Source organism: Thalassophryne amazonica, chromosome 8 (assembly GCF_902500255.1).
Source record: "Thalassophryne amazonica chromosome 8, fThaAma1.1, whole genome shotgun sequence".
In the NCBI taxonomy this organism is placed as follows: Eukaryota; Metazoa; Chordata; class Actinopteri; order Batrachoidiformes; family Batrachoididae; genus Thalassophryne; species Thalassophryne amazonica.
This window is the reverse complement of record NC_047110.1, coordinates 67,108,969-67,181,057: the sequence shown is the minus strand read 5'-3', so window position 1 is coordinate 67,181,057 and position 72,089 is coordinate 67,108,969. Positions and strand designations below refer to the sequence as shown.

Genomic DNA, 72,089 nt, shown 5'->3' with positions numbered 1-72,089 from the left:
TGGCTTCGTAGTAAAAGAGTGTAGGTACTAGACTGGCCTGCCTGCAGTCCAGACCTGTCGCCCATTCAAAATATGCGGCACATTATGAAGCGCAAAATACAACAACGGAGACCCCGGACTGTTGAACAACTGATGTTGTACATCAAGCAAGAATGGGAAAGAATTCTACCTACAAAGCTTCAACAATTAGTGTCCTCAGTTCCCAAACGCTTATTGAGTGTTGTTAGAAGGAAAGGCCATGTAACACAGTGGTAAACATACCAGCTTTTTTTAAACTTGTTGCAGGCATCCATTTGAGAATGAGCAAATATTTGCATAAAACAATAATGTTTATCAGTTTGAACATTAAATATCTTGTCTTTGTGGTGTATTCAATTGAATATAGGTTGAAGAGGATTTGCAAATCATTGTATTCTGTTTTTATTTACATTTTATACAACATCCCAACTTCATTGGAATTGGGTTTGTTTGTGTTCCTCCCTGTCACAACACTGGTCATGTCAAGATCATAACTCAAAGGTCAAGGTTAGATCAGAAGTTATCAACTACTGTCTGCAAAAATATCCAACAACCAAATAGTAATTTCCAAAAAAAAAGTAGTGAACAAACTAATTGGACCATTCTCTTGCAACACAATTCATGACAGGGTTATAGGTCAAAGGTCAAGGTCAACTCAGAGGTCATTGCCTGTTGTCCATGGCAGTACCTTCAAAACTGAAAGAGTATCCAATGAAACATTGTGAATAAAGACAGCGGACCCTCCTCTTGCAACGCATGGTTCGTCAAGAACATAGTTCTACAGTTACGTTGAATCAAAATAATTGTCTAAAATACATTAATGACCACATCTCAGGAACTACATGAGATAATGAAACGTAGTTTCCCCACATATATTTCTGCTCTCTGAGGGCTAACACATATCAGTTCAGTGTCAGTGTCATCAGTGTCAGTGACATCACACAATGACACAATGACAATCAAGTGAAGTACACAAAATAACTGGCAGCACCAAAGCACTGCAGATGAGTGGACGCCGTGTTGCTGAAGTATCGAGGCCTGTCAGAGAAAATACTGGAAACATACAGGTTAGTGCTGAAGAGCAGGATAACGAGCTGGCTTGCCAAAATGAAGACCTGGGTCCAAATCCGCTCAACGTTGTCTATGTCTTTGGATAAGACAGTTAAGCCTAGTGTCCACATGTTCACGCCAGTTTCCAGGTGGGCTCCAGATAGAAATCAGGACGCAAACGACATCTGAAGCCACAAGAAGGGGCAGAGCTGAAGGTGGCAGTGGCCTTGCCAAAGGTGGCACCTATTTAAGGGATGGAATATTTTACCGCCTGCTTGCCGTGTTGCTGCAGTGAGTTTTAGGACAACAGATTGAGTACTGATTTGCATCAGTGTTTGGTACAAATTTAATGCTGTCAGCTTACAGCAGGGTTCCCGGGACGTTGTAGATGGCCACTTAAGCTGCCGCAAGCTTGTCTGTAACCAGGTTGGGTTTCCGATGATGTCTATCAGTGTTGAAATTTTGAACCGTCCAAAATTTTGCTCCCAATTATCGTGATGATCCCGATATTCCATAGCGATGCGCTCCCGGGTGACCATGTATGCTTGCAGATAGGTTGAGGTGGAGTTGGTGATTATCCCGTGAGTGTGCCGCTTGGCAATTTTTTTCTATTGGGAAGCCAACTGCAACCTAACGGGACACATAGGGACGTGATGGTCTAGTGGTTAAGCATTGGGCTTGAGACCAGAGGATCCTCAGTTCAAATCCCAGCCTGACCGAAAAATTACTAACAGCCCTTGGGCAAGTTCTTTAATCCCCTAGATGCTCTCAGTGTGTAGTGAGCGCCTTGCATAGCAGCACCCTGACATCGGTGTGTGAGTGTGTCTGCATGAATGGGTGAATGTAAGGCATAATTGTAAAGCGCTTTGAGTGTCTGATGCAGATGGAAAAGCGCTAAATAAATGCAGTCCATTTACTATTTACACATGTGGACAGGGGGTTTTAATGTACATTGTGTCAGTCCCCCCAGCCTCAGCTGGGGAAGTAGCCTGTGCTTGACTGGTGTCCCATCTAGGGAGAGACATAGACTTTCATCTGCTTGACACTATGGAAACCAGAGACAAGCACCGGCAACAAAGGGCTTATATCGGACTTACAGGTTAGTCAATGTGTAAATTGTGACTTTGCAAATAATTATCTTGAATTCTCGATTGGTGTTCCTATCAATTTATGTTTTAAAGAAAGAAAATCATCTGGGACAGTATAGTTGTTTATAGTGAATATCTAAACAACATTGGATTAGAAATTTACAAATTTTAACACTACAATTAAAACTATTCATTGTTTGTTTTGCAATTTGGACATTTTCGTTTCTTTTTCATTTCAATGAGCAGCATGCAACAATCGGCATCATTTATTGAGCTGTGTTCATTACAAGAAGCTCTTTTATATCATAAATTATACGACAACTTGTTACTGTAGCATTTCAGATTTTTTTTTTCAATAATTATGGACATTTTTAATAATTTGTTTTTTTAGACCATAAAACTAAAATTTGCCTTATCTACATTTTTGTTCAAATCATGCATGCAAAGCAGCTAAGTATGAAGATACACAGCTGGCCCACTGTAGATATCTGACTGGATGACTGTCTTTAAAGCACTGTGAGCAGAAAGATGAGTAGCTAAAACACATTTGTTCTGCTACATAAACATGGTGGGGGTAGAGTGTTTTGAGGCACAATTGATCCTTAAATAATGTCATGACCCTTGCGTGTCCTGTAACAGTGTTGTTTGTCGTAGCGGGGGTTGGATTAAACGTCATTTTGAGAGAAGCAAAAACACTGCGCTGAGGTCAGGCAACAGGCGATATGAAACAGACAGGTACGGCATCTCGGAGTACTGGGATATAAAATGCCATCTTGCATTAACCGGCTACTTTCGCTAACAGTTCTGACATTCTGTCGTTACTGTCATTTTACATAAGAGTTGAGACAGGGAAGAGGGAGCACTGACAGCAGATTGACCCCAGATGCTGTTCATTTGATTGATATCTCGACAGACAATGATCTTTTTTTCTGCGCTGTAACCATGGTTATATAGGGAGGTGTTGGGAGGGGGGACAAATACGGGAGAAATGTCACACCAGGGAAGTCAGCGAGGCGTAAAGCCATGCCTGATGAGCGCAAAGTCAGAAGCTCCTCTCTGCCCCCTTTGTGCCCCGGGTAAAATGATCTAAGTGATTCTGGACCTCTGCCACCGATCCGCTGGAGTGCAGAAGTCAACCGCGTAGGCATGGCAGAGTGAAGACCGGCAAATCATTTGCTGGTAAAACTGCATCGAGTGTGTTATAGCCTAGAGGAAAGACTCATTCAAGTTTTGTGGTTTCACCATGCATTTTTCCTGTAACCAGGGCTTTTCCTAATAAGACACCCAACTATACAGCTGTGGTAAGAACTGATACCCCAAGGAACATTAGGGTTGGGCATATTATTAAGTACATTCTACAAGATATTGATACATAGCAGTATATTTGGGCCTCCCACGTGATGAATGAAGGCGAGAAGTTAGGATTACATTGCTCTGGTAAATTACTTGTGCAGAATAGCTGGAAGGCAGAAAGTCGTGTAAGTAGATACATCCTTAAATACTGCAGCACACAATGTACAGAATGTCAGCGGTAGCTTGCGGTTGTAAGCTGTCTGGATTTGATGACTGAGAACAACTTTTATTTAATGTGTTAATATTCTGTCACAGATCATTTAGGGAGATGGAGATTACAACAGGCAATTACAGAACAAATCTAACATCTTTCTTTTGCTGCAGTTCTCTTTCAAAACGTGTGGAAGCCATAAAAAATATATTTAAAGGGTATTAATTTTTTAAAATAGATTTAAATGTTGAAACATCTTGGATGTTTTTTTGTTTGTTTGTTTGTTTAGATAAGCTGGTAGAGAATCCTTGAAATTACCTTAAAAATGTGCATTTCCATGCTCTATTAAGGTTTTCAAAGAATGCAACTGCAAGAGTATTTTAATTTTTAAGTGTTTAATGAGTAAGAGGAAGCGAGTAATGTGGCAAGATTGTCACTGTGCAGGTAATAAGGTCAACGCAAAAATAACCAAGGGGCATATTTCCGAACAAATGTGCACATACACACACACATGCACACAAATAAATATACACACACCAGTGTCTTGGCCTTATGTTGTAGAATCCAAATCAATCGAGTCAATTGCCAGAAAACATGACATGACCTTTCAGATTCACTGAGCATCAACTGTGAGTGGGACTGGCGTGCTTTCCATTTCAGAGCACCCTGTGCCCCTCCCGCCCACTCTGTCACCCCCGGGGCTCTCAGCCCTCCACAAATAATTACTCTCGGTGGAGAATGCACACTGCAAGACACAGACAAAAAAAAAAACTTGACTCTGATCTTGACCCGCACTTAGGGTAGTCTCACTATTAAATCATCCCTCCCAGGAGTTTTCCTATTTGAACAATTGAGTCACACTAAACTGAAGATGAGTAAGGTCAAGTTCACATACAGACATATTCTGTACAAAATGAATGTTACCGGCTATACAGTTCTCATGTGGATGATGTACAAAGTTTTGCTGACATTCTAAAAGCTAGGTACATATGTCATATATTCAAATCCACATGCTTATCTGGTGGCATAAAGCACAGCCACATTTGTCTTTGTAAAATAAGTCACAAATTGCATGAATGCTTACAGCATGCAGAAGAATATGTACGTAAGTCCCTCCAGCATCTCCTCTGATTTCACTCAGGGTCACCACAGTAGATCCACCTCGAATCTCCATATTGATTTGACACAAGTTTTATGCCGGATGCCCTTCCTGGCGCAACTCCATATGGGGAGGGGTGGGTTTGAACCGGGAACCTTCCACTTCGAATACATGATTGTGTAAGTTGCTCAGAGCTGCATCTTAGCAATTATTTGAAGATGCTCATGAAAACTCACACCAAACAAAAATAAAATGTGTGTGCAAAGCCAAAAGTAGTAAATCATCATAGTGACACACTTTGTCCTGGGTAGGGATGTGCAATATTGTATCTTTATTAATAAACCGGGAGAAATTCTCTGCACGATAAGAAGTTGTCAACTTGTGATTACTTGTTCACATATGTGCTGCATGCGGACAGCTCGCATGCAGAACAATAACAAGCATGACAGAAGACTGAGTTTGGAAATTGAGAGCAACACTACGAGACATTATTATTGTTTTTTATATGGATAGACATTCTGACACGGGAGTGGACCGAAGACAAACCTGCACGTGAGACACTTAATGAGAAAATTGGCATGGGAAACAGGAGTGCACATGGACAGGAAGAAAGCCACAGAAATGAACACCAATAAGAAATATCATAATAAAAGCAACAGCGGAAGTGCACAGACTGTGAACGTGACATACGTGGTCCATTAAAGGTGTACAGTTTGTAAATGTTTTGGATTTTCCTTTTTGGGGTTTCAACAATTGAAATTCCCATCTACACCTCCAAAAAGTCTTTATGAAAGTTAAAAAAAAAAAAAAAAATCTTTGGTCATGAGTGAATTTGATGAATGGTACTATTTTCATATTGTCATTTATATTGTTATCAGAAAACATAGCATGAATATTGTGATATAATTTCAAGTCTGCATCACCCATTCCCAGTCCTGAGCATAACATTAAATTACACAATGAAGTATAGGTGCTCTTCCAGTCTGAAGATAAGTTAATTTGTTGTTGTTGCTATTTATTTCGTGGTAGCAGGGTTGACAGTCCCTCACAAGCTTACCACCAGAAAAGAGGGTCTTTTTTTTCCATGCTGCCAGGGAGGAACTTTGCTGCTGCCTTCTGTCAGATGGTGGCATGCGTTATGAAGTGGATGGGGAACACCATTTGGTTCTTCATTATTGGAAAAAAGAAACTACCAAAGTGCACAATGGTTTTATCTGTGGAGAGTAGAGACTGTTACATTACTGATGGGTCGTACACTGCACAGAGGCACCCCAGCATAGACTTGAGGTGGCACATCTGGAACCATCCGTTCTCCCAACAAGGATGACCACCTTCCAGAGCTGTCGAGGAAGGCTGCAAAGCTCCATATTGCAGTGGCAGTACTTGTTGATGTCCACAAATGTGGAAGATTTCTCTGTTTTCCTCCAAGTGCATAGCCAGAGAGGAGAGTCGAAATCACCCCCCCCTCCCCTGCCCTACCAGAACAGCAAGTCCACTTTTGAAGACATTTTAGACATTTCTTAAAACTATAAGAAGAATGAATCTATTTGAAACAACTAAAACATCATTCAGTTGGTATTACTCTGAGTTATCAATTAAGCCCGTGTGTGTGTGTGTGTGTGTGTGTGTGTGTGTGTGTGTGTGTGTGTGTGTGTGTGTGTGTGTGTGTATATACACTGTAATTTCCAGACTATAGAACGCATGTGAATACAACCCCAATTCATATGAAGTTCGGACATTGTGTGAAATGTAAATAAAAACAGAATACAATGATTTGCAAATCCTCTTCAACCTATATTCAATTGAATACACCACAAAACAAGATATTTAATGTGTAAACTGATAGACTTTTTTGTTTTTGTGCAAATATTTGCTAATTTTGAAATGGACGCCTGCAACACATTTCAAAAAAGTTGAGACAGTGGCAACAAAAGACTGGGAAAGTTGATGAATGCTCAAAGAACACCTGTTTGGAACATTCCACAGGTGAACAGGTTAATTGGAAACAGGTGAGGGTCATGAGTTGGTATAAAAGGAGCATCCCCAAAAGGCTCAGCCGTTCACAAGCAAAGATGGGGTGAGAATCACCACTTTGTGAACAAGTGCGTGAAAAATAGTTTATGAACAATGTTTCTCAATGTTCAATTGCAAGGAATTTAGGGATTCCATCATCTACAGTCCATAATATAATCAGAAGATTCAGAGAATCTGGAGAACTTTCTACACGTAAGAGGCAAGGCTGAAAACCAACACTGAATGCCCGTGACCTTCGATCCCTCAGGCGGCACTGCATTAAAAACCAACATCATTGTGTAAAGGATCTTACCACATGGGTTCAGGAACACTTCAGAAAACCATTGTCAGTTAACACAGTTTGTCGCTACATCTACAAGTGCAAGTTAAAACTCTACCATGCAAAACGAAAGCCATACATCAACAACATCCAGAAACACCGTCGCTTCTCTGGGCCCGAGCTCCCTTGAAATGGACAGTCGCAAAGTGCAAAAAGTGTGCTGTGGTCTGATGAGTCCACATTTCAAATTGTTTTTGGAAATGATGGATGTCGTGTCCTCCAGACAAAAGAGGAAGAAGACCATCCAGATTATTACCAGCGCAAAGTTCAAAAGCCAGTATCTGTGATGGTATGGGGGGGTGTTAGTGCCCATGGCATGGGCAACATACATCTGTGATGGCACCATCAATGCTGAAAGGTACATCCAGGTTTTGGAGCAACACATGCTGCCATCGAAGAAACGTCTTTTTCAGGGACGTCCCTGCTTATTTCAGCAAGACAATGCCAAGCCGCATTCTGCACGTGTTACAACAGCGTGGCTTCGTAGTAAAAGAGTGCGGGTACTAGACTGGCCTGCCTGCAGTCCAGACCTGTCGCCCATTGTGAAGCGCAAAATACGGCAACAGAGACTGCAGACTGCTGAACAACTGAAGTACATAAATAGGCCACACTTCTCTATAAACCGCGGGTCTCCACGTTGTAAAATCAGATATTTACACATAAAGATGTTAGACAGAAAGATTTTTTTTAACATTTAATTAAATACGTACCGTAAATGCTTTTTTTCCCCTGAAGTGTTACATGTAAATATTGATGCACACGTCATCCATTGCGCGCTCATGGTGTCGCTGCTTCACACGGAGAACTGAGTAATTTTAACTTTTTCTTGATATTTCACCACGTGCAGCCAGGATCGGATGGAGTCTGTGGTAAATGAGACGTTAATGAGGCGCTGTGACTTTTTTGACTTGTTGCACCAAGACAGAGAACCTCTTTGGAAAGGTGGGGGAGAAGGTTCTGCTATGCTGACTGATCTGACGGCGCACGTCTGGTGCAAAGTAGCGTAGAGGGACTTTTCTAAACTAAAACGAACAGGTAAGGCCTTATATTTACACTGTGTGTGAATTTACACCACATGAGGAGCACAGCTTTCAGGAAATCAATTGACAGCATCAATTGACTTATTTCAACTGTAAAAAAAAAAAACCTGTAACAATCCATAAATTAGCTGCATCATTGTAAAAGCCACAGTATTCAAAGCGTGTGAAAAAAGTAGTGGCTTATAGTCCAGAAATATATATATATGTGGTCCCATAGGTACCGGCTGGTTTTTCTTTTTTTATTTACTCCACATAAGCAGAGCAATCACGTGGTGCACCTCGCACTGTTCCTGCTTGACAGACACTGTCGTGTGCACAAACTCTTGCACCAGGCTCGTGCATGCCTGCCCGTCAGCGCGATGTTTTGTGGTGCGCAAATTCAAACTGTTATACGCTGTTTTGCCATTTTCGACCAGACATCGCCTAAACTTCGCACTATGTGTGAAGGGGCCCTAAGTAGATGGATGTAGAAAAAGGGCATACAGTGTATAATTTGTGCTAAATCCGGATCTGTGCTGATTCCCTGTGGCAACCCTAAAATGGTAAATGGACTGCATTTACATGGCGCTTTTCTATTTTCCGCTTTACAATAATGCCTCACATTCACCCCAATGTGAGGCTGCTGCCATGCAAGGTGCCCACTACACACCGGGAGCAACTAGGGGATTAAGGGGATTAAGAACCTTGCCCAAGGTCCTTAGTGATTTTCCAGTCAGGCTGGGATTTGAACCAAGGAGCCTCTGGTCTCAAGCCCAACGCTTTAACCACTAGACCATCACCTCCCCTCCCACACAGTAGACATAATGTGTGGCAGGGGACAGTCAGTGCCAAATCATGAAATTATAAATGACAAAAAATTACTGACTGCTAACTCGAAACATTGAGTGTTTTGAAACCTGTACTGAACAATGTTCCTGAATCTGTATCAAATGGAAGGCATCATAACATAGGCAACTACTCGATGAGATATACAAAAATAGAAGAAAAAATGGCAACCTAAAACCAAAACTGAATAGCTGTTATATGTAGGGGTGGACAATGTCAAAACCTTTTGTTGGCAGATAAATAAATTATTTTTGGCCAACTTGAAACACCGTCCTGGAGTATTTCCAAACTGGTTCCGACCATTTTTCTGGATTCTGTGTCATAAGAAAGACATTACAAACTGTGGTACACAGGGCCTCAATAGTGTCACAAACTGATCTGAAAAATACTTTGAAATGTTCCAGTTGATTTGGTGTTGAAACATTAAAATAAAATGAACTAGGATTGCACATTCAACTAGGATAGGATTGTTTTTGAAATGTCACATTTACAGGCTACAGTCATTGCATGGCCTGTCTGTGCACAAGCACATACGGTGCTTGTTTTAACTTTTAAGCACATAAAATAATTTTTGTGACATTGATTTTTTTGTTTTGACATTATTACACAATTATCATTTTTTTTATCATTTCTCAGGGGTTAACAGTATTCCAGGATTAAGTAACATTTAAAATCAACTGCAGTCCTACTTCATTGACTGGGATAACATAATAGTTTAGCAGAGTCAGTCAAACAAATGGGAACAGCTGAGAGATGAACAACATATTGCACAAACTGTCATGATTATCAGTACCACTTAAAGGGCATATCATACCCCAATCAACACTATCTTTTAAAAAAATTATATGTATACCAGATTATGAATTATTACTTCAAACTATTTAAATTGAGGGAGCAGGTCCTGACGTAGCTGATAAAAATAAAATTAGCCATACAAGATCTGAAAAATGCACAGATTCAGAGCGATTTTTAGCCATATATTTCAATTTTCAATTTCAATTTATTTTCATTTATATAGCGCCAAATCACAACACAGTTGCTTCAAGGCACTTCACACAAGTAAGGTCTAACCTTACTAACCCTGAGGTTATGTAACATAACCTCAAGTGCTTAGTGTTAGCTGTCTGAAAGTCAGTCCACCTGTGTCCAGATACAGTCCACTTCATGACTTACACCAGTACACACAGTCAGTCTGGGATGCTATTTTTCTCCAAGTGTAATATGCCTTTAATATGGTAGTATGGATAATATGGCTTTAATTTGGCTATCATATCAAATTCTTGTGTTTTGCAATCAACATATATCCATCTCCACCTTTTTGTAACACGCGGTGTATTAAAAAGGAAGCAAACATTGCATACGTCTCAATAAGACTGAATAACAACGATTACACACCATTTAGGGGTGGTGGCCAAGTGCACTTGGTTTCAGTGCAGAAGGTCACTCATCACTCATCTTCAACCGCTTATCCGGGATTGGGTCGCAGGGGCAACAGCTCCAAGAGGGACCCCAGACCACCTCTAACTGGGTGATCCTGAGGTGTTCCCAGGCCAGTGTGGAGATATAATCTCTCCACTTAGTACTGAACCCTCGTCCTAAACCCATCGTCCAATACCATTTATCCCTGTAAAGAAAGCTTTGTCATTTATTCACCTCAGCTCACTGCCTTTGAGTCCTACACCTTTTCCTGCAAAACCTGGAGGAGATGGGTCCACCTACCGGGATGAGGTGTGGTAAATAACCTGCTCCTGAACACATACAAAACCAAGGAGCTAATCATAGACTTCAGGAGAAAGAAAACAGACATTCAGCCCATTATCATTGGGGGGACCTGTGTGGAATGAGTCAGGGACCGTTTACTAGGAGTCCACACAGATGAGAAACTGCCATGGGACAGGAGCACCACACACACTTGATAAAGAAAACACAGCAAAGACTCCACTTTCTGAGAATCCTCAGGAAAAATAACATAAACCAGAGATTGCTCAAGTCTTTATACTGCTCTATCATGGAGAGCATCCTCACATACTGCCTCTGTACATGGTTTGCCAGCTGCACGGGGGCAAACAGGAAAAAGCTCCAGAGGGTTACCAAAATGACAGAGAAGACCAGTGGGTGCCCTCTACTCACACTAGGGGACCTTCATGGCTCTTACTGTCTCAAGAGAGCCAATACCATCGTAAAGGACTCATCCCACCCTGGCCACTCTCTGTTTGAGCTACGTCCATCAGGCAGAATGTACGGGGCCATTAAACAGACTGAAAAACAGTTTCTACCCACTTGCTGTTTGAGCTATGAATTCCAGTGGAACCAACTAACCATGTCACATGCCACACTTGAAATGAGTGCAATATTTGTTGATGTGTAACATCCACTGCCCTTGAAATATCTACAGTTTTGTACATACCTTGGCTGTGTAGACAAAAATGGAAAATGATAAAACACACAGTCTTCAGGGGAAGTGATGGTCTAGTGGTTAAAGCATTGGGCTTGAGACCAGAGGATCCTCGGCTCAAATTCCAACTGACCGGAAAATCACTAAGGGCCATTGGGAAAGGTCCTTAATCCCCTAGTTGCTCCCGGTATGTAGTGAGAACCTTGTATGGCAGCACCCTCACATCGGGGTGAATGTGAGGCATTATTTGTAAAGCGCTTTGAGCATCTCATGCAGATGGAAAAGTGCTATATAAGAGATAGGAGATATTTACTGGAGCAAGTCAGACAAAGGCCTCATGGGAAATGCAATGGAACACTGACTTGCCATTTGTACTCCCTTTGTTTGGTGAGGTCTCTTGGCTGTGTGGATGTTTTTTAAGCCATGTTTGCTGCAACCACTGGACTCAAGATGGATATCAATCAATCAATCAATTTTTTTATATAGCGCCAAATCACAACAAACAGTTGCCCCAAGGCGCTTTATATTGTAAGGCAAGGCCATACAATAATTATGTAAAACCCCAACGGTCAAAACGACCCCCTGTGAGCAAGCACTTGGCTACAGTGGGAAGGAAAAACTCCCTTTTAACAGGAAGAAACCTCCAGCAGAACCAGGCTCAGGGAGGGGCAGTCTTCTGCTGGGACTGGTTGGGGCTGAGGGAGAGAACCAGGAAAAAGACATGCTGTGGAGGGGAGCAGAGATCGATCACTAATGATTAAATGCAGAGTGGTGCATACAGAGCAAAAAGAGAAAGAAACAGTGCATCATGGGAACCCCCCAGCAGTCTACGTCTATAGCAACATAACTAAGGGATGGTTCAGGGTCACCTGATCCAGCCCTAACTATAAGCTTTAGCAAAAAGGAAAGTTTTATATGGATTGCTTAGCTGCAACATTTCTGTCAATGACCTTTGACCTTTCTTCATTATGCATTGTTATTTTGGTATTGGTGGTATGGCGAAAGCAAATGGTCACCCTACTGCCTGAGGTTTCTTCCTGTAATTAAAACACACCTGAGGGAGTTTTTCCTTACTGCTGTTGCCAATACTCTTGCTCAGGGGGTGGGTAAGGTTTGACCTTACTTTTGTGAAGTGACTTGGGGTAACTTATGTTGTGATTTGCTACTGTACAAATAAACTGAACTGAAACTTAATTGAACCCAACACTGCTTGTTTTGCCAAGAATGCTAGTTTTCCAACATCAGATTCTACACAAGAGGAAAGCTTACTGCCAACCTGCTAACTACAAAAAAAATTGAGATTTAAGAGTCATAAATGAATGACTGCCTTTCATCAATAACAGGCTATGTCACTACACTATTTTCGCAGCAATCATTTTGCAGTGAAAACATTCAAAATTCTCGAGAATGCGTATGCACAACAGGCACCACATAAAAACAGCCTGTAGTTGTTCCTCTGCGGGTCCGCAAAAATAGCCACTATGTTGAAAAGTAGCTAAAACATGACAAACATAACCAGTAAGGTATATAAATAATATTATAAACATAGTAATTTCCAGAAGGATAAAATTATTAAGTGTGGCAAAGTTTAAGACCTTTTGAGTCCAAAGGTCACTTTCCTGTTGATTGATCACATACGACAAAGAGTGTTCAGGTCAAAAGCCTGGATTTTCCTCATTGGCTTCTCTTACTCTTTATTGTGACTGTCTTATCTATTGTTCTCTGCTTTGGAAAATAGATGTAATCCCTGCTAAAGGTCAAGCACTTTTAACTAGAAATACTTAGCTTATTCTGCCATCACATTAATATCACAGAATTAATGTCAAGCTACAACACGTTCTTTTTTCAGAGAGGGTAAACCATCATGACACACAGCGGGGAGGATCCAACAAGTCTCTTCATTAACTTAAAAATGAGAACACAGAATGATATGGGGCCAAAAGTCTTACCACAACAATCATGTTTCATGGAGGATTCTGCCCTTTCCCCCTTTTTGTTCATGTGACAATGATATGAAGTCCCGGTTAAGTCCTTTCAATCTGAGGTTGAGTCAGAACAATTTGCCACCTGGTGATGTGGGGGAAGCAGGGAGGTGCATTTATAATTGTCAGGTCACATAGTGCAGGGAACAGTATCCTTTGGGCACATTGTCTGTCTTTCTTTGAAGTACCAGCCATCGGAAATCCCCCACCTCATTATGACAGAGGGAAGATTAATTGACCAGTTCACTAACTGACAGCCTCAAGACTGGATCAACATAGCAAAGGAACTCACCAAATATCACTCAAGTACAGCAGCTTATCTTATACCAAAAGCAATCTCTTTTTAAATGAATCACTATAGTTTTGTGAGGATGATCAAATTTTATCCTGTACATAAAGCACAAAGATGACTATAAAGTGACAGTGAGTCTTGATGTCGGTGACAGTTTGGAGGGCTGTACACTAAATAGCCAGTTGTGGAGTGTGCTGTTCCAGGTCTACAAAGAACTCCTGCTTGGAATGGGATTACCAACCTGCCTTCTTGGCTTCACAATGTTGTATGTGGGTGATTCTTTAACTACGGGCACTATTGACCTTGTAAATGTAATTTCCACCACACCATTGCCTTACAATATAAAGCGCCTTGGGGCAACTGTTTGTTGTGATTTGGCGCTATATACATGTGCTCTGATGTCACTGTTTATCTCCATAGAAGCTACACAAACAATCTTTCATACAAACTGTTTAAAGGGACATTACAGTGTTGTGGTGGAAATTACGGCAATAGTGTGGGACAACTACATTTTGTTTAAAAAATCACAACAGTTGTATGACATTGAATACCCCAATTATGTTTTGATTATTTTACTGATAGTTTATTCAGAGATATTTTAAAACATTAGAAAAAACATTTTTTACCATTCATTTTTGTCATTGAAGATCAAAAGTCTGGGTGTGGGACAAGCACAAAACGGCAATATTTGCATATAATGATGCTGAAAAAAGGTGAAAAAGTCATCATAGACTACTAGAACAAATTTCTTAAAACACTTTCATTGTAAAGATAACTATAAAAGTGTGAAATTTCCCCTTTTTTCTGTTTTTCATACAATATGATCAAAGGACATAAGTGCCTGTAGTCTAAGAATCACCCATGTATGTCAATCTGTCAGGCATAATCTGACCCAAAATCAATGCATATGGTCTGCTACGGTATAATTTAACATTGTATGCCAACCACACACAGTATCCGATAGCACTTTTTGAGATGATGATGTCATCTACAGAGATGTCATACTCTCAAAATTGATCAACCATGGCTAATACTGCCAAAAAAAAAAAAAGTATGTCTCTTTGGCGTCTCCCTTGTTTTTCACTCTGGGTCACCACAGCAGATCTGAGGTGGATCTGCATTTTGATTTTACACAGGTTTTACACTGGATGCCCTTCCTGGCGCAACTCCACATTACATGGAGAATGAGCAAAGGTGGCGTTAAACCAGGAACCTTCCATACTGGAAACAAATGGATGTAACCACTGGGCTACCACCCCTGCTGCTTGGCCATGGATTATAGACAATGTTTTCAATTGTGAGACCATCATATTCCTGAAATTGTCATGTTCCTAGTCCTCAATGATTACAGGCTTAAAGGTAATGCATGTGAAAATAACCGTGAACAAATATCAATCAATCAATCAACAACTTTATTAGAATTACAAAATAAACCATATTAACCAGGCACTGCTAAGCAAAAATCATCACTGTATTCATGTTATTGGAGGTGTGTTTATTGGCTAAAAAAAAAAAAAGAAAGAAAGAAAAAGTGGACATTGATGACACAATGCATTCTGGGTCAACTTTTTCCTATGTGCAGTAGGGAGAATCCAATATGTAATTCATTATGTCTATACACATGTTCATTTATTTGACAGTCTTTACTTGAATGTATGTAGACATACGTTATATTTGTTTGTAATCTCATCCATTATGTTGGACATAGGGCAGCATTGTGGCTTAGTGTTTACCACTGCTGCCTCACAGCAAAAAAGTCATGGGATCAATTCCCACCTGTGGCCATTCTCTGTGGAGTTTTTATGTCCTCCCCACATTTGTGTGGGTTCTGTCTGGGCGCTCTGGATTCCTCCCACATTCAAAGACATGCCGGTTAGGTAAATTGGACACTTTAAATTGTCCGTAGGTGTGTGTGCAGATATGAATGTGTTTGTTTGTCTATATGAGGCTCTGCAACAAACTGGCGTCCTGTCCACTGTGTACCCTGCCTCATGCCCTATGCTACGTTCAGTGTTGTATAAAGTACCGGAAAATCACACTTAAGTAAAAGTACAGATACCCATTAAAAAATGACTTTGGTAGAAGTTCAAGTCACTGATTGAAATGCTACTCAAGTAAAAGTCTTAAAGTATCTAGTATTTATTGTACTTAAGTAGGACAAGTAATGTACAACTAAATGTACTCAAGTATTGAAAGTAAAAGTACAAGTAAATGTTAATAATCAAAAACGGACTGATTTTTTTTATATTACAAAGTTTATCTAGGCTTGTAAATGACTGGTAGTATTAGTCAAAATACTGAAAACTGTGCGCATCACACAATAACACTTCAGAAACAAGGTTTCAAAACCTAAACGAGAGTAGGCTACTCACTAGGTGTTCACAGGAAACAGTTATTTATTTCTATATGTATTTATTTATTTTCATTGTTACATGGTTCTATCTTTTCAGTTGTGTTTTGTTTCATTAGGTTCTTTTTGTCTCTTTCTCTAAAATTGTTTTGTAACATTATTAGTCTATTATTATTGAGTATTAGTCTATTATGTAGACTATTATTGTTGTTGCTATAATATATGAATAAAAAAAAATAAAAAAAAATACAATTTGAATATTTTACGACAACAAACGCTGAGCCATTAATTATACAGAAAACAAATCAACACAAATGTGCTGATGCAAACAGCTTAATGCTAACTTTAACATTGACAACGCCATAGACATGGTAATGCGTTAGCATCGGCCCCATTTTTAAGTTATAAAATACATTTATCAACTGTTTCAGAAGACCATAACCGGTCGGTTTAACATAAAAATATTAAATATTACTCACAGACAAATGCTCTTCAGGGTTTTAGCGGGAAAAATTAGGATAAAGCGAAATAAAATCCACGAATCTTAGATCGAAGCACTGCTTCGACCTGCGAATCACTGCTTCGATTGGTTCAAGGTTCAAAGCAAAGCCGCGCTGCAGGAAAGTTGATTACAGACCCGCTGCAGGTCTGTAATCAATGTAGAGAAATGAGCATTTTCCTGACAAACACCCCCCAAGTGCACAATTGCAAAAAACCCTATTGGACATGCCTCATGACAAATTGGCCTGACTTCGTTGCAGTCACTAGTAATCAGTGGTGTCTCTGGGTGAAAACACTACTTTTTTGTGTGTGTGTGTGTGTGGGTGTGTTTGTGTGTTTTTGTTTTTTTTTGTAATGAGTAACAGCATGGCGCATAGAAAATGTATCAGAGTAGAAGTATGCAATTAAGGTCGGAAATGTAGTGAAGTAAAAGTAAGCTGAATAAAAAAAAAAACTCAAATAAAGTACAAAGTCTCCCAAAACGTACTTAAGTACAGTAGTGAAGTATTTTTACTTCGTTACTATACAACACTGGCTGCGTTAGGCTCCAGCCCCCTGTGACCCTTACGTGGAGTGAGCAGTTAAAGATGATTGTGTGTGTATGTAAACCCATCACATATATATCACCTGAAACCCTTCTGTGATGATTCTTTTTATTTTTCATCAAAGTCCAAGGCAATTTAATCTACAAGATTCTGTACTAATGTAATATGTTGTCTGATTTTGGCACCAATTCTAAAAATAGACCTTTACCATTGTTTTGTCAAACACATTTTCTGTGTTTGGGTGGGTTTACATTATAGATGTGTTCAAAAGATTAGCCATATATGTCATTGTAGATCGTCTCCCACAAGAACATGACATGGTGATGGAACCATGTCATTTTGTTTTGTTTTTTTAATCCATTATTGCAGTAACATCTTCTTATTGTTTAACAAGCTCCCCATCGCTTACTCCATAGACGTGTACCGCGCCATGTATTTGAGAAAGTCATGTGACTCTTTCTGTACATCACGTGTCAGAATAAATGCTTCGATTGCTTTTTTTTTTTATTTGAAATACCCGTTTCCATGAAGTGCATTTCAATTTGTTACTTCAATTTGTGCAATTTGGAGGCTAATGAAAATCCCCCAACTGAGCAAAGGTTACAGCAAAGTGGCTTCTGTTGACCACAAAGGTTTCATGGATCAATTAACAACTATCCAATAACAATTCTGAATTTGGCATAAAATGCACTGCATCATTACACATCAAAATATAATAACGCCCATACTTCTGTGCACGGAAATATTCTCAGTAATCTGTTTCTCCTCAAAGCACTGGGAGGTATGTTGAAAATATGTCATCACTCTCTTCAGGAGGCCATAATGGATTGGAAGCTAACATACTGTGCAGGCACTGTGGCATCTTTTTCACAAAGTGCTGCACATCCCTTGTGGGTGATTGGTAAAATTGGTTGACACTTTCTTGGCTCCAATTAACCTTCGATTTGACTTGAAGTTTTGCGTGGCTACTTTCATAGTCTTCCTGGAAAAGGGGCCAAAAGGATAACATGACTGGAAGCAAAAGCATTGTTTTGTGACGCTGGCCATTTCCTAATTGTTCCCTTTTCCCAGTGGATGACTATCAAATGGAGAAAAGATGTACTTCAGTAGGCCATGATATTTTACACAAGGTTAATACGTATGGTGGCACTCTTTTATATAACATACATTTTGGAACATGAAGTGCCATCGTGCATTGTTTGTGATAATGCTCACAGATACTTACATATAACACTGTACGCTGATGTAGAAACACATAATTTAGTTGTTTTGTTTTTAACAAAAAAATCCCTCAAATTTGTTACTCTTGCCTCTACAGATTCTTAGGTGTTGGTAATGGTAATCCCTGTGTGTGTTGTTTTAAATGATAAGTAAGAAGTGAAACAGCCATAGATTGACTGCTTCACTTGTAAAGAATTCAGAGATGTATTACTTGTACGTACAGTATATTCCTCTTCACACTGACCTTAATGCCACCAAAATATCCTGAGGACCTACAGCACCAACAGATAGAGCTACGCTGAAAAAAAATGGCAATTGTAGTTGCAAGACTGTCAGAGGAGATACAGAACATGACAAAATCAGTTGCCATATGTACAAGTAAGATGTTAATGTTCTTGAGCATCCAGCATTTACACATTATCAAACATCAGTGTTGCTTTAATAATATTTAAATAAGTTGTATTTTTACCTGCATTTGTCTTTTTGCCATTTGACAACAGGGTATCTCAAGGTATGAAAGGACCTCACATTTTAACCAAAGATGGACCTTTGATCAAAGACAAGTTGATTACGAGGTCTGTCCAAAAAGTAACGGACCTTTTTATTTTTTTCAAAAACTATATGGATTTGAATCACATGTGATTGCACCAGCCAAGATTGAACCTTCGTGCGCATGCGTGAGTTTTTTCACACCTGTCGGTTGCGTCATTCGCCTGTTGGCAGGCTTTGAGTGAGCACTGGTCCACCCCCCTCGTCAGATTTTTATTGTCAGGGAAATGGCTGAGAGACTGCCGCTTTGCTCCATGAAATTTTTTTCAGAAACTGTTAGAGACAGCCAGTTGGAAACCATTCGAAAGATTCAGATGGATTTCGGTGAAGATTCTGTCGGCGTCACATGGATTAAGGAGTGTTAAAACCTTTTTAAAGACGGCCCACAGCGGCGGAGGGCGCGCGGCGCATCGAGCGGCCATCGACAGGCTGGAACGACCAGATCATTTCCAAACTGAATGCTGTCAGGGATGTCATTGTGCGCAACAAAAAAACACCTCCGTGTTGGAAGTCTCACAGGACATGTTGTGGCATGTCCAGCTGTTACACAATTTCTCGGATACTCACTCGACTGAAAAGCCATCAAAAGTCGTCTGAATCTTCTGAATGGTTTCCAACACAGAGGTATTTTTTTTGTTGCGCGCAATGAGCGGCTCCGTGCCGACGCGCGAAATCCTCCGCACGTCTTTCATTACAAAATCTCCTGTAACAGTGGAATGTGCCGCAAAAGTGCTATGTCCAGCTCTCTTGCCATTTCTGTGGTAGTCACACGATGTCCCGGATCAACACAGCGTTCAGTTTAGAAATGATCTGGTCGTTCCAGCCTGTCGATGGCCGCTCGGTGCGCCGCTGTGGGCCGTCTTTAAAAAGGTTTTAACACTCCTTAATCCGTGTGACGCCGACAGAATCTTCACTGAAATCCATCTGAATCTTTCGAATGGTTTCCAACTGGCTGTCTCTGTTGGGAAAGTGTAGTGACACGGACCCACAACAGGGGGCGTAAATGAACGGACAATAGAGGGAGTTAAATTAGAACACTCTACTGTTGTGAATGTCACAACCACACACAGCAGATTACAGAATAAATACAAGTCAATTAATGAAGGTGTCGTGTGGGCAGGCTCGACGATAGGAGACGCCCGTCTGGAGATGAACCGGAACCACACGATTTCCACCGCCACCGAACCCGAAGGATACTGGAGCCGCCAAGTCCCAAAGTCCCCAGGTGGCCACCGTCTCAGCGTGTCGGATCTGGTACTGCTGGCGGAGAACAAAGACAGTCAAGTGTGGGTGTGTGTACACCCCGTAACAATAACGGTGGGAATTCCACCTCCACCTTTAACACACACTCGTGCAGCGTCTGTTTAACCACTTATCTGACGGGACGTAGGACGAAACAGTTGCGACCCACGCCGGTCCTCTGGTTGACAGCTGCAACACAATAGCTCTTGGAATCATTCAATGCTGGCAGAGAAAGTTACCTCTCACAGAAGTCGATATCTCGGCGATGTGGTGGAGGTGTCATCCTGCTTTTATCCAGGGTGACATGCAGATGATCGGTGACAGCTGTCATAGTTGATGAGTGACAGCTGTCACCTCGGCTGTTCCTGTAGGCGGCAGCGCCCTCTCGTGCCTGAAGCCCGCACTTCAGGCAGGGCGCCCTCTGGTGGTGGGCCAGCAGTACCTCCTCTTCTGGCGGCCCACACAACAGTCTCTAACAGTTTCTGAAAAAAATTTCATGGAGCAAAGCGGCAGTCTCTCAGCCATTTCACTGACAATAAAAATCTGACGAGGGGGGTGGACCAGTGCTCACTCAAAGCCTGCCAACAGGCGAATGACGCAACCAACAGGCGTGAAAAAACTCACGCATGCGCACGAAGGTTCAAGCTTGGCTGATGCAATCACACGTGATTCAAATCCATATGGTTTTTGAAAAAAAATAAAAAGGTCTGTTACTTGTTGGACAGACCTCGTACATTTTTAGGATTATCTGGATTTTCAGAGTGGACAAATCAATTGATGACAAAAAAAAAGGAAAAAAAAATATCTTGGATCTACATGCAGAGCCACCTCAAATTACAATAAACTATTCTTTGACCTGAAGCCCATGCCTCCATAAAAGGTTAAATAAATCACAAAGTTTTCCTAGAGGAAGAGCTCCCTCCCATTGTAATTGTGTTTATCTTTTATGCTTGGGATTAGACGATTACATCAAATTCATTTTTACAGGAACTACTGTGATCGCAAACATGCATATGTACTATCTATATAACATTTAACATTTCAACTCATGTATCTCATTCTTTGCATCATCAGAGATGATTCGATGGCAAGAAAGTGAAGGTCATAAAATGGTTTTGCTAAAGCATAAAACCACCAGGCAAAGCCAGATCACAGCTGGCATACATTATTAAAATCCCATAGCCACAAGGAAGCTCACATTCTAGCAAACAACAGCAATGGCAGTGATGCCCGTGACTGGAGTTTGAACTTACATTGAGGATACAAAACATGACTGACTTCACACAGTCAGACTGTTCTCAGAACAACGGTGCATTTGCTAAGTCAGATTTGGTGCATTATCATTTTTAATCTACAGTGTCTTTGTTTGGCTTTCCCTGAAGTGAAATGAAGTTTCTAGTATTTACAGAAAGTGTGCAACATAACAAAATTGTGCAGGTGCATAAATTTAGGCACCCTTGTCATTTTATTGATTTGAATACATTTAGCACTAATTATTGGAATACAAAATTGGTTTGGTAAGCTCAATGACCCTTGACCTCCTTACACAGGTGAATCGAATCATGATAAAGGGTATTTAAGGTGGCCATTTGCAAATGTTTCCCCTCTTTGCATCTCTTCTTATGAGTAGCAACACGGGAGCCTCGAAACAACTCTCAAATGACCTGAAAACAAAGATTGTTCAACATCATGTTTAGGGGAAGGAGACAAAAAAGCTATCTCAGAGATATCAGCTGTCAGTTTCCACTGTGAAGAACATAGTGAGGAAGCAGAAGACCGTAGGCACAGTACTAGTTAAGGCCCGAAGTGGTAGGACAAGAAAAATCTCAGATAAGCTAAAGCAAAGGATGGTGAGAACAGTCATAGTCAACCCACAGACCTGCTCGAAAGACCTACAACATGATCTTACTGAAGATAGTGTCTCTGCATCATTCAACTATACAGTGCACTTTGCACAAAAAGACGCTGTATGATGCTGTAATGCAGAGGAAACCTTTTCTGCATACACACCACAAACAGAGTCGCTTGAGGTATGCTAAAGCACATATGGATGAGCCAGCTTAATTTTGGAATAAGGTGCTGTGGACTGATGAAACTAAAATTCAGTTATGTCAACATAACAAGGGGTGGTATGCATGGCTGAAAAAGAACACAGCATTCAAAGATGCTAAATTTGGAGGTGGTTTCATCATGCTGTGGGGCTGTGTGGCCAGTGCAGGTACTGGGAATCTTGTTAAAGTTGAGGGTCACATGGATTCCAATCAATATCAGCAGATTCTTGAGAACAATGTTCATGAATCAGTGACAAAGTTGAAGTTGCGCTGAGGCTGGATCTTTCAACAAGACAACGACCATAAACACTGCTCAAAACCTACTAAGGCATTCAGGCAGAGGAACACGTACAATGTTCTGGAATGGTCAGTCCCCAGACCTGAATATTATTGAAAATCTGTGGCATGATTTTAAGTGGGCTGTCCATGCTCGGAAACCAACAAACCTGACTGAGCTGGAGATATTTTGTAAAGAAGAATGGTCCAAAATACCTTCAACCAGAATCCAGCCCCTAATAGGAACCTATAGGAAGCATTTAGAGGCTTTTACTTTGGCAAAAGGAGGATCTACTAAATATTGATGTATTTTTCTGTTGGGGTGCCCAAATTTATGCACCTGCCTAATTTTGTTTAAAGAATTATTGCACACTTTCTGTAAATCATATGAACTTCATTTTACTTCTCAAATATCACTGTTTGTCTGCTATATGATATATTTAACTGAAACTGCTGATCCACACAACCAATGATTTAGAAAGGAAAATCATGGAAATCATCAGAGGTGGGAAGGTGATCTGAGCTCTCCCTTCTGGTGTCAAGCACTCTTCCCGGCTGGATGTGTACCGCTCTGGGGACAGTGTCAGGTGAGTTTGACTGGGATGGTCCACCTGTCAAACGGTAATGTAATGTCAAACTCACAGAGGACAGACACCTCCCCCTCTGGTAAACAGCTCAATAATCTAAAGAGAAACATTGTAGCAAAACAAACAACACTAGTTTATAACCTCAGGAAGGTAGACAACGAGCTACAACCTTATTTTTATCCATATGAGCCGTCCTCTGAGCTGGAAAAACAATATTAATCTGAACGAGCAGGTGGCTGTGAATCGAAAACATTGGGAACGTCTATAAAGTGCAAAAACAAGAAACCAGAAAAATATTCAATAAATTTAGGTGTGGTGTCACCAAATTCACAGCACACATCAGTGGTCTCCTGCTGGTTATACTACAGCACTCAGTTTGGAAAAAAATGTGCAAAAATTTAATTTTAGTGATTTTTTTACCTTTAAAATAAGCTGTAAAATGAGCAATAAAATTCAGTTATTCATTATGCTCATGCACCATGCCTCAAATGTCCTAGCCATGGTGCACAGCCAGGGCGAGGTTATACAGATCTCAGAGGGCTGGAGTTTGGTGCTGGCTCAACGTCAATCATAATAATGCTAGCTGACACACTGGCGAGGGTGGTGACAGGGCAAGGTTATGTGTCACTGTATGCTCATGGCTTGCATGTAGACCAGGACTGCCAGTGCTCTGTGTCATGTGAAGGGTGAACCCTAGGGTTTGGGAGCAAAATTAATATCCCTGTCTGAAGGCATTTTTTGAGAACTGTACCCTTAACAGCCATCATTGTCATAGCATTATAACACAAAAGGATGTTTACTTTTTTGGTCCAGTATTTTTTTTAAACTGCTTTTTTCATTCAAGCACAGTAAACATGAAACTGAATTACTCTCAGATGTCAATGCTGACAGCGCTGTCTTAATTCATGTTTTTAACCATTTTCTGTGTGTGAAACTGCCTACGTCTAGTACATGATCAATTATAGAGGAATCTGACATGAAAACTGTAGTCAGATTATTGCTTTGTTTTTGGGTTGTTTTTGTGTGTTTTGTTTTTCAGGGTAGTTGAGATTATACTGAGACAAATGAATTAATAACTAGTAATCTGTAAAATCTGCATTTGAAAAAAGCACTGGGTTCTTCTGAGATCCTGATATGCGATCATTCAGAGTACTTTGATCTGTTGTAAATTGGGTGGTAGCCCCTAAATGGTTAGCATTCAAACCCTAAAACATCCTCAGTGATGAAAGGTGATGACATCGTGAGCAGTCATGTTTTTTGGTACCTCAGTAAATGGCTAGCACGGTGGTGCAATCAATTAGCACAACTAGTGCAGAACAAGAAGGACCAACGCCACCCGTGCCCCATTCTCTTTGTACATCTGGAGTTGCAACAGGAAGGGCACTTGGCATCAAATTTGTGTTAAATCAACATGTGGCTCCATATGGAATCTGCTGTCATCATCCCAAGTAAAATGGGAGAAGCCAAAAGAAAATAGTTTTGTTCACAATACCACATTGTGATTCTTAAGATACTGAGATAGTTGAAGAATATTTGGTGGAAAAAAATAGTTGTTCCAAAAGAATGCTTTCAGTTAAATGGCTCATGTTTTCACCAGTGTGTCTACACCAGATGTTAATATTTGGAGGGAGGAAACCAATATACACTAAACTGATGTATCCTTAAAAAGCTCATTTGAAGATGATACGCTCCCTGCTTCTGTGACTGTCACTGGAAAATTCCAACCTACACTTTATTTTAGATGTTTTTGGGTCGGATCATCTTTTCACTGGGGAAAACATGAATTTTATTGTCACATACCTATCTAGTAAGCAAACACTGTGGCAACAAGCAGAAGCTAACTGGCAAATTAATGTTACTGGACAGTCTGTTCAACTAGACCAGGGGTGGACAATCGTGCCATGAAGGGCTGAGACACTGCAGGTTTTCCTTGTTACCAGCCACCTCAGCAAGTGATTTCATTTATGATCAGTTGTCTCAGCTGGTGATTTCATTGACGATCAGGTGTTTATGTTCAGGGGAGAAGCTCATCAGCAACCCACCTGCTGAGGTGATTGGTTGCAAGGGAAACCTGTAGTGTCTCAGCATTCGTTGCCTACCCCTGAACTAGACACTTCAATTCAATCAATTTTTTTATATAGCGCCAAATCACAACAAACAGTTGCCCCAAGGCGCTTTATATTGTAAGGCAAGGCCATACAATAATTATGTAAAACCCCAACGGTCAAAACGACCCCCTGTGAGCAAGCACTTGGCTACAGTGGGAAGGAAAAACTCCCTTTTAACAGGAAGAAACCTCCAGCAGAACCAGGCTCAGGGAGGGGCAGTCTTCTGCTGGGACTGGTTGGGGCTGAGGGAGAGAACCAGGAAAAAGACATGCTGTGGAGGGGAGCAGAGATCGATCACTAATGATTAAATGCAGAGTGGTGCATACAGAGCAAAAAGAGAAAGAAACAGTGCATCATGGGAACCCCCCAGCAGTCTACGTCTATAGCAGCATAACTAAGGGATGGTTCAGGGTCACCCGATCCAGCCCTAACTATAAGCTTTAGCAAAAAGGAAAGTTTTAAGCCTAATCTTAAAAGTAGAGAGGGTGTCTGTCTCCCTGATCTGAATTGGGAGCTGGTTCCACAGGAGAGGAGCCTGAAAGCTGAAGGCTCTGCCTCCCATTCTACTCTTACAAACCCTAGGAACTACAAGTAAGCCTGCAGTCTGAGAGCGAAGCGCTCTATTGAGGTGATATTGTACTACGAGGTCCCTAAGATAAGATGAGACCTGATTATTCAAAACCTTATTAGTAAGAACAAGAATTTTAAATTCTATTCTAGAATTAACAGGAAGCTAATGAAGAGAGGCCAATATGGGTGAGATATGCTCTCTCCTTCTAGTCCCCGTCAGTACTCTAGCTGCAGCATTTTGAATTAACTGAAGGCTTTTTAGGGAACTTTTAGGACAACCTGATAATAATGAATTACAATAGTCCAGCCTAGAGGAAATAAATGCATGAATTAGTTTTTCAGCATCACTCTGAGACAAGACCTTTCTGATTTTAGAGATATTGCGTAAATGCAAAAAAGCAGTCCTACATATTTGTTTAATATGCGCTTTGAATGACATATCCTGATCAAAAATGACTCCACGATTTCTCACAATATTACTAGAGGCCAGGGCAATGCCATCCAGAGTAAGGATCTGGTTAGACACCATGTTTCTAAGATTTGTGGGGCCAAGTACAATAACTTCAGTTTTATCTGAGTTTAAAAGCAGGAAATTAGAGGTCATCCATGTCTTTATGTCTGTAAGACAATCCTGCAGTTTAGCTAATTGGTGTGTGTCCTCTGGCTTCATGGATAGATAAAGCTGGGTATCATCTGCGTAACAATGAAAATTTAAGCAATACCGTCTAATAATACTACCTAAGGGAAGCATGTATAAAGTGAATAAAATTGGTCCTAGCACAGAACCTTGTGGAACTCCATAATTAACCCTAGTCTGTGAAGAAGATTCCCCATTTACATGAACAAATTGTAATCTATTAGACAAATATGATTCAAACCACCGCAGCGCAGTGCCTTTAATACCTATGGCATGCTCTATTCTCTGTAATAAAATTTTATGGTCAACAGTATCAAAAGTAGCACTGAGGTCTAACAGAAGAAGCACAGAGATGAGTCCACTGTCCGAGGCCATAAGAAGATCATTTGTAACCTTCACTAATGCTGTTTCTGTACTATGATGAATTCTAAAACCTGACTGAAACTCTTCAAATAGACCATTCCTCTGCAGATGATCAGTTAGCTGTTTTACAACTACCCTTTCAAGAATTTTTGAGAGAAAAGGAAGGTTGGAGATTGGCCTATAATTAGCTAAGATAGCTGGGTCAAGTGATGGCTTTTTAAGTAATGGTTTAATTACTGCCACCTTAAAAGCCTGTGGTACATAGCCAACTAGCAAAGATAGATTGATCATATTTAAGATCGAAGCATTAAATAATGGTAGGGCTTCCTTGAGCAGCCTGGTAGGAATGGGGTCTAATAAACATGTTGATGGTTTGGATGAAGTAACTAATGAAAATAACTCAGACAGAACAATCGGAGAGAAAGAGTCTAACCAAATACCGGCATCACTGAAAGCAGCCAAAGATAACGATACGTCTTTGGGATGGTTATGAGTAATTTTTTCTCTAATAGTTAAAATTTTGTTAGCAAAGAAAGTCATGAAGTCATTACTAGTTAAAGTTAATGGAATACTCAGCTCAATAGAGCTCTGACTCTTTGTCAGCCTGGCTACAGTGCTGAAAAGAAACCTGGGGTTGTTCTTATTTTCTTCAATTAGTGATGAGTAGAAAGATGTCCTAGCTTTACGGAGGGCTTTTTTATAGAGCAACAGACTCTTTTTCCAGGCTAAGTGAAGATCTTCTAAATTAGTGAGACGCCATTTCCTCTCCAACTTACGGGTTATCTGCTTTAAGCTACGAGTTTGTGAGTTATACCACGGAGTCAGGCACTTCTGATTTAAAGCTCTCTTTTTCAGAGGAGCTACAGCATCCAAAGTTGTCTTCAATGAGGATGTAAAACTATTGACGAGATACTCTATCTCACTTACAGAGTTTAGGTAGCTACTCTGCACTGTGTTGGTATATGGCATTAGAGAACATAAAGAAGGAATCATGTCCTTAAACCTAGTTACAGCGCTTTCTGAAAGACTTCTAGTGTAATGAAACTTATTCCCCACTGCTGGGTAGTCCATCAGAGTAAATGTAAATGTTATTAAGAAATGATCACTTCTAATGACATTTTCAGCTGTTCGGTGGTGACAAGAAATGGTTTAATCTAAGTTCTTATTGCCATATCCAATAACTTCAATTAGCCAGTTAGCTTCTGCTAGCTGTCATGGTGTTTGCATGCTAAATAAATAATGCGCCGATTAAAATTCATCTTTGTCTTGAGTGAAAAGATGATCCTAAAAATATCTCAAAATAGAATTAGAGTTGCAACTTTCCAGATTTTTCCCTTAAATCGAGGGCCTCCAACTCTCCTCCTGGACAGTACCTGCTCTGCATGTTCTCCATGTTGAGCTGCTCTACTCACACCTGACTAATTAACTCCAGTGATTCTGAGCTCTAGATTGGCTGGACACACCTATAAATGAGTTATTTAGCTGTGGGTGGAGTAGAGGAGTTAGAAAACAACAGGACAGGTGGTCTCCAGGAGCAGGCTTAGAGATCTCTGTCTTCAATGAAAAACCGATGCTGTTTAAACAACAGTCATCAGGAGATGATATATCCCGCCACTCCCCAAAAATCAGTAATACAAAGTGTTGGGGGTTCACCCAAGTACACCCTTACGCTAAATATGAATGAAATTGGTCAACTGGTTCTTGAGATATCACACTAACAAGTGAAAACAGATGAACAGACGGACATGCTGATCGCTATACCGGGGGCTTAGAGACAGAGAGGTTGGGGGAGCACATTTCCTTTCCTTTCCGAAGGTGGGTGTATCAAAAAGTGTAGACTGTCTCAGGGAGCCATTTCAGGTCTCCATTTTTCCTACAGTGGAGTAGTTTCTACAGTACAAACACAGGCATGGAACTGTATTATTGAGATGTTTAATTCTAATTCTCATCCGTATCTAATGGTTAAAGGATGATAAAAATGGATTTTGAACAATGTGACAGCTTTCAGTTTTTTTATTTCTATTCGCTTAATTCATTGCTTTGTCACTGACCAAAAAATGCAATGCAGCACAACACTATGGAGCATGTGCACAAAATCAGCGGAAGAGTTCCGTTTGTGTTTCTGTATGTGGATTCACATCTTCATCACTAATTATGTCAGGTTTCAGGAATATGGTTATCCTAAGATTTCCATAGTGTAGGCAACTATCAGCAAGGTACGTGACAACAGTCAGTAACTTCTCTACAGTGTGTTTTTGAGCAAAATTTCAAAGAAATAACAAATAACTCAGAGTAAAGACAATGCTGCCAAACCACAACTCTTCTGATGATTTCATGCACTTTTGCATAGTGATATGTTGCTTTGGAGGTCATGACAAAAGACAGAATTGCGGAAATATTACACATAGGATTACGTCAACCCAAAGCTTCCGGCACTGGACACTTTTTCATTCACTGATGACGTGCTCGCAAAAGTTGTTTTGGTGACAGATTGTTGAAATAGGTTGACTCACTTGTGAATGGCGTTCACCTGGACAGTTGGCATTTAATCAATAAACATCTTAACTGTTGTCACAACCCCAAGTCATGAAGATTAATTTTGTTTCCCTGCACGGTTTCCTGCACATGGATTTCTGAGACAAGCCATCAATTACATATGATTCATCTTAACATCTTCCCAGTTTATTCTTCAAGTTTGTTTGATTGTTAATTTATTCTGCAACACAAAAGAAACATGAGCTACATGTATGAGTATATAATAAATATGCAAAACACATTACTCTTAATAAAAATAAGCATTGATGGTACTATATTATCAGGGGTCAAAATACATTTTTACCCTACTTGCACTGCTGCTAGTAACACAAAAATTACTTGCACCAAAAAAAGTTACTTGCACAACCAAAAGTCAGTCTTATATCAACCTTAAAACTCCTCCTCTGATGTGTCAGACTCTTCCTCTCTGGGGAGAGTTTGAGGGGAGAGCAGCAGCAGCAGCAGTGAAGAGAATGTGCACTCATTTTATTATATTGTACGCACATTTTATGATATTGTGCGCACGTTTTATTATATTGTGGGCATGTTTTAAGCATCGTTTGAGCGAAACAAGGACACAATCTACTTAAACGTGGCCACAATTTGTAAAACGTGCACTCAATATTGTCTTGACACATAAATGTTGGCTATTAGTCAACAAACCAGCAGACAGTGTGATACATTTCCCCATTAGAAATGGATCTGGTCAGAGTATATCATCATGGTTGTTGCGCACAAGGACATACAGAGAATTCCAGCTGCCCAGCATGGCAACGCCTGGAGTTTAATCACATTAAAAAGGATGCTGAGGGCAAAGCATCTCCCTGTGGTGAAAATTACAATTTAGGTCATATTATGGAGTTAATTTTGAATGAAAGGAAACCATGCGCACGTTTTATTAATTCGAGGGTTCAATTAAAGGAAAACATGCGCACGAATTATCACGGCCAGGAAAACATGAGCACATTTTATTAATTTGAGAGCATGTTTTATTAATTTGTGGGCTCAATTAAAGGAAAACGTGCGCACAAATTATCATGGCCAGAAAAAAAAATATCACTTTAAGTGACCTCTCCCGGGTTCCGTAAAGGAACCGCAGCGGCAGCCAGTTTTTCTCTTTTTTTTATGTGCGTGCGTGAACTAATCGTCTGTGAAGATAACTTTATTAACGACACAGATGTATAATAAAACAAATGGTGAGTGGTTTATAACACAATGATGACAGAGTTTGAAGGCAGAGAGAGAGAGAGAGAGAGAGAGAGAGAGAGGAACCCAGCCAGCCAGATTTTTTTTATTTTCTTTGTTTACATGTGCGCACGCGAACACAACAAATAGAGCTCTGTGTGTGACAGTCATAAAATGCAGGAAAGACGAAGACAACACACTGGAAATTGTTTTTTTCCCCTTATTTATTCCTTTATTTGTTCATTTTCCTGGTGCTTATAGTTGATAAAACTTGGATAAAGTTACTTGCACCAGTGCAAGTGCAGTATAAAATTATGTGCACCGCTCGAATAATACGTTCACAAACTAGCACATACATGTACTATTTTGAGCCCTGAATTATACAACTAGTGTGTTGCCTGTGGGGATCCATGGGCTCTAGACTGGGTAGTGTTTATAAAATAGGTAGCTGACATTTTTCAAGGGTGGTAATAAATTATGCAAAGTTTCTATAATGATCTGGAATGGTGTGTGAGTCCAGAATGTAATTAACATCCATTGTTCACTGTTGTTAGCTAATATCCATACTTTCTCCAAAAATATTAGTCCTATCAATGTTCCTTTTTGGCAGCGTTCATCGTTGATCCAGAAGACATAAACAAACCAAACAGCAAATGTCAGCTTTCCCCTGTTTCTCCATGATCAAAGTAACACACATGCACACACTCATGCACGCATGCAAACACGTACACAGAGGCCACTTGGCTTTTAATATATAGATGCTGGCAAAAATGGTTTTTATTTATGGATGCATTTCATTGACATTTGCAGCTATACTACTGGTGGACTCATCAAATAACCTTTGCTTGTATAGAATTCAAAATATTCCATGAAAAAGTTTTTCCAAAGGGAAAAAACAAATTGGTTTTCAGAGAGAATTTTTTCAGCAAATGATAAAACCACTTTTTAGTATTTAACATGTGATGTTGGGGCCAGTATGTGGCCATGCAGCAATGAGTTCATAGATGTGGCATACATGAATCTTTCACCTCAATAAATATTTCATCTTTTGTACTGAATCATTTAAAGCAAAGCCCTTTTTGCTGTTGTTCTTCAGGCAGTGTGTGCATGCCGTGTACAGTACATCTCTCTCTCTGTCAAACACACACACACACACACACACACACACACACACTCACTCTCTGAAAAGCTGTTCAGTGGCCCTGAAATACAGTGCGTTATGTCACTCTGTTGATCCTTGTGCAGCTTTACACCCTAAATCTGAATGCAGTGTAAACGATATGATGATTCCCTCTAAGGCAACACATTCTTCACAATCCTTCAGCTTTTAAAAGTGCAAAGGTTGACTTCTTGACACAGTGAAGTCAAGAGAAAGACTCACTTAAAATATATTAGGTTGTCTGTTATACAGAAAACTGAAAAAACTTCCTGCAGTCATCATTACAAGAGGGCAACATAATGAGCAAGAAACAAATCATTGCTGATCAATTTATTGATTCTCTCTCTCTCTCTCTCTCGCTCATTCATTCGGGGTCAATGCAGCAACCAATCTGGGATGGAACCAGTGTGGAACTCTAATTTTTATCACATATTAGTTCAGTTGTTATCCTCAAAACATGAAATTAATTTAGCTATTGCTATAATTAAAGGAGTCAAGTGAAGGTCATTTTAGTTCCAACCAAACTGGTAATTGACCCATGTACGGAGAGGGCCTTGACCAATTTGGTGCCCTTGGCAACTTTTTTATCTACATCACCGCTAATTAACCACCAGTTATTGTGTTCATACACTTACAAAGAAAGGTCATAGCTTTTGTCTTAGATGCTTTCCTTATTTTAGAAACAAACAAACAAAAAAAGTGAAAAGAGTAATAAAAATGTATCATAATACAAACTATAAATCAAATTATTGTATTTATAATTTGTATTATAATATTCAACTTTAATGTTTTTAAAGGTTATGTTTGAAAGTCAAACGTGACAAATGCCAGAAACCCAAGGTACCATGTTGTCGGACTATGTTCCATTGTATTTTATCATCAGTCATCCTATATTATATCTGTCTTTTTTCCATTTTTCCTCCTCTTCTCTCCTTTTTCTACCCTGTGTGCTCGAGGGCTTTGGTCTTTTTTGACATGATGGCATATAACCTCTTTTCCATATAGACAGAGTGTGAGATGGCCCTGAAATATTCGACCATCTAGAGTTGTGAAGGTATGTGATAGTTTGCAATTTTAAAAGACTATTTTTCATCTTTTTGGGAAGCTGTAGTTATGTACTATATAGGCCTTTTTAAATAAAAAAAATTCGTATTCAGTATACTAGTAATAGTATTATAATACCATTGTTGAAAAAGTAAAAATTAAAAAACAATCTATTTGTTATTTAGGGCACCCCTGATGAATGGATCCATACCAGTTCTCCACATGTAGCTTGAAAATTAAAATAACTTAAAGTTATATGTACAGACCTTCACATGACACCGCTTGTTCTTATTCTTAACAAAAATATTAATGTAATTTCAATTCAATTAATTTCAATTTATTTAATTTATATAGCTCCAAATCACAACAAAGCTGTTGTATGGCTGGGGGTGCCTGGCTGCCTTTTGTTTCTGTCTTCTGTTCTGTCTTTTGTTTTTCCTTCCAGGTGGCTTGCATTCAGGACTGAGTGGCTGTGTGGCTGAGCTATCAGGACCTCACCCTGATCACCTGAGGCTGGTCATGTGCAGCTCGTCAGGACTCACAGCTGTGGTGCATCTACATGGATTGGGGCATGGTTGCATTTAAGGCTGGAGTACACAGTGTGTATTTGCCAGAGACTCGACCTTGTGACCAGACGGGTGAGATCGTCGTCTCGAGAGCCATCTCATCATCATGGATGCAGAGACCGTCCAGGTTTGATGCCATGGTCTGTGAAAGAGGAGGGGGTGAGGTCTCACGCTCGTCAGCACACTTCCTGAGGTACGTTAGGTTTTGTGACTAACATAAGTACAGTCAGTAAATGTGGTGTCCCTCACACCTTATTATATTGAGCTGTTATGTTAGTCGTTTAATCAGCTTCCACTGCAGTTGAGAATGTGAACTGGGGGTTCCATGCCTGCAGGGTGGGAAGCTGATTAGTGATTAAGCCAGGAAGTGTTTGCTGTTTATGTACACCTTTGAGTGGTCTCTCTGTGTGTGGAGTGTGGACTCACATGATGGTTTCTTCTTTCACAGACTCGGTTTGTCGCGGCCACCTGGGGGGTGTCGGCGGGGTCCTTGGGTCCGAACTGTTTCTGGCTCCGGACCGTTAGTGCTGCTGGGAGCACACCGGCATTCCACCACGCCAGACCGCGCACTTATTTGTTTGTATTTTGCACGTCACTGTTATGTCATTAAATTTTGTTATCCTTTGTACCGTGCTCTGCTTATTTCATACTGGGTCCTTCAAACGCTGGTCGGTTCTCCGTCCTGCGTCCGACACATAACACAAAGCTGCCTCAAGGTGCTTCGCACAAGTAAGGTCTAACCTTTCCAAACAGTGTAGTACTTTTGTTTTCAATCCCGTTTTTCATGAAAGTTTGTCACATCCCACTATGTGCTATTAGTGCATTTTGGCTTAATACAAAAACTTTACCAGCGAGATCACCCTGATTTATGGACTTAGCATCTCTTATTTACCTGTTTTACAGACTGTTTTGGTTCTATGTTTTAATGTGTCCTGTCACAAAAAGCACCATATTTTCGTGATGTCAATACAGTATCACAAACTAATAGATTCATTTTCATTCATCATCCACTTTTCATGGTGCCATCACGAAATGCCATGATTTTGTTGGTCTATTTACCATAACAGAGTGGAGCTACGATCTTACACATGTATGAAAGCTTGCAAACAAGGATACTACCGGTTGAAAAAGCAGAAAAGTCTGAGATCAAGCATGTAGTAAAGAAAGAATACATATGATTCCAATAGAGATAACACTAGAGTAGCGTTTGGCGGGAAATATGAACTTTGGTGCATACTGAAGCTGGAGCTAAAGCTCTCGAAACATTTGGATTCCACTGCCAACCTAACGGAAGCATGAGTACACAATCAAAACTAGGCACGTAGTCCTTTGAATTATATATTACCCGTTTTCTAATATACAGCAGGCAGTATCATAACAGGCTAATGAATAACACTTACATTGTTCTCTTATTATCTAGGCAGTTTATATAGGTTTGGTTGAGTAAAAAAATGGTACCGTTATGAATGATCACAATGCTAACAAGAGTCAAACCAAGTCTGGGAGCATGTGCCGGTGTTGCACATCGGTGCATCCATCACATCATGGAACCTCCCCAAATACTAGATGGCAGCCACCCAGGCACACAACCAATCGTTTCCCACCTCTCAAAAGTAACCATCTATCTGCCACAGCCATGTGAAGCATGACCGTCCCCTTGCCCTTCTGTAGCCACTGGGGTCCGCAACACTCAGGCATCTCCACACATGGACAAAATTGTTGGCACCCCTATGTTTTATAAACACGTTTTAAAATATGATCAGAAATAAATGCAAACAAAACAATTTTGTTTCATCAATTTTTTTAAATGTGCAGTTATTTGGCAACAAGAACAAAACAAAATGCTTTCATAGAATGAAATAAAAAATCATGACATAAATTGTACGCTGAACACCGTTAGGGTTGTATGACCATGAGCACAAATTAGCTGTCTTGTAATTTTAATTCATGTACATGTGATGTCTGACTTTGGAAGTTCAGTTTGAATGGAGTAAAATGAATAAACAAATTACTTTCTTTGCAACTATACTATATTGTTATGGTATTTTAACTGGCTGCATTTGCCATCAAAAAATAAAAATTAGCAGTGACAAGGACATACCGGTGTTATTTTATCTTTAGCAATGAGAAACGGGAGACAGTGAGAGGCCGACTATTTAAGTGCGGCGAGTTAACTAGTATAAATCAGGTAAATGTGAATCATTTGTGTGATACTACAGAAAGGAATTAAGCTACCCCCTCACAAAAAGTTGAAATTTGAAGCAACCACCAGGGCCAGACTTTCCTGTTTTAATGATGTTGTGTAAAATGTCAAACTCTGCTGCATCTTTCAGTTAATTAAATTATTGTTCATTTTGTTGGGCTGGGCTGGTGTTTCCAGTGCAGAAGGTTCCTGGTTCAAAACTTACCCCTGCCTATTCTCCATGTAATGTGATGTTGCATCAGGAAGGGTATCTGGTGTAAAAATGTGTGCCAAATCAACATGTGACTGTTGAACTTCTGAAACAAGGGAGCACCTGAAGGGACTTAATTACTAGTGTTCATTTCTTTTCTTTATGTACTGTTTCGTGGGAGACAATAACCTGCCTCAAATTCTTGTAATGGATCCGAAGCTCAGATACATTCTTGAAGTGTTTTAACAGTGCAAAGGACCCGAACCATGATAAGTTGATTGACACCACCTGTTGTCGTCAAACCAAATTTTCAACCATTGGCCCAGACTGTAATCTAAAGCAGTTTTCACACCTGCTATTTTGGTTCAAAAACCTAAAGACCAAGCAAGGTAGGCGTGAAAGCACCCGAAAACAACTTGGGACTAAAATATGACAGTTTAAATGTGAGTATAAACTACATGTTAGCAATGTGCTGTAATAAACACATAAAACATCTTTGTTTGCTGACAGCCTTTAAATGCAGGCTCAGTGTTGTATAGTAACGAAGTAAAAATACTTCACTACTGTACTTAAGTACGTTTTGGGAGACTTTGTACTTTACTTGAGTTTTTTAATTCAGCTTACTTTCACTTTTACTTCACTACATTTCCGACATTAATTGCATACTTCTACTCCGATGTATTTTCTATGCGCCATGCCATTACTCATTACAAAAAAAAAAACAACAACAACACACACACACACGAAAAAAAACGTGTTTTCACCCAGAGACAGCTAGTGACTGCAACGAAGTCAGGCCGATTTGTCATGAGGCATGTCCGGTAGGCTTTTTTTCAGTTGCGCACTGGGGGGGTGTTTGTCAGGAAAATAATAATTTCTCTAATTACAGACCTGCAGCGGGTCTGTAATCAACTATTCTGCAGCGCGGCTTTGCTTTGAACCTTCAACCAATCGAAGCAGTGATTCGCAGATCGAAGCAGTGATTCGCAGATCGAAGCAGTGCCTCGATCTACGATTCGTGGATTCATTGTTTAACCCTCTGGGGTCCGAGGGCATTTTTTGGACAGTTCACTCGCCTGGCATAAATGTTTTATTATTGCTGTTAACAGCTCTCCCTGCATCCGACAATCATGTTTTATGTCTCTTTTTTCAGGACAACCTGTGCTTTCAGAATATATGTTTTTGTTGTGTTTTATACATGTAATAAAGGTTTACAATCAAAAATAGGCAAGGAAAAAATAAAGCAAAAAATAATTTTCCACACTCATTTATTCAAAACACACAGCAAACTATAATAAACATCAACTGTTTTGACACTTTATAAAGGTAATTTGAGGTCTTGTGTTTAAGACTGTACAACAAAAAGGTTCAAACAATAAACACAAATGCACATTTTGAACAACATATACAAAATGGTCTATGCGTTTTGTTGTCCACTGATATGGTAAACAGTGCTTTATGCAGAGAAAGCAACAGAGTTATCCAGTAACATTCACATGCAAACTAGTGGAGCAATCCTGATAGTTAAACACTCTGAGCACGTGAGATTGTCATCAGAGGCTCTCCGTCTGCTCCTGCTTTCACTGATCGCTGTGCTTAATGGCGCAGGGCGCACTGAGTAAGTATGTACTAATAGTATGTACTCATTGGAGCAGCCAGGGAGCTATTCAAATGGGCCAACTAGTAACATATCACTATTATTATGATCTTTGGTTTTTCATGTGACGTAAATCTGCCCTACGATTGGATTTTGTAAAACCATGTAACGGTGAACTAATTCAGATTAGACACTCACGTTGCTTGCGCATGTCATCACACAGTTTCTATGGGGAGTACAAAGATGGCCGATGGATGGCTCGAAAGTCCGCGGAGTTAACCTTTCAGCAAAAAAAAAAAAGTAAGTTTCTATCTCATATTATTCAAAAGTTATTTATAATTTAGTAAAGCTTGGTCTTAGCCGTCGTATACAACATCGTTGGCCCCAGAGGGTTAATTTCGCTTTATTCTAATTTTTCCCCACTAAAACCCTGAAGAGCATATGTCTGTGCGTAATATTTAATATTTTTATGTTAAACCGACCTGTTATGGTCTTCTGAATTAGTTGATAGAGGTATTTTATAACTTAAAAACAAGACCGATGCTAACGCGTTAGCATGTCTATGGCGTTTTCAATGTTAAAGTTAGCATTAAGCTGTTCGCATCAGCACGTTTGTGTTGATTTGTTTTCTGTATAATTAATGGCTCAGCGTTCATTGTCAGAAAAGAGTCAAATTGTAATTTTTTTAATTTATTTTTATTCATATATTAACAATAGCAACAACAATAATAGTCTACATAATAGACAATATCCATCCATCCATCCATCCATCCATCCATTTTCTTCCACTTTATCCGGAGTCGGGTCGCGGGGGCAGCAGCTCAAGCAAAGCCGCCCAGACCTCCCGATCGACACACACCTCCCCCAGCTCCTCCGGGGAACCCCAAGGTGTTCCCAAGCCAGCCGAGAGATGTAGTCCCTCCAGCGTGTCCTGGGTCTTCCCCGGGGCCTCCTCCCAATGGGACGTGCCTGGAACACCTCTCCAGCGAGGTGTCCAGGGGGCATCCGGAAAAGATGCCCGAGCCACCTCAACTGTCTCCTTTCGACGTGGAGGAGCAGCGGCTCGACTCCGAGCTTCTCCTGAGTGACCGAGCTCCTCACCCTATCTCTAAGGGAGCGCCCAGCGACCCTGCGGAGGAAACTCATCTCAGCCGCTTGTACTCGCGATCTCGTTCTTTCGGTCATGACCCAAATCTCATGACCATAGGTGAGGATCGGAACGTAGATCGATCGGTAAATCGAGAGCTTTGCCCCCCTACTCAGCTCTCTCTTCACCACGACGGTCCGATACAGCGACCGCATCACTGCAGATGCTGCACCGATCCGATCCGAAAAGCCGATTGTCTATTAGGTGCGGTGCAGCATCTGTACCAACCTAATAGACAATAATAGTCAATAATAATAGACTAATAATGTTACAATACAATTTTAGAGAAAGAGACAAAAAAAAAACCTAATGAAACAAAACACAACAGAAAAGATAAAACCATGTAACAATGAAAATAAATAAATACATATAGAAATAAATAACTGTGAACACCTAGTGAGTAGCCTACTCTCATTTAGGTTTTGAAAACTTTTTTCTGAAGTGTTTTTGTGTGATGTGCACAATTTTCAGTATTTTGACTAATACTACCAGTCATTTACAAGCCTAGATAAACTTTGTAATATAAAAAAATCAGTCCGTTTTTGATTATTAACATTTACTTGTACTTTTACTTTCAATACCGGAGTACATTTAGTTGTACATTACTTGTCATACTTAAGTACAATAAATACTAGATACTTTAAGACTTTTACTTGAGTAGCAATTCAATCGGTGACTTGAACTTCTACCAAAGTCATTTTTTTAAGGGGTATCTGTACTTTTACTTAAGTGTGATTTTCCGGTACTTTATATAACACTGTGCTGGCTTGATTGAGAACTTCAAAAATTTTAAAGCCAATACCCATCTTTTACAAAATGCTCAAGTCTGGCTCAGTACTGACACTCAGAACTGTTTTGGGATAGTCACAGCCTTCACTTGAGGTGCACTAACATTAGCAGCCAGTATACAGTTTTAAATAATAATACAGATCAAGCGCGTTCACACCTGGAAAATGCCTAGTCCAGCCACATACAGATCTGATGGCCACTGACCAGTTGGGCTCAAGGGCACCTCTGTGGTATTTATGATGTCCAGCCAGATTTACCCTGCTAGGAGGTGGCTTGAACTGAAGGCCCTCTAGGCACAGTCCTGCTTACACAACTTTACACCACTGCTTTTACACCTGCTTTTCTCTTGTGCCAAAAGCTATAACCATTCTGTCCTATAAAATGGCCATTCTGTTTATGGACTGGTTTGTGTCGGATGTTTAATTTGTGATCTCCAAACTGTTCCACTGTAACAACGAGCACTTTACCAACACCGCACATTACAAATTAAGTGGGGTTTCTCCTTTCATAATAAGCCAAATCACCATCAGCTTTGGTTCATGATGGTCCTAGGGCCTGGGCCATCTAGTTTGAAAAGTGCCCCAGAACCCCCGTAGTCACGACACTGCTAAGTCACTACCATGTTCCAAAATCCTCTATAAATATAGCACGAATTTTGTATTTTCATCATTATGAAGTACAGAGAATAATTATGAGCAATGGATGTTGCTGCAGGTTGCAGTTGAAGAGGAAGAATGTCTGCTGTTATGTGAGCTTGACCACGTCCTGGCTGTTTCTCAGCAGTATCTGATGGGTTTCATGTTGCATTCCAAACAGCATGTTGCAATGTTGACAGCCATTTGTTTTCCTTACTTGTTGCCAAGAATACACGACTCAACAAGACATTGTCAACAAACCACCCAGATATTGACAGGATGCACCAACACATTTGCATGATGTGGCACATGGTAAATATATATATTTTTTAAGATTTCAAAGAAATGTGCCATATCTTGGGCGCTCTTGGCCCAACGTCTCCAGTTTGAGGCATGTCATGTTAAAACATCATGAAGGTGCAAACACAGTTTTAAAGCTATAGCTTACCTCTCTTTCGCTTACTTTTCTCTCTTCCTCCATCTGTATCTCTGATGCCTATTTTTACAAAAAAAAAAAAAAAAATACACTCTTATTCACATCTTAATATAAATTACATATTACCTAAGTTCTGTCTTGCAATGAACAATGAAATCACAAAAACATATCTGTGGTATCAAAGTATCACATCATACAACATTGATATTTAAAGTAAATTTTCACCAATCAAGCTCTGAACTTCCTGCTGGGCTATTCTCTGCATTTCTTTCCCACTCAGATATCACTTTTGAACAATGACACATACGTGTTAATAACAGTGTCACTCTCTGTGTGGTATATGCACATTGATGTGATGATATTGATGATGAAAAATATTAGTCTAAGGACAGTGCCTAAAACATCTGCACAGTGCTGTAAGTACAGTAAAACATCTATAACAATAAGCAATTTAAATTTACATTATTATTATTATGAAAATGAAAAAAGTGATGTTTGAGTCAAAAATTACAAGATAGTTAGAATTCAGATTGACTAAATCAAAATATATACAGTATGTAAAGCATGTACAACTACATGGAAACAACCATAAATGTAATTTTTGTTGTCTTACATACAAAGTGCAAACATACTGTCTTGTATGTTTGTTTGTTTTTTCAAGAAACAGCTAGACTTAAGACAGTTTTATTTATGTGACACCTAAATAGAATTGGAGGGCTGGGTCTCACTGAACTTCCAATTCCTGCTCTAAGAAAAAACACTATTCTAATTTAAAGTAAAATATCGAATGACAGATCTGTTTAGGTGTCATATAAAACAAATAATTGATATTTTCCATTTGTGCAATGGAAAGAATATTTTCATTCAAAGATGGAACATACCATTCAACCTGGCTGATGCCGTGTATGTTCCATCTTTCAACTCATGCAAACATTCTAACGCTGCACCCATGAACATTCATTATTTGCATTTGAATTACTTAATTTCTATTGCCAAATATGGCAAGTTCCCTGTGATTCGCATGGCAAGCATAGGATAACTAAAGTCAGCCAGTGACTATGGCTCTGTAAAAACAACAGCATACTCAGCTCTTAAATTTTTGATTATGATGGACACACTTGAGGATGAGCGATCCTCTTGTTATGGCCCACAACAGCATCATTTATGGTGCAGAATAACTATAACATAAAATATAGACAGACAAGCCTATCAAAGTGCTTGTAAAGCTATGATGTTAATCACAGGGTTCCACTGTTGCGTGTTATAAATAAATATAATTTCTATTTCTCTGAATTTACTTGAGCTTGACTGTTGTTCCACACTTGGAAGTTGCTTTGAGGTGTTTGTAAATGTAATTCTGGTCATCCTTGTTTTTATACCAGAACTAATTATTCTGGACCCTCACTTCTCTTGCTGATGGTACAAAATTAAAGTTCCGTCTAGGATGCATCATTAAAAATAATATAATGACTGAGTGGATCCTTGTCATTTGATTGGTGCTTTGTATGTCACGCGGCATGGATTATTCATTCCATTTACCGTGCAGATTTGGTTCCATACATTTTGTACCATTGCACGCTATGAACCCCCTCCATGCACACACTAGTGAGGGTGGTGTTTAGTTAAACATGGCAGAGTTTGTTTTGCTGACAGACGACGATTTGAACGAGCTAATTGACGGTGCTAATTCTTCTAACACACACACACACACAAAAACCAGTCCATTACACCATAAGCCATCTGGAGGCATGAAGACCTGTTAGGATGAAAAGCTGGACAAATTTCCAACGCGATTTTTCACTAGACTGAGGAAGTACACAAAGGCTTTTTTGAAGTATCACGGACTACATTGTCAGAAATATTTTTGAACTATCTAACTGTTTTTCCAAGTTGACTGAGAACAATTTTGGACTCCTATTTAAAGTCTGTGTTGGATTGTTGATGTCAAAGCATTAGTGACACACCAAAATGTAACTCACTTTTCTGTTATTAATAAATTAATATATCAAATGACAACCATCTATTTTAGTCGTTATATAAAACAAATAATGAATGTTTTTACATTCTTTCAGTGGAAGGAATATTTAATTTGGTGAAAGCTGGAACGTACCAGTCAACAAGGTGGACCCGGCGCCGCGAGGGGGCGTTTGGGGGCGATGCCCCCTCACGTCATCAATCCCGCCCCCTTGGATGTGAGAGTTATCAAAAAATAAAAATAAAAAAGAAAGAAAAAGAAATACTGGAAAATATAGCAAAATATTAGTTATTCAATATTATTATCACTTTACCGGGGCATTGCTGGGCCGGTATCGTAGATTTACGTCGACGGTACCTGGCTATACCAGCCCGCTATGCATAAACAAATGACGTCATAGCGCGCAGCCCATGAACTGTCCGCAGTGGGGGGGGAACTGTCCGCAGAGGAAAAGATGAAAATGCGAGAAGTGTGTTTTGGTCCCAATATGGATATTCCGGATGATTTTCTCATGGATAGTACGACAATGAACAGCAGCTAAAGCAGCCATCTTGATGAGGACGCAGTGGCTAAATTGGAAAACAGCACGTGCCAGCCTGCCGACACGACAAAAGTTAAGTGAGCCAACTTACGTGTTGTGTATCTCAGTAAAAAGTGATAATAATGCAAATAACATGCTGTTGTCGTGCGGTATGCATTTTCTTAGTCCCTCCGTTCACGGCCAGTCGCCCGCAATGATAGATATTAAAGTTATGTACTGTTGTAAATATATGTACATGAAAGGTTTATCTTTGACCCGTTGTGTGACTGTCATGCCCAATTGCGTTGTTTGCACTTGTGATGGAGGGCTGTATGTGGGGTTAATCTACTGTCTCGTGTCATTTCTCAGATCAGTTGTTGGTTTGGTTTTGTGGTATGCAGGAGATCACTTGACCAAGGGTCTATACGTTCAAATAATAATTTAAAAAAATACTGTCATCACTCTTTACTCTTAGTCAGTCTCTTACAACAGTGTAGCCTAAATACATGAGCTTTCTAGGAGCGCACCCAATTCATTACACACGCTCAGAGGCACGTCCCCTCCGGTGCGCACTTTTTTTGGGGGAGGGGGGGGCTGTGATAAACTCATCGCCTCCTTAATATTTTTTTCTGGCGCCGGGCCTGCAACGAGGCATAGCCAAGTTGACTGGTACGTTCCAGCTTTCACCTCATGAAATATTCGAACCATTGAACTCATAAACGTTCATTATTTGTATACTAATAATCGTAAAATAAAATAAAAAATAAACAACAACTGCATGCTTTGTTCTGAATTGAATGGGCACAATGTCATTTATAATTGGAAGAAAAATTACCAAAGCTGCATGCTCCAAATCTGATTTCTGAAAATCAAATGTAAGAAATTCATTTGTGAAATGCCAAACAGAGTTTGAAAGACATCTGGGAAGAGTTTATAGAATCATGAGGTTGCTAGATAGAGATGTCTGGCAATGCTGATGTCTTTGAAGCAGAATGAAGGTCCAAGTATTCAGGCTCCTGGGCGTCCCTGATAACTGAGTAGTTGTTAGACTAAGGGACGGTTGAGCATGTTCCACCGCGCAGGTGCCTCAGTGCTGAGAACCCCAGCTACTGGAAAAGGCCAAGGGGATGCCCATGTATCACCCAGCTGGGACAGACAGATGGCTGCTTTCAGGAAGTGGGGATGGACTGGTGTTCTGCCTGGGTGGTTCCTGTCATGACCTGGGATGGTTCTGTAGTGTGGTGGATGTAAAGCTGTACCACACTAGCTACCAGACCTGACCTGACCCAATTTGCAGAATGTCATAAAAGTACCACATTGCTTTGCCCCATGCAAAACAGTGACTCCAGTTTCGCCACAAGCTGTAAAAGTCAATACCCCCATCTAGTGGTGTATTTTTTATTACTAACCATCTAATATCGTTTTTGCTTTTTTACTCAGGTTCCAGAAGCCAATATTCATGCTGTTCGGCCATGAGCATCATCTCAGCGTCAAGCTGCGTGACGCTGACTGTTCATGCCCTTGTGGTAAGAGGAAAATGAAAATTTAACCGGGTCAGTGGATTAACTGCTATAGCTTGATAATAAGAGATGATCTAAGAAGAGGATGTCAAATAATAATGATTTGATAAGCAATTAAAGAAGAAAATTACAGTGAATAGAAAGTGCTATTTCATTAGTTGCATATTAAATCCGCAATAAACTGTGGAAAGAACAAAGTATATTAATGATGCTTTTGTTCAAACAATTTGTCTTCATTTGCTGTCAATCTGTCATTCAAATAAAATAAAATTACACAAAATTTTATACATAGCTACAATTTTATACAGTTGTGGTCGAACGTTTACATATCCCCATCGTGGGCATGAATGTTTGGGTAATTTTAGGCTTTAAATGATGGCCTTGAACTGTCCTTTTGCCAGGGTGGAATGACTGTACATACATCATGTGGTATACATCATGACTTAAAAAAAAACAAACAAACAAGAATTGTGTACACAAGTTTGAATTTATTTTGATCTTCTCTAAACCATATGGGGTCAAAATTATACACACAGGCTCAAACATATAGATAATATCTGGCTATGTCCCTTCATAAGCTACACTTTGACGCAACACTTCTGGTAGCTATTGGACAAGCTTCTGGCATAATTCTGCCTGGAGATTTGACCACTCCTCTTGGCAGAATTGGTAGAGTTCATTTAAATTGGTTAGTTTCCTGGCACAGACCTGGCATTTAGGCATATTCTGCAAATTTTCAGTTGGGGTGAGGTCAGTGCTTTGGGCAGGCCATTCCAGAAGCTTAATATTAACCTTCTTTTTTCCAACCCACAACCAGTTTTGATGTACGTTTGGGATCATTGTCTTGTTGGAACACCCAATTGTGGCCAAATTTCAACCATTTAGCTGTTGATTTGAGGTGACATTGAAGAATTTGGAGGCAGTCTTCCTTCTTCATTATTTCGTCCACTTTGTGCAGTGCATCAGTACCACTGCCAGGCAAAACAGCCACAGAGCATGATGCTTGACAGCTGGTACAATGTTCTTAGGTTTGAAAGCCTCACCTTTACTACACCAAACATACCCCTTGCCAAACAGCTCAATCTTTGTCTTGTCTGACCATAAAACATTTCTCAAGAAGGCATTTGACTTGTCCACAAGGGCAACTGCAAATTTCAGTCTCGCTTGAAGGTGTTGATTTTGGAGTAGGGGCTTCTTTCTTGGCCGGCACCCTCTCAGGCCATAATGATGGAAACGTTGCCTTACCGTGAACAGTGACAATGGTGTTCCAGCAGTTTCCAGTTGATGGCATGCCTGAGCCTTGGTGGTTCCTGGGTTGTTCCTGAACATCCTAACCAATTTCATCTCATCTGAGGTTGATAGTTTAGGTCGTCTTCCAGACCTTGGAAAATTGGTGTCACATCTGAGTAAATTACACTTAAGTACAACTGTTTGAACTAATGATCTTGGAATGTATAGTTGTTTAGAAATGGTTCCAAGAGACCTTCTGAACTTGTGCAAATTACAATTCTCCTTAGATCTTCGGTGAGTTCCTTGGACTTTCCCGTTATTGTGAGTATTGGTCAGTCCAATGAGTGCTGTCAAACACATCCTTTCTATGCTGGCAAAAAGAAACCGCAAGTTGCAGTTAATCATGATCACTAACAAAGAGTTAGTAGGCCAAGTCATATTAAAAGACACTGGGGAACCTTCAGCTTTCAGTTAAAAGACTTAAGTAAATGTATGTATATCTTTGAGCCTGTATGTATCATTTTGACCCTGTGTGGATTAGAGAAGATCCAAAACAAAGCTCTGTGACTCCCACATAGTGTTAGGGGACAAAAACTTCTCTGTGGCAGTTACAGTTATTTCCACCAGATGTCGCCATTGCAAAGGCATTGAGCAATTCAAAGTCATTAATTTTCTGAAGTTATTGGCTCATTTGGTGGAAAGATTCAACATGTTCCTTATTGTATTTGTTGAAAATTTTCCATCAATTTTTTTTTGTAATCAAATTGGTTTGTGTTTTGAGGATATTCAACTGAAAACAGAAATCATCTGACCTTTAGCAATGACGAAAACACAGGCGTCGTGCACTACAAATATTCAATATAAATGAAGATCGTATTTAAGAATTCTTTTTTTCAGATTTTTTTTAAGAGTTAAAGAAATGCAAATAAGTTTGTTGCGTTCTCAGTAATCACTCCAGACCAATGGGTGGCGTTTATGTTGTTAAAATTGATTAATACTGCCGTGTAATGAAGAAGATGAAGCTGAAGTTAAAGTAAGTGTCCAACACTGCTGCTGGAAACGTTCAGCTGAAGCTCTGGAAGACTCACAAAAACCCTGCTGCTCGTTCGAAACAGGTAACTAATGACACGAGAGCTGAAAGTCTGTCAGAAGATCGTACTGACCTGGACTCCAACACATTAAGTAATTTGTATGATGTCAAATACTAAAAAAAAAAAAAAAAAACGACGAACACGCGCTGGGTGTCTAAAACTCGTCTGCTCTTTTTAGCTAGCTAAATTTAGCCTCTTTGAGAAGTTGACTAATGGTGCGTTCAAGTACTTCAAGTAAACTCTCACTCTTCTGAGTTGAGTGGAATATTTTAGCATTTAACGCCGAAGTTTCACAGTCCACATTAGTATTGCTTTAATTGCCTATCTATTTGATTATATTTGTGATTTAATTTACTCGGTGTTTGTTTCTAGCATTGATTAAAACATCATAAAATAATTTCACACAAAGTGAAATTGATTGCTGTGCCCCTCAGTACTCCAGAGCCCAAATATATTCAATTTACATTGATTGGGAATATAGATCAGTCATAAAATCTTCACACAGGATAAACTGCAACAACAGAAAATGCTTGGTGTAGTGTCTTACTTGTGGATTACCCAGGATTCCAATAACTACTTTTATATGACAGCATAAAGGGCTTGGGTTGTCATTATTTTTTTTACCTACTCTTTTCAGTTAACTATGGTTCGGGGTTCATATTAAACACAATCAAAATCCTACATTTCTATCTCTGTAGATGTGAAAATGTCCGTACTATATTATCATTTAGGCCTGTGAATTTATATAGCACTTTTCCGTCTGCATCAGACGCTCAACGCGCCCAAGGGCCCTTAGTGATTTTCCAGTCAGGCGAGGATTTGAACTCAGGATCTTCTGGTCTCAAGCCCAACACCTTAACCACTAGCCCATCACCTCCCCTAATTGGTACAACAATTGGTTTTACATTTCTTTGATAAGTTGGAGAAATATTGGAATCGGACCAGAACTAAATTGGAATTCCAATACTGTACAAGACATTCAGAAGTACACAAAAGGCCGAGGTTGCCTGCAGTTTCCAAAGTTTGACCATATTGGAAGTATTGTTAAATGTTCAGCACATGTAAGAAACATTAAACCTTGATATTAAATACTTTCAGAGAGTGATTTTTAAGGTTGTGAGGCACCTGAAACAAGAGTTTAGAACCTCAGTCTCATTCCGGAAGTACAGTGCATCATTCTGGAAATGGCAGCCAGTTTCAGAAGCACAAAAGCTTCTCACAATGTGGCAAACGTGCCACGCTTTAAGTTGAAAATGGCCCACTTCTGGACAGGGAACCACACCACATTGAAATTATGATACAGTACAAAACTTCCAGAAGTCCACAAAGCTATTGCATGATTCAAGCAGTGGCTGCACACACAATTTCCAAAGTTGGACTATATTGGAAGTATTGTTCAACTTTCAGTACTTTTTGGTGCATTTAAGAGAAATTAAACCCCACCAGCTGAGCCAAGAGTTTGGTAGTTCATCAGGCTGATTTCGGAAGTGCAGCATGTCTTTCTGGAAGTGGTGGCCAGTTTTAGAAGCACCAATGCTTCCAATAATGCAGAGAAAGTGTTGCACATTATATGGGAATTGGCCCACTTCTGGACAAAGACTCATTTTACATCAGAATTCTGTTATTGTGGAAGGGATCCAGAAGTGCACAAAGCTGTGCTGTGATTCCAGTAGTGGCCATGCACAACTTTAGATTTTAGAGAAAATTAACCCTTACTCAAAAACATTTACAAGAAGGTGATTTACAAGGTAGCAAAGAAGTCCAGATATGTGATTAGACTCTAGGGTCTGCCTGATTCCAGTAGTGTAGACTACCCAGAAATGGAACAGAGTTTTGGAAGCAGGACAACTTCCAATATGGTCCACCCTCCAGTATTGTGTAAAAGATATGCAAGTCTGTGGATATGTGACATGCCCATGCACAATGTGTAAAATCTTTATGCATATAACTTTATTACCTATGAATATCTTTGCTGTCTATATTATAACATTTGATGTACACTCAACAAAAATATAAACACAACACTTTTGGTTTTGCTCCCATTTTGTATGAGATGAACTCAAAGATCTAAAACTTTTTCCACATACACAATATCACCATTTCCCTCAAATATTGTTCACAAACCAGTCTAAATCTGTGATACTGAGCACTTCTCCTTTGCTGAGATAATCCATCCCACCTCACAGGTGTGCCATATCAAGATGCTGATTAGACATCATGATTAGTGCACAGGTGTGCCTTAGACTGCCCACAATAAAAGGCCACTCTGAAAGGTGCAGTTTTGTTTTATTGGGGGGGGATACCAGTCAGTATCTGGTGTGACCACCATTTGCCTCATGCAGTGCAACACATCTCCTTCGCATAGAGTTGAAGAGAACACCTCTCCAATGTGCCAAACGCCAGCGAATGTGAGCATTTGCCCACTCAAGTCGGTTACGACGACAAACTGGAGTCAGGTCGAGACCCCGATGAGGACGACAAGCATGCAGATGAGCTTCCCTGAGACGGTTTCTGACAGATTGTGCAGAAATTCTTTGGTTATGCAAACCGATTGTTTCAGCAGCTGTCCGAGTGGCTGGTCTCAGACGATCTTGGAGGTGAAGATGCTGGATGTGGAGGTCCTGGGCTGGTGTGGTTACACGTGGTCTGCGGTTATGAGGCTGGTTGAATGTACTGCCAAATTCTCTGAAACGCCTTTGGAGACGGCTTATGGTAGAGACATGAACATTCAATACACGAGCAACAGCTCTGGTTGACATTCCTGCTGTTAGCATGCCAATTGCACGCTCCCTCAAATCTTGCAACATCTGTGGCATTGTGGTGTGTGATAAAACTGCACCTTTCAGAGTGGCCTTTTATTGTGGGCAGTCTAAGGCACACCTGTGCACTAATCATGGTGTCTAATCAGCATCTTGATATGGCACACCTGTGAGGTGGGATGGATTATCTCAGCAAAGGAGAAGTGCTCACTATCACAGATTTAAACTGGTTTATGAACAATATTTGAGGGAAATGGTGATATTGTGTATGTGGAAAAAGTTTTAGATCTTTGAGTTCATCTCATACAAAATGGGAGCAAAACCAAAAGTGTTGCGTTTATATTTTTGTTGAGTATATGTTTAAGAGCAAAATGAGTCTTTGGTATTGTGATTCCTGTCTTTGAATTCATGTTGACATTTCTTCCTGGCCGGTGTTTTCAAGATGTGGCGGGGGGAGGGTACTCCACGGGCTTTCCAGGCCCCAGTTGATGTTCATGCCAGTGCTGATGGTCAGGTGTACATGTTTAAGAGGAGACCAAATGAATCCGCCATTTCGTCAGAGGACGAGGAGCTCAGGGTGCTGGAGATGAGGCCGCAGGTTTTTCAGGACGAACAGCAAGACAGATTACAGAATGTGGAGCTGTTGGAACGAGAGGTGCTGGATGGAGACAGTCTCAACAAGCTTGCACTACAATACGGCTGCAAGGTAAACATTTGGGCAAATTACTGCATCTTTTAAATTTCTGCTGTAACTGTTGCCGTTTCCAGTGGTCTATCATCATCATTCGTGGGTTGATTAATCAATTTCTGTCAACAGGTGGCAGATATAAAACGAGCCAACAACCTTATGCAAGAACAAGACTTGTTTGCACTGAAGTCGATCAAAATCCCAGTTCAAAAGCACAGTTTTTTAACTGAGTCTTTCACAGACTTAAGTGGCCATCAACAGCAAACAGTGCTTTCATCTGTCAGACAGTCAGAACCTCAGGATGGAGGAGGAGCCCAACCAAATGTACAGGAAGTCACAGACTTTCTAATGGAGGTGGATCACGATATTGAGAAACTGATCCACACCATGAATGATGGAGATGATGTCTTAAATAATTCAAAGAAACCTGAAAGGATTGGCTTCAGAGGGCGCCGCCTGACCAGCCATGGAGCAGACTGGGGAATCCATTGGTGGAACGCTGTCATTGCCATGTTCATGATTGGCATTGTCCTGCCGTTATTTTATGTGATCTATTTTAAAACAAGAGACAGTGCAACAGTTTCTCCAGCAGGTGGTGGTAGTAGTTTGCTGTCATCCATTGTCTCTTCAAACAGCTCAAATTCTGGCCTCAGTACAACTGGACCTGACCGTTATCAAGAGCCAGGATAGTGCGCAACTAAACATTTACACAACACCATTATTTTCAACAACACTAAATTCTATTTTTTTTTTTTTTTTTTTATACTACTACAACATTATCTTGAGTCAGGTACCCATTAACTTGCAGTTTTCATGGTGCTTTTAGATGACGATTGTGATGATGATCTTCCGGTGGAGTTTCTTATACTGAATGCATGTGTAGGATTTAGGTGTGTTTCTCATCAGAACTGGAATATAGCCATAACCATCTGTGTGCTACTTCTTAATTACATGCAACAAAGAATCAATGTGTTTTCATAAGTTTAGAAGGAGTCCTTCATATCTACATGGGAGGTAGCCCCCTCACAGAGACCTCCATGTTGCTACAGTAGCCCAACAGGGACTTATGTACTGCACTTTTTACATTTTGTGGTATAGCTAGAAGAATGAAGGGGGGGGGGGTTAGAATTTAGTTGTTCAGCTATCTGTCTACTGTTTGCTAGTGCAGGCTAACAAGTTTAAGAATCCTTTCTTTTTTCTTTTTGTAATAGACCACATATAGCCTTTATCAAAAGAGAAGGTAAAGGAGAATGAATCCCCATAATCAAAGAAGCAAAAAAAAAAAAAAAAATCAAAATTGTGACCATTGATGGCATAGAATGAGTTAATAGAAGTTAGTAGAATGAGGTTGTAAATTGTCTTGTATTAAGCAAAAAAAAAAAAAAAATCTGCCAATGGGGTAAGAAAAATTTACTTGAATTCTCAAAACTAGCAAACTGTCTAAGCACTGAATAATTAAAATGTGCCTTAAAACTAGATAGAATTGTTATTTTAAGATTAGCCTCTGTCTTAAAATAAGGAAAACAATCTTGTTCATTTCCTTGGATGATTTAAAAGCCATTGCCTTTCCTTGTTACTGGTTAAATACAGCTTGATATTAGCTTGAAAAAGTGAGATACATTTTCCCAAAATAAGACTTTTTCTTATGTAAAAAAAAAAAAAAAAAAAATGCTTAACAAGAATATTTTTGTATTTAGATTAAATTAAGTCAAAGTTTCTTTAAACAAGTCTTTTACCTTCTTAGATAGCAGTTTTTTTGCAGTGTACACACTTGCTTTTATAGTCACTGAACAAGCAAGTGTAAAGTTGACTGTTAACCGGGCCTGTGAAGAATTGCATTGTGCTGCATATTGAGTACGCTGGAATGGCTGCATCATGAAAAAAATGTGCAGAGGGGTGTAAGCTTGGCCTGCCTCTTCTGTGCTTTTGAAGCTCCACTGCCAGCAAAGTTCATCAGGATTAATAAAATCTAGAAATGCAGGTGTGTACTGATTAAAAAAAAAAAAAAGATTTTTCACTGGACTGGCATAGGGTAACGCACAATTGTGTAGGCATGGTATATGTTGTACAGTAGTGTGTTGTGTAGACTTGCATAGAGCACAGTGTCCAGTGCTCTATGCCGAATGTTCACGAAAACAAATTTAACGTGTTTAATATTTTGCACCCACTTCGCGGACCCCTTTGCATCCCTCAGCGTATTACCATGTAGGGCTGCATAAGCTCGGTGTAGTTGGTATGCCGCATTACGCAATTCTACGTGATGCCGGTGTGAAAGGGGCTTTAGGGGAAGGCATTTTGCCGAAGTGTCGTAGCTTCTGTTACAGACCCAAAAAATGTAATCGGAACTCTGAATGATTGCCAGTGGTCTTGGAGGCCACCAAGACTCTACGATTAGCTACAAGGCTCCATAAAACAAGTGTAAAAATGCCGACTTTACACAAGGTTGCCTGAACAAGCCCAGAAATGTCTGTGAGCCGATGTTCGTATTTAAATGAATATATTAGAGAAAAACTAAATTGTGTTCAGAGATGCCAATGTGGCCCAAAGTAGGAGGTTCACTTTTCTTTACTTTTTATCTACCAGAATCCAAAATTTCAAAGGTGAGTATGGAGTAGTTTTTCCCTGCTGTCAGTCACTGACAGAAATTTTCCCAATTTCCCTGCTGTTCTGAGAGAAAATGTTGCACTTGTCTATTTTTGTCCAGTTGATTGCTGCTAATGTGTTTTTTGTTTCATTTCTTGTTAAAATTTTGAAAGGAGTTTCTTGAAGCACTTGATGTGACAGACGTTGAGCAGTAACTGCAGAAGAAAACAACCTGTAACCATAACTTTAGCACACTTCCCTTTTGCTCAGTGCCTGTACAAAGCACACATTGCTTCAATTGGGTCAAATTATATATTGCAGGTTCCTGTTACTGTGCTGTGCTTTTGCATGCATTTTTGGGTGCACTTTGCTCTTGTCTGAATTATTTGTGCAATGCATCACATTGTGTTTACGCCTCTGAATTTACTGACGATTTTGACTTTTTTTTTTTTTTTTGCAAGAATTTGTCAACATAGGTACAGTGTATACAGCACAGGTTGTCTGAAGGAAATTAATGATGCTTTATTCTACTGTGAATGTGAAGTAAATTGTACCTGGTGTAATACGCTAATTTATGCATGAAATATTTACATTTTCGGAACACTGCAAACACTGTGTGAGTTGGCTGTCATTTCTCTAAAGTCAGTCTACAGACTACTCAGGAACACAGCTACAGTGATGAGGTTTATTTGCAAGCATGTTTGCCCCTGAATAAATGAGTTGATAACGTAAAAGCGAATTATTGCATTGCTTTCAGTGTTGTGTATCCATAGTTGTTTGAAAGTATGACAACAGACTCAAACTGATTTGAGGAAAGTGAGTCAAAACAAAGGTGTTTTCTATTTATATATAGATAGATGGATATAATCGCAATGCTAAAATACCCTCAACCATAAGAGCATAAAAATAGGAAATGTGTGACCTTTTGACCTCTTAAAATAGGTCAAGGTTAGTCATCTTTGAACTTGTCCATGGTGTGTGTCCCAAGAATGTCCCCTGTGAATTTGAAGACCTTGGCAGTAATGGGACTGGATTTATGCTGGGCACAGACAGACGTAAAACCTTTGCAATACCTGATGGCCATATTTTGGCCTCTGGTAAAAATGGGATCACTGCATTTACACGTATACATACACTCCCTGGCCACTTTATTAGGTACACCTCGCTAGTACTGGGTTGGATCCCCTTTTGTCTTGAGAACTGCTCATGTCAAGCAACCCAATCCAGTCGAAGATTCAAGCTTCTCTACTTGTACACAGGGTAATTTTGAGAAATTGGTTACACTTACTATTAAATGTTAACATGAAATCATATATTGCCTTTCTGTTGCTTGTGTGACATTTGTTCGTGGGTGACCTTGAAAAGACATACTCAATGACATAACTTTAAAGCAAGGTTTGGAGTCAGTATGGATTAAACAGGGTGGAAGGGTCGTGTGACGGTCACAGATAAACTCGATCACTTCCATTTATGACAGAACTGATCAAATGTGAAGAGAAGACCGCAAAGAACCATATATTATGTTATCGATGAATCACAGAATTTCCATGACTGTCAAATATGAACTCCATGAAGGGGGTTCACTTTTTAATAGGAGCTGTTCCCATATTTACCAAAAGATGGCAGCAACTTTCTTGTGTTCCGACTTGAAGTACATGATTTTTTAAAAAAAAAGTGGTTTAATATATAAATCTTGATTGTTACATGAATTCATATACAACATTACTTTTTTAGTATATGACTAACTGCAATTATCCTGCTTCATTTAAATAATTTGGGCCTGATTTACTGAGATCCAAGATGATGAATTCTAAATTAGTTGGGCAATTCAAACCTTTGCACATTGTGTTGGAGACAGTTTTGCCAGTGATTTACTAAGAGTAAACCTACAATTCGGCAGTAACGTGATGCAGACAGCAGTGTGTAAAAGAAGGAATTTGTGTGCATTAATTGCCACAAGCACAAAATAAAATTGTTCTTTATTTTGTATGAAATATGTCAAATGAACATTTTCATGCACTGGCAGTTAAAAAGAAAAAACAAAAACAACCTGAAATGGACTGTTCCAGTAGCCGGTGCATGAGAGTGGATCATGCACTGTGCATCCTGTGCATACAGCCCTGATGTGTGTGTCTGTGCACCTGTTATGCATGGAGACATTCGTTCTTAAAGAAACCAACACAAAGTAAAGTTAAAGATGCCAGATGTTTACGTTGAATGATTTTTTTAAGTTGTGTGCAGTCATTATGCTGTAACAATATTCTAAAACAAACATGCTAAACTACACAACCTATATTGCATACAATAGTCAGTGCACTCAAAGTAAATTAATATGGATTTTTTTGTGTGTGTGTGAGTTTAATGGTGTTTGTGCACATTTTAGCACATGCAAACATTTAGTAAATCAGAATCTTTGTGTTTCAGCACCAACACCATGTTTTACCACAGCAAAACGTGCTGTAAGCCAGCAGATTACTGGACATCTCTACAAAGATATTGGAAATATATTCACACTTTGTCCTGTTAGTTGGCTAGTTATGCAATATATGTGAAACAAATACAGTCACAGATTTTCAAATATTACAGAAGTTATATTTAGTTTAACTCGGTTAGTCCCATTGAGATCTCTTTTGCAAGGGAGACCTGGACAATTACCAGTTTTCAATGCAGCTAACCCGCATGTCTTTAAATGTGGGAGGAAACCCACGCAAACACAGGGAGCAGATGCAAACTCAATTAAGAAAGGCCACAGATGGGAATCTAACCCATGACTTTTTTTGCTGTGAAGCAACAGTGCTAACCACTAATCCACAATGCTGCCCAGTGTAATATAATTTTGTCAATTGTTCAGGAAGTAACGCTGACAGGAAGCCAGGCTTCATAACTTGGAAACTATTCAATCTGTCACCCTTCTTTGTCCTTGCAAAGGTCAATCCAAAAGGTCGCCCACAGAACAGTGCTGCTGGGATTAATAGAAAATTGACCTCCTCTTCCAAACCTGGATGTTCTGGCTATAAAAGATTCCCAAACACAGCTGTTCAAACAGTTTGTACCTCACAAATAAAGCAAAAGCACACAATGACACATCCTAAAGAAACATTTTTTAACCCCTGTAGGGACTTATGATGATGACTAGGTTGAGCAATTTAGTGATTGTGTAGATAATGAAACTGTCATGAAAAGTAATCCTGCAAGTGAAAGACAATATGAACATTTTAATTTAGATGTCAAACCTCACTCTGATCTACCTCCAGGCTGCAGTGTTCTGGCACCACACGCCAAGGCATGATCCCACTTTGAATCATGCTTTTTTCAACTTCAACCCAGACAGTTCGAGAGAAATAAATGAACAATTATTATTCTTCAGGGTGAGGCTTGATGGGGCTCTAGCCTACTTGTGGAGATGATATTCAAGCGTCCCCACATAAAATTTAATTTTGCCATTTAAAATCCAATGTTTTTATCATCAGTATTCTACATTATGTAATTGATCCAGTCCTCTAGTGCCACTATTTTCCACAGCACCCATGAGACGAGGTTTCTGAACAATGATCAATATTATAATAGGCAAGTGGCCTCTGTGTGCACGTATGTGTGTGTGCGTGGGTATCAATCAGTTCAATCAATTTTATTTATATAGCGCCAAATCACAACAAACAGTTGCCCCAAGGCGCCCCATATTGCAAGGCAAGGCCATACAATAATTCCATAAAAACCCCAACGGTCAAAACGACCCCCTGTGAGCAAGCACTTGGCGACAGTGGGAAGGAAAAACTCCCCCTTAACAGGAAGAAACCTCCAGCAGAACCAGGCCCAGGGAGGGGCAGTCCCCTGCTGGGACTGGTTGGGGCTGAGGGAGAGAACCAGGAAAAAGACATGCTGTGGAGGGGAGCAGAGATCAATCACTAATGATTAAATGCAGAGTGGTGCATACAGAGCAAAAAGAGAAAGAAACACTCAGTGCATCATGGGAACCCCCCAGCAGTCTAAGTCTATAGCAGCATAACTAAGGGATGGTTCAGGGTCACCCGATCCAGCCCTAACTATAAGCTTTAGCAAAAACGAAAGTTTTAAGCTTAATCTTAAAAGCAGAGAGGGTGTCTGTCTCCCTGATCCGAATTGGGAGCTGGTTCCACAGGAGAGGAGCCTGAAAGCTGAAGGCTCTGCCTCCCATTCTACTCTTACAGTGAGAGCGAAGTGCTCTATTGGGGTGATATGGTACTATGAGGTCCCTAAGATAAGATGAGACCTGATTATTCAAAACCTTATAAGTAAGAAGAAGAATTTTAAATTCTATTCTAGAATTAACAGGAAGCCAGTGAAGAGAGGCCAATATGGGTGAGATATGCTCTCTCCTTCTAGTCCCCGTCAGTACTCTAGCTACAGCATTTTGAATTAACTGAAGGCTTTTCAGGGAACTTTTAGGACAACCTGATAATAATGAATTACAATAGTCCAGCCTAGAGGAAATAAATGCATGAATTAGTTTTTCAGCATCACTCTGAGACAAGACCTTTCTAATTTTAGAGATATTGCGTGAATGCAAAAAATCAGTCTAAATGCATGAATTAGTTTTTCAGCATCACTCTGAGACAAGACCTTTCTAATTTTAGAGATATTGCGTAAATGCAAAAAATCAGTCTTACATATTTGCTTAATATGCGCTTTGAATGACATATCCTGATCAAAAATGACTCCAAGATTTCTCACAGTATTACTAGAGGTCAGGGTAATGCCATCCAGAGTAAGGATCTGGTTAGACACCATGTTTCTAAGATTTGTGGGGCCAAGTACAATAACTTCAGTTTTATCTGAGTTTAAAAGCAGGAAATTAGAGGTCATCCATGTCCTTATGTTTGTAAGACAATCCTGCAGTTTAGCTAATTGGTGTGTGTCCTCTGGCTTCATGGATAGATAAAGCTGGGTATCATCTGCGTAACAATGAAAATTTAAGCAATGCCGTCTAATAATACTGCCTAAGGGAAGCATGTATAAAGTGAATAAAATTGGTCCTAGCACAGAACCTTGTGGAACTCCATAATTAACCTTAGTCTGTGAAGATGATTCCCCATTTACATGAACAAATTGTAATCTATTAGATAAATATGATTCAAACCACCGCAGCGCAGTGCCTTTAATACCTATGGCATGCTCTAATCTCTGTAATAAAATTTTATGGTCAACAGTATCAAAAGCAGCACTGAGGTCTAACAGAACAAGCACAGAGATGAGTCCACTGTCTCAGGCCATAAGAAGATCATTTGTAACCTTCACTAATGCTGTTTCTGTACTATGATGAATTCTAAAACCTGACTGAAACTCTTCAAATAGACCATTCCTTTGCAGATGATCAGTTAGCTGTTTTACAACTACCCTTTCAAGAATTTTTGAGAGAAAAGGAAGGTTGGAGATTGGCCTATAATTAGCTAAGATAGCTGGGTCAAGTGATGGCTTTTTAAGTAATGGTTTAATTACTGCCACCTTAAAAGCCTGTGGTACATAGCCAACTAATAAAGATAGATTGATCATATTTAAGATCGAAGCATTAAATAATGGTAGGGCTTCCTTGAGCAGCCTGGTAGGAATGGGGTCTAATAGACATGTTGATGGTTTGGATGAAGTAACTAATGAAAATAACTCAGACAGAACAATCTGAGAGAAAGAGTCTAACCAAATACCGGCATCACTGAAAGCAGCCAAAGATAACGATACGTCTTTGGGATGGTTATGAGTAATTTTTTCTCTAATAGTTAAAATTTTATTAGCAAAGAAAGTCATGAAGTCATTACTAGTTAAAGTTAAAGGAATACTCGGCTCAATAGAGCTCTGACTCTTTGTCAGCCTGGCTACAGTGCTGAAAAAAAAACCTGGGGTTGTTCTTATTTTCTTCAATTAGTGATGAGTAGTAAGATGTCCTAGCTTTACGGAGGGCTTTTTTATAGAGCAACAGACTCTTTTTCCAGGCTAAGTGAAGATCTTCTAAATTAGTGAGATGCCATTTCCGCTCCAACTTACGGGTTATCTGCTTTAAGCTGCGAGTTTGTGAGTTATACCACGGAGTCAGGCACTTCTGATTTAAAGCTCTCTTTTTCAGAGGAGCTACAGCATCCAAAGTTGTCTTCAATGAGGATGTAAAACTACTGACGAGATACTCTATCTCACTTACGGAGCTTAGGTAGCTACTCTGCACTGTGTTGGTATATGGCATTAGAGAACATAAAGAAGGAATCATATCCTTAAACCTAGTTACAGCGCTTTCTGAAAGACTTCTAGTGTAATGAAACTTATTCCCCACTGCTGGGTAGTCCATCAGAGTAAATGTAAATGTTATTAAGAAATGATCAGACAGAAGGGAGTTTTCAGGGAATACTGTTAAGTCTTCAATTTCCATACCATAAGTCAGAACAAGATCTAAGATATGATTAAAGTGGTGGGTGGACTCATTTACATTTTGAGCAAAGCCAATTGAGTCTAATAATAGATTAAATGCAGTGTTGAGGCTGTCATTCTCAGCATCTGTGTGGATGTTAAAATCGCCCACTATAATTATCTTATCTGAGCTAAGCACTAAGTCAGACAAAACTTCTGAAAATTCACAGAGAAACTCACAGTAACGACCAGGAGGACGATAGATAACAACAAATAAAACTGGTTTTTGGGACTTCCAATTTGGATGGACAAGACTAAGAGTCAAGCTTTCAAATGAATTAAAGCTCTGTCTGGGTTTTTGATTAATTAATAAACTGGAATGGAAGATTGCTGCTAATCCTCCGCCTCGGCCCGTGCTACGAGTGTTCTGGCAGTTAGTGTGACTCGGGGGTGTTGACTCATTTAAACTAACATATTCATCCTGCTGTAACCAGGTTTCTGTAAGGCAGAATAAATCAATATATTGATCAATTATTATATCATTTACTAACAGGGACTTAGAAGAGAGAGACCTAATGTTTAATAGACCACATTTAACTGTTTCAGTCTGTGGTGCAGTTGAAGGTGCTATATTATTTTTTCTTTTTGAATTTTTATGCTTAAATAGATTTTTGCTGGTTACTGGTGGTCTAGGAGCAGGCACCGTCTCTACGGGGATGGGGTAATGAGGGGATGGCAGGGGGAGAGAAGCTGCAGAGAGGTGTGTAAGATTTCAACTCTGCTTCCTGGTCCCAACCCTGGATAGTCACGGTTTGGAGGATTTAAGAAAATTGGCCAGATTTCTAGAAATGAGAGCTGCTCCATCCAAAGTGGGATGGATGCCGGTTCTCCTAACAAGACCAGGTTTTCCCCAGAAGCTTTGCCAATTATCTATGAAGCCCACCTCATTTTTTGGACACCACTCAGACAGCCAGCAATTCAAGGAGAACATGCGGCTAAACATGTCACTCCCGGTCCGATTGGGGAGCGGCCCAGAGAAAACTACAGAGTCCGACATTGTTTTTGCAAAGTTACACACCGATTCAATGTTAATTTTAGTGACCTCTGATTGGCGTAACCGGGTGTCATTACTGCCGACGTGAATTACAATCTTACCAAATTTACGCTTAGCCTTAGCCAGCAGTTTCAAATTTCCTTCAATGTCGCCTGCTCTGGCCCCCGGAAGACAATTGACTATGGTTGCTGGTGTCGCTAACTTCACATTTCTCAAAACAGAGTCACCAATAACCAGAGTTTGATCCTCGGCGGGTGTGTCGCCGAGTGGGGAAAAACGGTTAGAAATGTGAACGAGTTGGCGGTGTACACGGGGCTTCTGTTTAGGGCTACGCTTCCTCCTCACAGTCACCCAGTCGGCCTGTCTTCCAGAGGGAAACTAACGGTGGCTAAGCTACCTTGGTCCGCACCGACTACAGGGGCCTGGCTAGCTGTAGAATTTTCCACGGTGTGGAGCCGAGTCTCCAATTCGTCCAGCCTGGCCTCCAAAACTACAAATAAGCTACACTTATTACAAGTACCATTACTGCTAAAGGAGGCCGAGGAATAACTAAACATTTCACACCCAGAGCAGAAAAGTGCGGGAGAGACAGGAGAAGCCGCCATGCTAAACCGGCTAAGAGCTAGTAGCTGCGCTAAGCTAGGGGATTCCTAAAAACACACAAAGTGAATAATGTGTAAATAATTTAGAGATGATTCAGCAGAGGGAGTGCTTTAGTTAAGGCACGTGAAGATTACACTGTGAAACAAATCGTTATCTAGGTAACTAGATCAATCTAACTGCGCAGATTAAACAGCTAACAGATACAGAAAAACACTGCAGTGCTCCGGAACAGGAAGTGATACAATACCGCAGTGAGAGCCAACCACCAGTAGAGGCAAGCAAGTAAGTATTTCAGAGAGGCTTCAATCACGGAGAAACTGGGCGAGCTTACATTTGCAGTTTGATATGCTTATGTATTTTGGGTCAAGGATGAATGCTATGAAAACGGAAAGTTGATAAGACTAATATTTTGGGAGGAATTAGCGATATTAGCGAACGACAGTGAACAATGGATGTTGTGCTGAAATGCACCATGGGAGTTCAGAGTTTTGGGGTTTTAAATGTTATTGTGTTTCATGTTTCTTAAATGGTGTTGTTAATGTTATTGATTTATTGTGTTTTTGTAGTTCAATTGGTTTAGCCAGTTTAGTTAAGTGTCATGTTGCCATTACCATGACTGAGAAGGGTAGTGCTTTTGATGTCTTCCGCCATCTCTGTTTGTGGGTGTGTAAAAATAAAAGCACCTTCTTGCAGTACAAGGCAGAAAGGACAAAAAGGTGTGCATCTGTCTGTGCCTGCATGCGTACATGTGTATAACTTTGTTGACGAACAAACTGGGCAGAGCTGACATTTGCCATTTTGTATGCTTATGTTTTTCGGGTCATGGATGAACACTGCCAAAACAGAACATTGATAGGAGTAATATTTTTGGAGAAATTACAAATATTAGCTAACAACACTGAAAAATGGACATTAGCAATTCCATTCTGGACTCATGCCAATCCAGCAGGGTGCGGTAAATCATCTATATATTAAAAGCATGTGTCAGAGTTGTTCAGAGTTGGACCTGAAAAGAACAACTCAGTTAACACAGAAAATAATCACGCAGGAGAAACTGAATTTCTTTTCCTGATCAGGAGAGAGCAAATGAGCGTCACCCTCTGCTAATGACGTCTCGTCAGCTCTGAGGGGCCCCGCCCATCTGCCTCCCATATTTATTAGTATAAAGTTACATACAAGCATATGGAAGCGACAAAATACGAATACACGTTAGCGACACAAAGTCTGGTCTCACATCGATATGAAATTGTTATGGCTTTAAGCCTCCAGTCTCACAAGTAAACTGCGTAACCCTGAACTAATACGCTGGTCACACCGCTCCCTGCTCAAGGCTGGGCTGTTAATTAGAACGTACATCTGTGCTCTGCAAAAACATGATCTCAGCAAAACAGTCTGCCCTCTCACTGAGTCAAAGATCATCTTGTGAGCAGTTTAATGATTATCCTGACATGGCGTGCATGCGCATGCATGCGTGCATGATTTTATTTAGTAAGTTCAATGTAAGTACATAAAATAATTAAAAATACATGGATGACACAAGAAAGTGAAAACACTTATTTCCATTGAGGTTGATTTAAATATCAAATGCAAAATAGAAGTAATAATAAAATAAATAATAGTGTGTATATGATAACAAGAACAAGAACAATTTATAAATTCATTAAGACAATAAATTAACATTTAAAAATTATGTAATTAAGAGGAAATAAAAGGGCTGAGTTCTTGTTGAGAACTGTTGAGGTCTAAAGGTATAAGGTTCTAAAAACACTCTGGACTCACACGCCATTCCTACTCATTACAAAAACTTTGCATAATTTATTACCACCTTGAAAAATGTCAGTTACTTATTTTATGAACACTACCCAATCTAGAGCTCATGGATCCCCATGGACAACACGCTAGTAATAACACGCAATAGTTGCCTTAGCCAGACACCTGGGGTTAGCAGCAAGGTTTTATAAATCACATGCAAAACAAAAGGTCTACTTTGCTTTACCTTTGCCTGCCTGAACAAGCCCAGACATGTCCGACTGTCTCATCAATTTCTTATGTTAAAATAATACGAGGGCTGGCAATAAAGTAACGGTCCTTTTTATTTTTTTCAAAAACTATATGGATTTCATTCATATGTTTTTACGTCAGACATGCTTGAACCCTCATGCGCATGCGTGAGTTTTTCCACGCCTGTCGGTGACGTCATTCGCCTGTGAGCACTCCTTGTGGGAGGAGTCGTCCAGCCCCTCATCGGAATTCCTTTGTCTGAGAAGTTGCTGAGAGACTGGCGCGTTGTTTGATCAAAATTTTTTCTAAACCTGTGAGACACATCGAAGTGGACACGGTTCGAAAAATTAAGCTGGTTTTCAGTGAAAATTTTAACGGCTGATGAGAGATTTTGAGGTGATTCTGTCGCTTTAAGGACTTCCCACGGTGCGAGACGTCGCTCAGCGCTCTCAGCCGCCGTCGTCAGCCTGTTCAAGCTGAAAACCTCCACATTTCAGGCTCTATTGATCCAGGACGTCGTGAGAGAACAGAGAAGTTTCAGAAGAAGTCGGTTTCAGCATTTTATCCGGATATTCCACTGTTAAAGGAGATTTTTTTAATGAAAGACGTGCGGACGGGTCCGCGCGTCGGGACGCAGCCGCCGCGACGCTCCGCCACAGGAAAAACAGCTCTGTTGAAAGCCTTAAGGACAAGTTGGAACATGTCCTGCCTGTTAAACAATTTCTCATATACTCACTCCACTGAAAGCCATCAAAAGCCGCCTGGATTTTACAAATGGTTATCAACACGGAGGTGTTTTTCCTGTGCCGCCGCACCGCGTCGGCTGCGTCCCGACGCGCGGATCCGTCCGCACGTCTTTCATTAAAAAAATCTCCTTTAACAGTGGAATATCCGGATAAAATGCTGAAACCGACTTCTTCTGAAACTTCTCTGTTCTCTCACGATGTCCTGGATCAATAGAGCCTGAAATGTGGAGGTTTTCAGCTTGAAACAGGCTGACGACGGCGGCTGAGAGCGCTGAGCAACATCTCGCACCGTGGGAAGTCCTTAAAGCGACAGAATCACCTCAAAATCTCTCATCAGCCGTTAAAATTTTCACTGAAAACCAGCTTAATTTTTCGAACCGTGTCCACTTCGATGTGTCTCACAGGTTTAGAAAAAATTTTGATCAAACAACGCGCCAGTCTCTCAGCAACTTCTCAGACAAAGGAATTCCGACGAGGGGCTGGACGACTCCTCCCACAAGGAGTGCTCACAGGCGAATGACGTCACCGACAGGTGTGGAAAAACTCACGCATGCGCACGAGGGTTCAAGCATGTCTGACGTAAAAACATATGAATGAAATCCATATAGTTTTTGAAAAAAATAAAAAGGACCCTTACTTTATTGACAGCCCTCGTATATATATATATATATATATATATATATATATATATATATATATAAATGTAACTGCAAATCATTGTATTGAAGGAGAAATCTGGGATTTTTCAGCCTAGTTCTTATTTGGAACAAAAATTATGATAATCTGTCCAATATCGACTTTTAAGGCAGTAAATCGTGTCTTATTGATGCTGGATAGGATGAAATACCACTAGAAATGTCTGATGGTATGCAACAGATCCCAACAGAGGTGCACATCATGTACATGTTTACCACAGTAGATGAAAAGAAACATTTTTGCACAACTGATTATACAGGCAGCTGCGTCCCTTTGTCTGATTTGGTAATGTCACTCTGTACAACTCAAATTCATCTCATCTACATTAGAACTGTATAATCTCAGTAGAAAGGCATAATTTTTGTCCTACATGAAAACATCTTTGGTTGGAAAACATGTTTCCTTATAAAAGACACCAGTATAGCCCAAAATAGGATGGCCAGTGGTCCACACCTGTAGCTATCGGAAACTAATACTTCAGAACTTAATATGCAGTCATTTTTATGGAGTTGCATGTCGAAATTTACACTCAGTCTCTGACAGACTCCACCGGGCCTATGGCTGCCGGGAACTCATTTATGAAGCACTTTGGGATCACAAACCACCAATTGCTGCACATATTAAAACAAAACTACAACTTAAAAGTAATAAAACGTATAAAAAGCATAAGAACAGATTCAAAACAGAGAACCATCATACCAGCCAGCAAATTCATTTTAAAGAAATTAAAGCAGGATACTGATTATAAAGAGGGTATATATCATATTTTCCTGAGTACAAGTTGCCTTTTTTTGTTGTTCTTTTTTTTTACTAGATTGGGAGGTCCTACGACTTTTACTCAGGTGCAATTGATATACTGAAAAATCACACATTTGTGATTTATAATAATGATTATAATGACTATTTATGTAGGCCTTTTCCAGGAATCAAAGCACAGAATCAAATAAACTCTAATAAACAAACAAATGTCAGTAATAAAAAGTACACTGCAACAATGCAGAAATATCTGAAATTAAACAGCCGGTAAAAGTAAGCAAGCCTGCTGCTACTTTCATTCTGGATCGCCATTGCAGATTCAAGGTGGATCTGCATCTTGATTTGGCACAGGTTTGACACTGGATGCCTTTCCTGAGGCAAATCCACATTGCAGGGAGAGATGGTAGAGAGGAGGTTTGAACCAGGAACCTTCTGCACTGAAACCAAGTGCACTAACCACTCGGCCACCAACCCTGAAAATTAAAACAAATAATAATAGAGAAGAAAGGTGTGCAATATATATATATATATATATATATATATATATATATATATATATATATATATATATATATATATATATATATATATATATATATATATATATATATATATATATATATATATATATATATATATATATATATACATACCAGGTCTGTTAGAAAAGCATCCGACCTTTTTATTTTTTGCAAAAACCATATGGATTTGAATCACGTGTGATTGCATCAGCCAAGCTTGAACCTTCGTGCGCATGCGTGAGTTTTTTCATACCTGTCGGTTGCATCATTTGCCTGTGAGCAGGCTTTGTGAGCAGTGGTCCACCCCTCTCGTCGGATTTTTATTGCGAATAAAATGTCTGAACAATTTGGAACTTTGCTGCATCAAATTTTTCCAGAAACTGTGAGAGACCTCCAGGTGGACACCATTCGGAAAATTCAGATGGCTTTCAGGGACCATTTTATGGGGATTACACAGATTAAGGAGTGCTCCAGCCGGTTTAAAGACCGCCCACAGCGTCTGAGAGCGCGGCGCACTCCGAGCGCCGATCGACTGGCTGAAACCCCACTGAAACAACCAGATCATTTCCAACGTGAAGCTTTGTTGATCCGGGATGTGGTCTGACTTCCACAAAAAAGGCAGAAGGTGTGGACATCAGTACTTTTTCGGCACATTCCACTGTTACAGGAGTTTTTTTCATGGAAAGAGGAGCGGAGGAATGCGCCACCGTGCCGCTCATGGCGCGGCACAAAACCACCTCCGTGTTGGTCTCACAGGACGGCTTTGAGATGGCTTTCAGATGGCTTTCGGTGGCTTTTCAGTCGGAGAAATTGTGCATGAGCTGGACATGCCAGAACATGTCCTGTGAGGCTTCATCACGGCGTTGCTTTGCGCCACGCGGCTCCACCGCGACGTGCGGAATTCCGCCGCACGTCTGTCTCAATGTGCCGAAAAAGTGCAGATGTCCACGTCTTCCGCAATTCCTGTGGAAGTCAGACGATGTGCCAGATCAACACAGCGTCCAGTGTGGAAATGAACGGCACATTTCACTGTTACAGGAGTTTTTGTCATGGAAAGAGGACCGGAGGAATTCCGCGCGTCGCGGTGGAGCCGTATGGCGCAAAGCAACGCTGTGATGAAGCCTCACAGGACATGTTCTGGCATGTCCAGCTCATGCACAATTTCTCGGATAGTCACACGACTGAAAAGCCATTGAAAGCCGTCTGAAAGCCATCTCAAAGCCATCCTGTGAGACCAACACGGAGGTGGTTTTGTGCCGCGCCATAAGCGGCACGGTGGCGCATTCCTCCGCTCCTCTTTCCATGAAAAAAACTCCTGTAACAGTGGAATGTGCCAAAAAAGTGCTGATGTCCACACCTTCTGCCTTTTTTGTGGAAGTCAGACCACATCCCGGATCAACAAAGCTTCACGTTGGAAATGATCTGGTTGTTTCAGTGGGGTTTCAGCCAGTCAATCGGCGCTCAGAGTGCGCCGCGCTCTCAGACGCTGTGGGCGGTCTTTCAACAGACCTTGTATATATCAGGGCTGCCACAATTAGTCAACTAGTCACGATTACATCGACTATCAACATTGTTGGCTACTAATTTATTTATCAACAAAGTTTTTTAAGCTTTGTTTTTCTCTCAAAGCTGTATCTTCCACTGCCATTACGTCCTTGATGCACATGCGCAGTAATGCTAATCAGGGTCAGCCATGATGTCACCAGAAAAGTTATGCCCAAACAATATCATGGCTAGCTGGCAGTGAAGCTCGAAAAACTTTGGGAGCATTTTAACCAAATTAAAGAGAAAAACCTGCAATGCAAAATCTGCAAGGCAGAACTTGCCTTCCATGGCAGAACAACGGCGATGCAGGAGCATCTGAGAAGGAAGCACGTTGTGTGTGAATCATCAGTGGTGGTCCTAGAGTGATTTACTCCCGGGGCGAAACCCCCTGCATGCCCCCCCCACCCACCCACCCACCCCGCGCACACTAACGTGGCCACCACCTCCGCCCCACCACCCATGAAAACACTAACTTCATCCAGAACACCCACAATCCCACAAATTAACTCACAACAGCTATTTTCAAGAACAAATTTCCAGTTTTAATGACTACTGCAATAACAAACACAAAGAAATTGGCACAGTCTAATGTGTCGTCATCCATGGACTTATCTGCAATAATCATCTCAAAAGTTTGCAGGCGGCATCATAATTGTTTGCCACAGTGCTCACTATCTGTGATGTGAAATTCCATCGAGTACAACCCCTGGCAAAAATTATGGAATCACCGGCCTCGGAGGATGTTCATTCAGTTGTTTAATTTTGTAGAAAAAAAAGCAGATCACAGACATGACACAAAACTAAAGTCATTTCAAATGGCAACTTTCTGGCTTTAAGAAACACTATAAGAAATCAAGAAAAAAGATACAGTAACGGTTACTTTTTTTAGACCAAGCAGAGGAAAAAAATATGGAATCACTCAATTCTGAGGAAAAAATTATGGAATCACCCTGTAAATTTTCATCCCCAAAACTAACACCTGCATCATATCAGATCTGCTCGTTAGTCTGCATCTAAAAAGGAGTGAACACACCTTGGAGAGCTGTTGCACCAAGTGGACTGACATGAATCATGGCTCCAACACGAGAGATGTCAATTGAAACAAAGGAGAGGATTATCAAACTCTTAAAAGAGAGTAAATCATCACGCAATGTTGCAAAAGATGTTGGTTGTTCACAGTCAGCTGTGTCTAAACTCTGGACCAAATACAAACAACATGAGAAGGTTGTTAAAGGCAAACATACTGGTAGACCAAGGAAGACATCAAAGCGTCAAGACAGAAAACTTAAAGCAATATGTCTCAAAAATCAAAAAATGCACAACAAAACAAATGAGGAATGAATGCGAGGAAACTGGAGTCAACGTCTGTGACCGAACTGTAAGAAACCGCCTAATGGAAATGGGATTTACATACAGAAAAGCTAAACGAAAGCCATCATTAACACCTAAACAGAAAAAAAACAAGGTTACAATGGGCTAAGGAAAAGCAATCGTGGACTGTGGATGACTGGATGAAAGTCATATTCAGTGATGAATCTCGAATCTGCATTGGGCAAGGTGATTTGTTTGGTGCCGTTCCAATGAGATTTATAAAGATGACTGCCTGAAGAGAACATGTAAATTTCCACAGTCATTGATGATATGGGGCTGCATGTCAGGTAAAGGCACTGGGGAGATGGCTGTCATTACATCATCAATAAATGCACAAGTTTACGTTGATATTTTGGACAATTGAAAGGATGTTTGGGGATGATGAAATCATTTTTCAAGATGATAATGCATCTTGCCATAGAGCAAAAACTGCAAAAACATTCCTTGCAAAAAGACACGTAGGGTCAATGTCATTGCACAGGGTCAATGTCAATGAGCAGATCTGATTTGATGCAGGTGTTAGTTTTGAGGATGAAAATTTACAGGGTGATTCCATAATTTATTCCTCAGAATTGAGTGATTCCATATTTTTTTCCTCTGCTTGGTCTAAAAAGTAACCGTTACTGACTGCCATAATATTTTTTTCTTGATTTCTTATAGTGTTTCTTAAAGCCAGAAAGTTGCCATTTGAAATGACTTTAGTTTTGTGTCATGTCTGTGATCTGCTTTTTTTCTACAAAATTAAACAACTGAATGAACATCCTCCGAGGCTGGTGATTCCATAATTTTTGCCAGGGGTTGTAGGAGCATTTCTGGGCAACCTTGAGCAGCCTGCAGACTCAAGAAAAGACATCCTCTGTGGATTTTGAGAAAAAATGTGGCAAACCCAGAGAGTGACGCAAAAAATATTCTGCACTCAGATAAGCATTTAGCCCTGAGACAGAACCAGATTCAGTCTGTGTGCACAGCAATGCACAAACATTGCACTGGGGGCTATTGCTTTAACTTTGGCCTGCAAACCATTGAGAGCTGAAGTCATGACAGCAGACATGGCTTCTTCGTAAGGAAGACTATCAAATGGCTTCGCCAAAATCAGGTCCACAACATTCAAATTGTCTGCCATTATGTGCAGCTTGCTACCCAGCTAGCTCGCTAGCTGGGACTGGTGTGAGGCTAGTGTGAAGTTTGTCCGCCTGTAAGTGCTTTGTTACGGTGAAGGAGCTCACCAGCACCCGCTGCTCGGTAGGGACAGAAACTGCGATAGAAGTCAGAAAGAGTGATAGAAGTCAGTCTCCAAACACAAGCAGCTACAAAAAAACCCACCAGAAATAGAAGCTCGATTTGTCGCTAGTCGTTTTTAACAAAGAAAATGCCGCTCAGAAGATTAGGAAAGTCTCCAGTTCAACTCAGAACAGAATGAAAACTAAAAAATGCTCCCACAGATGTTTACACCAAAAGATCGCTGATTCGCTCATTTCGCTGTCAATCAAAAAGGGATTCAGCCTCAGACAGATCATCCAATCATCATGCAGAAGCTGAGCGTCCGGGCCAGCCGAGGCCAGCCCACTACCCCATAGACCCCCAGACACGCTGAGCATCCGAAGGGCGGGACAAAGCCCAGCATTTATCCAATGACTCGTCTCATTTCGCTGCACTCTTTGTGTCACTATTGAAGCACTGTGAAGCTGCTGAATGAGTGAGAGGAAAGCCGCGTCGTTACCAGTGATAAGAAGATGATTCTGAACAAAGGTTGAGCACGTTGTAACCACAAACCCCCCCGTCAGGACAACCCCCCCCCCAACCAATTTTTTTTTTGTTGTTGTTTTTGGGGAGGGGGGGGGGGCAGTTTTTTTTTTTTTTCGCACGGTCGCGCCGCCCCCCCGCGATGCCGCCCAGGGCGGCTACCCGGTCGGCCCGCCTCCAGGACCGGCCCTGGAATCAGATGCTGACAGAGGGACAGTCATCTCTGTAAGGTAATTGGCTGGTTAGCAGCTAATATTAATGTCGATAGTGTGATACTTACTTAAATTGATAGCTGTAAACATTATATACGAGGGCTGTCCATAAAGTAATGGTCCTTTTTATTTTTTTCAAAAACTATATGGATTTCATTCATATGTTTTTACGTCAGACATGCATGAACCCTCGTGCGCATGCGTGAGTTTTTCCACGCCTGTCAGTGACGTCATTCGCCTGTGAGCAATCCTTGTGGGAGGAGTCGTCCAGCCCCTCGTTGGAATTCCTTTGTCTGAGAAGTTGCTGAGAGACTGGCGCTTTGTTTGATCAAAATTTTTTCTAAACCTGTGAGACACATCGAAGTGGACATGGTTCGAAAAATTAAGCTGGTTTTCAGTGAAAATTTTAACGGCTGATGAGAGATTTTGGATTGTTTCTATCGCTGTAAGGACTTCCCACAGTGCAAGACGTCGCACAGCGCTCTCAGGCGCCGTCGTCAGCCTGTTTCAAGCTGAAAACCTCCACATTTCAGGCTCTATTGATCCAGGACGTCGTGAGAGAACAGAGAAGTTTCAGCATTTTATCCGGATATTCCACTGTTAAAGGAGATTTTTTTTAATGAAAGACGTGCGGACGGGTCCGCGCGTCGGGACGCAGCCGGCGCGGCGGCACAGGAAAAACACCTCCGTGTTGATAACCATTTGTAAAATCCAGGCGGCTTTTGATGGCTTTCAGTGGAGTGAGTATATGAGAAATTGTTTAACAGCTGGACATGTTCCAACTTGTCCTTAAGGCTTCCAACGGAGGTGTTTTTCCTGTGGCGGAGCGTCGCGGCGGCTGCGAACCGACGCGCGGACCCGTCCGCACGTCATTAAAAAAAATCTCCTTTAACAGTGGAATATCCGGATAAAATGCTGAAACCGACTTCTTCTGAAACTTCTCTGTTCTCTCACGACGTCCTGGATCAATAGAGCCTGAAATGTGGAGGTTTTCAGCTTGAAACAGGCTGACGACGGCGCCTGAGAGCGGTGCGCGACGTCTCGCACCATGGGAAGTCCTTAAAGCGACAGTATCACCTCAAAATCTCTCATCAGCCGTTAAAATTTTCACTGAAAACCAGCTTAATTTTTCGAACCATGTCCACTTCGATGTGTCTCACAGGTTTAGAAAAAATTTTGATCAAACAAAGCGCCAGTCTCTCAGCAACTTCTCAGACAAAGGAATTCCGACGAGGGGCTGGATGACTCCTCCCACAAGGAGTGCTCACAGGCGAATGACGTCACCGACAGGCGTGGAAAAACTCACGCATGCGCACGAGGGTTCAAGCATGTCTGACATAAAAACATATGAATGAAATCCATATAGTTTTTGAAAAAATAAAAAGGACCTATACTTTATGGACAGACCTCGTATATATATATATATATATATATATATATATATATATATATATATGGGTGTGTGTATGTATGTATGTATGTATGTGTGTATGTGTGTGCACACACATTAAGAAATAAGAAGACAACAGTCCAACATTCACAAAGTGAAGGAGAATAGCGCCTCTTATGGGTTGTCGCAAGTATAAGTCACTTCGGGCTAAGTTGCGAATCCGAAGGCGAGAATTTGTACTTCCGCGACTGGCCGCCCGATGAAAACAAGCTTGGGCTTGGACTTTATCGACGTGTCTGACCTCTTTGAAAAATGATCAAATTACATGTATTTATATTGAGCTCTGCGATGTTTTCATCTGCCAAAAGTGGCCACCAGAGGGCGCTCAGGTAAATCCAAGCCAAACCATAGGAGAACAGTCTCCATACTGTGCTGGTTGCTGTAGCTGTACTGTTTTTCTTTTGTTTTGCCTTCAACATTGCACATATTTGTCATTGTGTAGTTTTAAATCATTGCTATTGAATTGTTAATCTGTTTTTGTTGCCTGCATGACTGAGCAAAATAACGTTGTACACATTTACTCG

General features: G+C 40.3%; 1 protein-coding gene and 2 long non-coding RNA genes across 4 annotated transcripts; 2 read left to right on the top strand and 1 right to left on the bottom strand.

Annotated features, from left to right (window-relative positions):
* Nucleotides 1–22,521: 22,521 nt before the first annotated feature.
* On the bottom strand, nucleotides 22,522–45,370 carry LOC117515819. The gene is made up of 3 exons (XR_004562229.1): nucleotides 45,294–45,370; nucleotides 33,188–33,192; nucleotides 22,522–22,534 (listed from the first exon to the last, which is right to left on the bottom strand). It is a non-coding gene; the product is annotated as an uncharacterized LOC117515819 (long non-coding RNA).
* A 33-nt stretch (nucleotides 45,371–45,403) lies between these two features.
* On the top strand, nucleotides 45,404–67,047 carry LOC117515818. The gene is made up of 4 exons (XR_004562228.1): nucleotides 45,404–45,542; nucleotides 49,581–49,585; nucleotides 53,169–53,173; nucleotides 67,033–67,047. It is a non-coding gene; the product is annotated as an uncharacterized LOC117515818 (long non-coding RNA).
* Nucleotides 46,470–53,220, top strand: lysmd4 (LysM, putative peptidoglycan-binding, domain containing 4). 2 transcript variants are annotated; one of them, XM_034176548.1, is made up of 3 exons: nucleotides 46,470–46,492; nucleotides 49,655–49,933; nucleotides 50,045–53,220. In XM_034176548.1, the coding sequence occupies exons 2-3, from the start codon at nucleotides 49,670–49,672 to the stop codon at nucleotides 50,603–50,605; spliced, it is 825 nt and encodes a 274-aa protein (XP_034032439.1). In that variant the 5' UTR covers nucleotides 46,470–46,492; nucleotides 49,655–49,669; the 3' UTR covers nucleotides 50,606–53,220. The 2 variants fall into 2 exon arrangements, with proteins under 2 accessions (XP_034032439.1, XP_034032440.1); XM_034176549.1 differs by having other exon boundaries at nucleotides 46,471–46,492; nucleotides 49,670–49,933.
* Nucleotides 67,048–72,089: the final 5,042 nt, after the last annotated feature.

Coding starts and splice junctions, on each gene's coding strand:
- lysmd4 (XM_034176548.1), top strand. CDS start 49,670: ATGTGGCGGGGGGAGGGTACTCCACGGGCTTTCCAGGCCCCAGTTGAT. Junction 49,934..50,044: donor CACTACAATACGGCTGCAAG/GTAAACATTTGG, acceptor TTCTGTCAACAG/GTGGCAGATATAAAACGAGC.